The 71,482-nt window shown below is 46.8% G+C and overlaps 1 protein-coding gene across 14 annotated transcripts; it reads left to right on the top strand.

Annotated features, from left to right (window-relative positions):
- The first annotated feature begins 14,597 nt into the window (after window positions 1-14,597).
- On the top strand, window positions 14,598-62,755 carry SNX19 (sorting nexin 19). 14 transcript variants are annotated; one of them, XM_060160794.1, is made up of 14 exons: window positions 14,598-16,724; window positions 18,527-18,665; window positions 19,789-19,889; window positions 19,995-20,114; window positions 22,331-22,461; window positions 23,663-23,759; window positions 24,236-24,416; window positions 27,091-27,220; window positions 47,239-47,423; window positions 48,201-48,288; window positions 48,829-48,884; window positions 59,614-59,733; window positions 59,869-60,066; window positions 60,335-62,755. In XM_060160794.1, exons 1-12 carry the CDS (start codon window positions 15,012-15,014, stop codon window positions 59,694-59,696), a joined length of 3,024 nt encoding a protein of 1,007 aa, XP_060016777.1. In that variant the 5' UTR covers window positions 14,598-15,011; the 3' UTR covers window positions 59,697-59,733; window positions 59,869-60,066; window positions 60,335-62,755. The 14 variants fall into 14 exon arrangements, with proteins under 14 accessions (XP_060016777.1, XP_060016783.1, XP_060016780.1 ...); XM_060160800.1 differs by lacking the exon at window positions 48,829-48,884; XM_060160797.1 differs by lacking the exon at window positions 48,829-48,884 and adding an exon at window positions 49,229-49,367 and having other exon boundaries at window positions 59,614-60,066.
- The last annotated feature ends 8,727 nt before the right edge of the window (window positions 62,756-71,482 follow it).

Genomic DNA, 71,482 nt, shown 5'->3' with positions numbered 1-71,482 from the left:
ATATATGTATTTTTGGAATCTGAAAAAAAGAGGATAAGGGGCAGAAATACAGGTGAAAATAATAGCCAATATTCCCAAAACTGATGAAAACTATACATCCACAGACCCAAGAACCTCAATAAACCTCAAGTACAAGAAACATGAAGAAATATACAAGAAAGAACATCATAATCAAATTACTAAAAACCAGAGCTTAAGAGAAAAATTCAAAGCAGCCAGAGATAAAAGGTATGTTTCATCAGAGGAACAAAGATAAAAGCGGTAACAGATTTCTCATCAGGAACAGTGGAAGCCAGAAGAAAGTGAAGCAATATCCTTAAAGAACTGAGGAAAAAAAAGAAACTGTCAACAACCTTGAATTCCATCCCCAGAGAATACACCTTTAAAAGGTGAAATAAAGACATTTTCAGGCATTTAAAAATGTGGAAATTTTTATTACCAGCAGAGTGGCACCACGAAGAATATTAAGGAATCCTTCGGGCAGAAAGAAAATGATTCCAGAAGGAAATATCTTCTCTACCAAAGAAATGAAGAGCACCAGAGATGGTAACTACATCGGTAAATATAAAATATATTTTTATTACTTGAGTTCCTTTAAAAGGCAGTTCACTCTTTAAAGCAAAAATAATAAAATATATTTTAAAAAATAATAATAAAATGTATATTTTTCAGCATTACAAAATATGCTGAAGTTAAATGTATGACAGCAATACCACCATGGTCAGAAACAGAAAAATGGAAGTAGACTGTTGTAATATTCTTAAGTTATATGTAAAGTGGTATAATATTACCTGAAAGTAGACTGTATTAAATTAACAATGTATCTTATAAACCTTAAATGAAACACTTAAAAAATTATAGCAAATGAGGCAATAAAGAAGAAAATATAGAATCGTTGAAATGTTCATTTAATCCAAAAGAGGGAAGAAAAACAGAAGAAAAGAAACAAAGAATAGATGGGACAAATGAAAAACAAATAGCAAGATGGTAGACTGAAGCTCAACCATATAAATTGGCACATTAAATATAGATGGTCTGAACATCCGCATAGATAAAAAAGCAAGAACTCTATGCCTGCAAGAAACCGACTTTAAACATAACACAAATGGGTTAGAAATAAATGCACAAAAACCACATAATCATTCCAACACTAATAAAGCTAGAACATAGCTTGAAAGGGATCTTGTTAGCCACATTTTTAGCAGAGCATAAAAAAGAATAATGGCAGAGAAATAGAAAATAAAGAACTTCTCAATTCATTCGTTAAGGCGACTATTCCTCTGACACCCAAACCTAAGACATTACAAGAGAAGAGAACTACAGCTATACATATCCCTCATAAATACAGATGCAAAAAGTCTTAACAAAATTTTAGCCAATCAAATCGAATAATATTTTTAAAAAGAATAATATATTGTGACCAAACGGGGCTTGTCCCAGGAATCCAAGGTTGGGTTAGCATTAGAACATTAGTCAGAGAAACTTATATATTAACAAACCATATGATTATTTCAATGGATATAGAAAAATTATTAGATGATGTGAATGTTAATTTTGATGCCTCGACTTGGCTAGGCATAGCACCCAGTTATTTAATCTACACTAATCTAGGTGCAGCTGTGAAAGTATTTTGTAGGTGTGGTTAACATCTACAATCAATTGACTTAAAGTAAAGGAGACTGTCCTTGATAATGTGGGTGGGCCTCATCGCAACAGTTGAAAGTCCTTCAGACCAAAATCTGAGATTTTCCAAATGAGAAATTCTGCCTCAACACTGCAGCATCAATTTCTGCCTGTGATCTGCCCTACAGATTTTGGATATGCAAGCCCCTACAACTGCATGAGGCAATTCCTTGAAACAAATCTCTAGACAGATAGATAATTTATACATATATACATTTATTACTTAGTTAATATATTCATAAACATGTATTATTTAAAATACTATAATAAACGTATATTTGTTATTTAAATTCTCTATATATGCAGGACGTATATAAAGAGAGAGAGAAACAGAATATTAAGTATAAGTTTTCTGAATTGGTTTGGGATCTCTGGAATTGGTTCTCTAATCAGACTATATTTAAAGGCATTAATGACATCACTTCCAGTGGTAAAAAGCACTGATAGTCTGTGGTGTGATGTGGCAAAAAATATACAAAATATCATCACTGGATACTCTAATCAAATACTTATAAAAAGCAAGGTGCTGGGTGACTGTATTTGATACCTAGTTTAGTTAAAATAGCAAGGATAATGAGATTGGCTGGTTGCTCCTAAGTGCACTGGAGAAAGTAGGAAAAGAAAAGGAAGAGTTCAAGCCCTCAAGTTCCCAGCTCAAACGCAGCGTCAATTAACTGAAAGTGTCTATGCCATCCGTGAAAGAAAACTGCATCTCCTACAGCGGCAGAACTGAGATTTCTGAAAGCCTAACTCAGAGTCTCATCCTACGAGCAGCTGAATTACAAAGCAAACTGAGTTCTCAACTTCACAGGGTATACACTCTGTTAAACAGAGTGCACTGTCTGGGAAGGAACAGGATCCTGAAGATTGGAATGGGGACATAGGGGCAGATCCTGATGCAGCTGGGGATACTAAACCCTTAAATCCCGCTGAGTCTTCTTTGCAGCCCTTCTCTCCCCGTCTGAAGAGGTTAGCCCAACTTTGCCTGAGGAAACTGTAATGACCCGTCCTGAGTAGCTGCCTTGCAAGATGCTGCTGGCTCTCCTCAGGGCCCACCCCCCAGGATGACCCATCTTTGTTTCTAGACCTATAGCAGGATTCAAATCCCAGCAGGCCCCCACCGGTGAGACACAAAGTGTGACCTGTTAGGAGGTGTACTACACTCGAAAAGAACTGCATGAGTTTTCCAATTTATACAGACAAAACTCTGGAGAATATGTGTAGTAATAGACATTAAGGGTGTGGGAAAAATGGTAGAACTGGATCAGGTCAAATTTATTGATATGGGCCCACTAAGCAGAGATTCAGGATTCAATGTTATAGCTTCAGGGGTTTGAAAGTTCCCTAACTGTTTGTTTGGTTGATTAGCTGAAACACGGACAAAAAGTTGGCCAACACCACGTGAAAATGAAATGCCAGAACTGCCTTGGTGTACTGTAGAGGAAAGTATCCAAAGGCTTATTAGGGAGATTAGAATGTTACAATGAATTTATCACATAAGACCTGCTCGCTCTGTGTGAGAGGGTCCAAGTGACATGCCTTTCGCCACAACCAGGGGGAAATAAATGGTGAGGGGAGCCCTGGCAACCTTAACTGTGGTCACTCTTCTCTGTAGCCCAGAAATGACAGCAGGATCTACCGTCTCTGAATAAGATACTTAAATGCGATAGAGATAATTGGATCCCATGGTAGCAGGGGTCACGTGGGGGCACTTAACCGTCAAAGACAAGGTGGGTGTGATTACCATAGGACAGCCGGGTCAAAGCAGTAGTCAGAATAATCTGACTCACAGGGTCCTATGGCATTGGCTAGTTGATCATCATCCCTAGAGGAGAAATAGATGGGCAATCTGCTAAATGAAGCAGAAGAGCTCTAGGTCAAGTGTATAGAAGTCTAACTTGAATCAACAAAACAGAAGGTGATGCCCCTTCAATCAATTCTCAGACTTGAACGTGTTTCACCAGGGTGACTGTTCATTAGGGAAAAGGAAAATAATCAGACTTTGGGGGATTACTGAACACAGGTTCTGAACTGTCATTAATTCCAGGAGACCCAAAATGTCACTGTGGCCCATCAGTCAGAGTATGGGCTTGTGGAGGTGAGATGATCAATGGGGTTTTAGTTCAGGTCCATCTCACAGTGGGTCCGATGGGCCCATGAACCCATCCTGTGGTTATTTCCACAGTTCCAGAATGTGAAATTGGGGCAGACATACCGAGCGATTGGCAGGATCCCCACACTGCCTCCCCAGCCTGTAGAGTGAGAGCTATTATCATAGAAAAGGCCAAGCGGAAGCCACTAAAACTGCCTCTTCCTAGGAAAACAGTAAACCAAAAGCAACGCCATGTTCCTGGATGGATCAGAGATTGGCGCCACCATAAAGGACTTGAAGGATGCAGGGCCCGTGACTCCCACCACATCCGCGTTCACCTCCCCTATCTGGTCAGTGCAGAAACCAGATGGATCTTGGAGACTGGCAGTGGATTATCATAAACTTCATCAGGTGGGGACTCCAATTACATCTGCTGTTCCAGATGTAATATCCAGATGTGATTTCACTGCTTGAACATATTAACACATCCCTCCTACCTGTTATGCAGCTGTTCATCTGGGAAAGGCTACTTTCTTCATGGCTATTAGTAAAGACCACCAGAAGCAGTTAAGCTGGCAACATGCCTTCACTGTTCTAACTTAGGGGTACATCCGTGCTCCAGCCTTACGTCGTTAAGTTCGTCCACAGAGACTTGGCTGCCTTTACCTTCCACAGAACATCACGCTGTTTCAGTCCACTGATAATATTAATGACATTGATGAGCCAGCAGGCTAGAACTGGCAACTATTCTAGACTTATTGGTAAGACATTTGCACATCAGAGGGTGGGAAATAAATACAAGAAAAATTCAGATGCCTTCCACCTCCGTGAAATTTCTAGAAATCCAGTGCTGTGGTACATGTTGAGATATTCCTGTATATCCCAGGCATAATGCCTAGCGGCCCACTTTGGATTTTAGAGGCAACCTGTTCCTCATTTGGGTCGTTACTCTGGCCCACTTCCAAGTGACATGAAAAGCTGCTAGTTTTGACTAGGGCCCAGAATAAGAGAAGGTTCTGCAACCGGTCCAGGCTGAAATGCATGCTGCTCTGCCACTTGGGCCACATGACCCAGCAGATCAATGGTGCTTGAATGTCAGTGATCAATAGGGATGCTGTTTGGAGCCTTCGGCAGCCCCCACAGGCATTTTTCTAAGAGAAATGAAAGGATATGAAAGGATATCTCCATACCCTCCAAAGACGTGCACACAAAAGTTCACACCAGCTTCATCTGTAATAGTCATAAACTTCAAACAATCCAATGTCCACCAATAGGTTAATGAATAAACACGTTATCATATATCCATACAGTGGAACACACTTCTCAGGTATAAAAAGGAATAAATAATTGATCCACCTCAAAATAACTACGCTGGGTAAGAGAAGCCAGACACACCAAAATCCATTGTGTATGATTTCATATATGTGAAGTTCTGCAAAATTCAAACTATTCTAAAGTGAAAGAAAGCCTGGGGGAGGGGGCAGGGCAATGCTGACAGGGCAGGAGGGAACTTGTGAAGATGACGGATACGTTATCATGACTGTGGTGGTGGTTTCATAGGTGTATACATATGTCAGAGCTTATTAACTTGTGTGCTTTTAGTATGTGCAATTTATTTTATGTCAATTAGACCTCAATAGATCTGTTAACATATTTAAATAGAATAACTGCATGGAAAAAATGCTTTTATGTTTCCCATTCAGAATGATATTGTAAGTCAAGGAAACACCTTCATATCATGGTTTGCTATGAGGTTTCTCTGTTTTGCTTTTAGTTTAAAGTCATGAATGAATATTGAATATTATTACATGCTTTTTCTGCATCTGCTGAGATAATATGAATTTTCTCTTTTAACTGTTAATGTAGCTAATGACTATGGAATTTAATGGAGTGGGCCAAGACAGTGTACCTTGAACTCATCACACACTTCTCATCCTCTTAGGAGCCCAATGCATCAGAAAGTGTTTTCTATAATAGGGACCTAGTTGTTCTGCCATGGGAGAGACTGTTAGAACACTTAGTATTTTGTACAGCCAGACGTAGAATTTAAGCCTAGGTCTCGTTAACTTGCAGGTCATTGTTATTTCCATTTTTATGTGCCATGAAAACAAATCTTGAAAACTATTAAAATTATCATTGTCGGGCTTCCCTGGTGGCGCAGTGGTTGAGAATCTGCCTGCCAATGCAGGGGACACAGGTTTGAGCCCTGGTCTGGGAAGATCCCACATGCCGCGGAGCAACTAGGCCTGTGAGCCACAACTACTGAGCCTGCGCGTCTGGAGCCTGTGCTCCGCAACAAGAGAGCCCGCGATAGTGAGGGGCCCGCACACCGCGATGAAGAGGGGCCCCCGCTTGCCGCAACTAGAGAAAGCCCTCGCACAGAAACGAAGACCCAACACAGCCAAAAATAAATTAATTATTTTTTTTAAAAAAATTATCATTGTCTTTTTCAGTATCTTGATCATCAAAATGTGACCATTCAGAGAACCCACAGATAGAAAGGAACTGTTAGGGACTGAATTGTGTCCCCCTAAAATTCCTATGTTGAAGTCCTAACTCCCGGTATACCTTAGAAGGGACTGTATCTAGAAACAGGGCCTGGTGACAGTTAATTTTATGTTAACATGACTGGCTACAGGGCGCTCAAAGTAAACATGATTTCTGGGTGTGTCTGTGAGGTGTTGCTGGAAGAGATTAACATTTGAATCGGTGGACTCAGTAAAGTAAAGCATCCTCCCAAACGTGGTGGGCCTCATCCAATCCCCTGAGGGTCTGAACAGAACAAGAGGCAGAGGAAGGAGGAAGAATTTACCCCTTTTCTCCTGCCTCACTGACCAAACTGGGACATCTCATCTCATCTTCTCTGGCTCCTGGACTGGGATTTATACCACAGCTCCCTGGTTCTCAGGTTTTCAGGCTCAGATTAAATTACACCACCAGCTTTCCTGGGCATCCAGCTCACCAATGGCACATCCTGGGACTTCTCAGCCTCACTGGCAACTCCTCGTAATAAATGTGCAGCTACATGTACATATAGGTATATGTGTATATGTTCTGTTTCCCTGGAGAACCCTGACTGATACAGGCCTTTAAAGGGTGACTAAGGTTAAATGAGGTTACATGGGTGGACCCTAATCCTACATGACTGGTGTCCTTAAAAGAGAGGGAGACACCGGGGAGGCACCACAAAGGAAAGGCACATGTGAAGACACAGCAAGACTGCCATCTGCAAGCCAAGGAGAGAGGCCTCCATAGAGGCCAGTCAACAGCTTAACCTTGGACTTCCATCCTCCAGAACTGTGAGTCAATAAATTTCTGTTGCTGAAGGTCTGTGGTATATATATATTGTTATAAGAGTCCCAGCAAACTAGTTCGGGAGCTTACTCAGTACTCCTTATTCCTGAAATGACCAGTTCCTCTCATCTTCATGGGAAATTTAGCCATCCTCCAAGGCCCACTCAAATGTCACCTCTTCCATGAAACATCCCCTAATTCTCTGCATTCCCATGTTCTGACACATTTTTTTATAGAAATTTACACATTGTGTCAGTGCCTATTACTAGACTGTGAATCCTTTAAGAAAAGCAACCATATAAAATCCATCTTTAAATTCTCAATATCTGGTTAATGTCTGTTGGATGAATGGATGGATGGATTTATGAATAGAGAGTGAATGAATAAATAATTTGCAATTTTTCCCTGCTGCTTTCTGGTGCCTATTGATTTTTCAACACTGCATCTAAGGCAGGGTGTGAGATGTCACAGCAATGTCCCAGCCCCTGCATAGCTTCTTTCAGATGACTCGTTTTCTAATTTATGCAAAATCTCCTCCTCCTTTTTTGGTATTTCCATACTTTACTCTTCTCATTATATCATCCATCAACCTCCTGGCCATCCTCATTTACTGAGAACATGTGTACCAAGACCATGGTCCCTCTCCCTAGCTTAGCATTAGTGACTGCCAATCCTGTGTGGATCAGCCTCTAAAAAACAGATTCAGAGTTTCTTCCTCAGCCCTAATACGTTATCCATACCCTACTTCAGGAACTCATTACTTTGCCGCACCCAGACTTCACCATCACAGAAACGTTTTCATCTCTAGATACGAAGGTTCTGTAGAAAGTCAAATAATGGATTCCCAAAGATGTCCTCACCTTAATCCTCAGAACCTGTGACTATGTTACCATACATGGCAAAAGAGATTTTGCAGGTGTGATTAAGGTAAGAATCTTGACATGGGAGGACTCTCCTTGGTTGTCTGGAAGGGCTTAATGCAATCACAACGGTCTTTGTAAGAGGAAGACAGGAAGGTCAGAGTGAAAGAGACGTGACAACAGACGCAGAGGATGATGTAACATGAGGCTGTGAGCCAGGGGATGCAGACAGCTGGAAAGGGCAAGAAAGCAGACCCTCCCTTAGAGCCTCCAAAAGGAATGCCACCCTGCCAACTCAGCCTAGACTTCTGACCTCTCGCACTGCAGGAGAATAAATGTACTGAGTTTGTAGTAATTTGGTAGAGCACCATCAGCACACAAACCCAGGCTCCAAGAGACAAATCTATAACCACAGACTCCCGTTCTTCTGGCTCGCTCCCTCTCTCCCAGGACCCCTAACCCTGTTCTCACAACTCATTTCCCTCTCCTATTGCATTTCCTTCCCTGGACACCCAGATACCGTGAATTTAAATCTGAACAGCTCTCTCCTCAGGATGTCAAGGTCTGAACACCTCATCCTTTCACTTCCTCTACCCAGACACCTCAAATATCACAGCAAACCAGCCTCCTTCCTTCTCCTCTCCTATACTGAGAGTGCTAAACACCTCGGGAGAAAACAGCTCAATAACACATACTGGCACCACTACAAAGTCATGATATTTAACCTCAGCTTGGCCCTTGGTCCCCTTTCCTTTTTCTCCATAACCTTCATTACTTCCTTCTAATTCTTGTAGCAATAATTCCAAACCATCAACTCTTCCCAAGTCACCTGTCCCGTCACTACCCCTCTTTTCCCTGCATTACCATGACTCCTCTTTTTGAGAGAAAATCGAGGTGGGACATGAGCTGCCTCCGTCCTGTCCTCTTGCTACAGCACCCCTGCCTCGTCCCTGCTTGTTTCTCACAGCTACCTCTGCCTAAAAGCCCCCCCACCATTCCCCTTGCTCTCTGTACCCTCCATTCACCTAAAATAGCTTACCTCTTTTTCTTTTTCCAACTGAAGAGTAAACTTTCTATGAAGACTTTAATGGCATCACCCAATTCCCCAGTTGACCACCCTCCTCTGAGTTCCCAGGTTATTGTACTTCTACTGCAACTAGCATACCCCACGGGATAACATTTAGTTATATTTATCTACTTACATGTCTGTTTTGTTTTGGGGGCAAAATTAAGCTCAGAGACTGAGCTTGTCTTTGCCAATAGTTTATTGAGCACAGGTTCACTGTGGGAATTGTACAAGCAAAGAGCACACAGGGTAATGTCTCTTAATAAGCCCATAAAGAAATAATAGACACCAAACAAATGATCAATTTCACTCTTGTTCCAGGCAAGGGGAGGTGAAAGAAATAAAGACCAAATGTAGTTCAAGCTGTACCTTTATATGAGCTGGTACCTGGGAAAGCCACTGAGAGATGACTTCCAGCTGCCAGCTCACAACTAGAGTCCGTTGTTGCTAGCGTACGTTGCTAGGGAACGAGGTGCGGGTGCTGGGGCCAGGCAGGGCTGCTCCAAGGGTTATCATTCCAGGGACCTTCTCAGTGCTGGCGCCACTGCCCAGAGGAGCACCCCTCTGGCAGGAACGCTGTCCCCTCTTTGCCTGAGACCACTGCACAGTTTCCCACCACTGCCGGCCCAGAGCAGCCTGGCTACGGCAGGAGCAGGTGTCTTAGGATCTTCAGAGACCTAGATCAGCAAACGGTGGCTTTTGCCCACGCAGAAACTCTCAGATATTCCTCACAAACTCTCAGTATTTAGAGTCTCAGTGTCCCCTCCCCAGGGTTACTTCCCCACATGTTCTTATTGATAAGCCCCCAGGGGTTCCCTCAGCAGATGAGCTGCTAAGTGTTTATCAAGGTCAAGTGATGAGATGACGTCACAACATACTTTATTCTTATATCAAAACAACTTTACTTCTAAAAACAACTTTTTTGGGTCTTTTGTCATAAAGAAGTGGATTAAGTCAACTTAAGTCACAAACAAGTGGATTCGAAACCATACCAAAACAATACACATGAAAATGACTATACTACCCAAAGCAATCTACAGATTCAATGCAATCCCTATCAAATTACCAATGGCATTTTTCACAGAACTAGAACCAAAAATTTTCAATTTGTATGGAAACACAAAAGACCTTGAATAGCCCAAGCAATTTGAGAAAGAAAAATGGAGCTGGAGGAATCAAACTCCTTGACTTCAGACTATACTACAAAGCTACAGTAATCAAGACGGCATAGTACTGGTACAAAAACAGAAATATAGATCAATGGAACAGGATAGAAAGCCCAGAGATAAATCCACACACATATGGTCACCTTATCTTTGACAAAGGAGGCAAGAATATACAATGGAGAAAAGTCAGCCTCTTCAAATAAGTGGTGCTGGGAAAACTGGACAGCTACACATAAAAGAATGAAATTAGAACACTCCCTAACACCATATGCAAAAATAAACTCAAAATGGATTAGAGACCTAAGTGTAAGGCCAGACACTATCAAACTCTTAGAGGAACACATAGGCAGAACACTCTATGACATTATTCACAGCAAGATCCTTTTTGACCCACCTCGTAGAGAAATGGAAATAAAAATAAACAGATGGGACCTAATGAAATTTAAAAGCTTTTGCACAGCAAAGGAAACCATAAACAAGGTGAAAAGACAACCCTCAGTATGGGAGAAAATATTTGCAAACAAAGCAACTGACAAAGGATTAATCTCCAAAATATAAAAGCAGCTCATGCAGCTCAATATCAAAAAAACAAACAACCCAATCCAAAAATGGACAGAAGACCTAATAGACATTTCTCCAAAGAAGACATACAGATTGCCAACAAACACATGAAAAGATGCTCAACATCTCTAATCATTAGATCAAATCAAAACCACAATGAGATATCACCTCACACCAGTCAGAATGGCCATCATCAAAAACTCTACAAACAATAAATGCTGGAGAGGGTGTGGAGAAAAGGCAACCCTCCTGCACTGTTGGTGGGAATGTAAATTGATACAGCCACTAGGGAGAACAGTAAGGAGGTTCCTTAAATAACGAAAAATAGAACTACCATATGACCCAGCAATCCCACTACTCGGCATATACCCTGAGAAAACCATAATTCAAAGAGACATCTACCACAATGTTCATTGCAGCACTATTTACGATAGCCAGGACATGGAAGCAACCTAAGTGTCCATCATTGGATGAATGGATAAAGCAGATGTGGCACATATATACAATGGAATATTACTCCGTCATAAAAAGGAATGAAATTGAGTTATTTGTAGTGAGGTGGATGGACCTAGAGTTTGTCATACAGAGTGAAGTAAATCAGAAAGAGAAAAACAAATATCATATGCTAACGCATATATAGGAATCTAGAAAAACAGTACTGATGAACCTAGTGGCAGGGCAGGAATAAAGACGCAGATGTAGAGAATGGACTTAAGGACACCGGTGGGGGGGGGTGCTTCCCTGGTGGCGCAGTGGTTGGGAGTCCGCCTGCCAATGCGGGGGACACGGGTTCGTGCCCCAGTCCGGGAGGATCCCATATGCCGCAGAGCAGCTGGGCCCGTGAGCCACAGCCGCTGAGCCTGCGCGTCCAGGGTCTGTGCTCCGCGATGGGAGAGGCCACAGCAGTGAGAGGCCTGTGTACCAAAAAAAAAAAAAAAAGGACACCAGCGGGGTGGAAGGGGAGGCTGGGATAAAGTGAGAGAGTGGCATTGACATATATACACTACCAAATGTAAAACAGCTAGTGGGAAGCTGCTGCATAGCACAGGGAGGTCAGCTTGGTGCTTTGTGACAACCTAGAGGGGTGGGATAGGGAGGGTGGGAGGGAGGCTCAAGAGGGAGGGGATATGGGGATATGTATATATGTATACATATCACTTTGTTGTACACCAGAAACTAACACAACATTGTAAAGCAATTATACTCCAATAAAGGTGTAAGAAAAACAATCCACAACAGTGTCTTTCTGGCGGTCCAGTGGTTAGAACTCCGTGCTTCCACCATAGTGGGCATGGTTCGATCCCTGGTCAGGGAACTAAGATACCACATGCCACATGGCCAAAATGTAAAAAAACAAAAACAAACTCACAACAACAGTGTCTCTGTCCTGTAACTAGACTGAGTCCCCTTAGGTGAATTACAGTGTCTTATGTGTCCTGTTATCCCCAGCACTCTGGCAAGACACCTAGAATATTTTGAGAAATGATAAGAAGGAAAGAAAGAAGGATCTCAGAGATAGTGAATGATATGGCCAAACAGCCAGCCTCCCCCGCCATGTCTACACACCATCACCACCACCAGACACCAGTCCTGCTCCCACCTCCCCCCAGTGATTAATCTGTTTGGAGACTGAGGCCCTTCGCCCCAGACCCCCAGGCAGCAGCTCACACCAGTCAAAATGACAAGTGGGCTGGCACGTTCATCTGCAGATGCTGCTTCATCGTATCCACTTCAGAAGCAGGAAGGCACTCTCGACTACCTCAGTGCTCCAGACCATCTGGTCAGGTGGCACAGCGCCCACTTACAAGGTCAGTTTTTCCTGCCCAGAGCATTCCAGATTCTGCTGCAGAGTAAACTTCCTCTCTGAACCATCTTGGGGAATTCTTCAGACTCATCCTCAGTCCCTCCAACATCCACTTCTTTTTTATATATATATAAGTTTATTTATTTACTTATTGGCTGTGTTGGGTCTTTGTTGCTGCGCGCAGGCTTTCTCTAGTTGCAGCGAGCGGGGTCTACTCGTTGCGGTGCACAGGCTTCTCATTGCGGTGGCTTCTCTTGTTGTGGAGCACGAGCTCTAGGCACACGGGCTTCAGTAGTTGTGGCACACAGGCTCAGTAGTTGTGGCTCACAGACTCTAGAGCACAGGCTCAGCAGTTGTGGCACATGGGCTTAGTTGCTCCATGGCATGTGGGATCTTCCCGGCGCAGGGCCCGAACCCATGTCCCCTGCACAGGCAGGCGGATTCTTAACCACTGCACCAACAGGAAAGTCCTCATCATCCAGTTCTTATTTTAGTTCTTGGCTCGGTGGCAGGGACATTTCTCTGTGATCTTCTAACTGCCCCTGAGGACAATGGAATGGTCTGGGAGGACAAAGACAGCAGCACTCACTTCTGAGGCTCCTTTTCTGTGAGAAGCAGAGCACCAGTGAAGTGGCCAGCGTTCTGGGAGCTCAGGAATGTGCCCAGTTCGCTTTGTGGGCACTTTGATGCTAAATCCAACTTTTGCTTTAGAAGTGATAGTCATGAACTATGCCCCACATCTAAACAATGGTTCCCTTTGCATTCAAAAGAGATCTTTACCCCAATAGCTGAAACGGAGATGAGAGGAGAAGCCATGATATGCTTCCTGTTGGCACAATTTTGGGTTGGAGTTTGCCTGAAGATTCCTCTAAATATGTGGGGACTAAGGCCATCATGATGAAAAGCTGCTAACAGCACAGAGAGTGCTGAAGACAACCATGAACAGCCCTGTACAAATGATACACGTCCCGTGCCAAAATAAAAAGGAAAGCCACATGCACACAGAGCTCCTGGGGGCCAAAATGCAGAAGGAAGCCGGCTTCACATGAAACTGGCACCAACACTCTTACACCTGGTCAGTGCTACTGTCGAATACTTAATTTTCCTACAGGTAATTCCGTCTGTGTGGACAACTGAAGGCAAAAAACCCAAAACCAATCAAACAGAGCACATTCCCAAGCAAATCTATCAGAAGACTGTCTGAACATACATCTCTATCTCTGCTTTCTTTTCCTATATATTTGGGGAGGAAAAGGGAAGAAGAGATGGAGGGGAATAGAAAGGCAGCCGAAAGGCTCCCTTCTCTTTGAGGTCTCCCTTAACCACTACAACCCACGGTGACCTTTCCTTCCCCTCATACGTATAATAATTTGCATTTGACCATATCCCATACTGACGTGCATTATTAAATATGCACTCATGACCCAAGAACGCGTCTCCGCAATTATCTGCAAGGTCCTTGAGGACAAGGACCGCTTCTACTCCTCCACACTACCTATCACAGGGATTGAACCTAGCAGATGCTCAAAAGATTTAATTGCTCGGGCAATGCCACCAGCAAATAACCCCAAATCACAAAAAAAGATTTTATTATACGGTATTATGAAATTTTAGGAATAAATCTATCTCTGTGTTAATGTTTTATGCCTTGTATTCAGCAATTCCTGAGCACAAGTTCGCTGAGCTGAGCTGGGTGTTGGGAGACGGGCGCTGGGGAGTGGGGGGTGAATGTTAAAATGTATCACCAGGCCAACTAAAATATGCCCAAATGAGATTAAAGTAATTGGACTACTGAGTTTGCTTAAACGGTACCCGGTGTTTGCAAACTTTATTTAATCCCTGGAGCGGGAAGTGAGTCTCGGAGGGTCCTTACCTGCAAGCCTGCTCGCAGGTCCCCATCTCTAGGAAGTGGGCGCACGCTTGGCTGGCTCGCGCTGTGCGGTCACGGAGGCTCCTCACCACCAGGGGGAGCCGGGCCGCGCCGGGCCGCGCCGGGCCGCACCGGGCCGCGGGGCGCGCGGCGCTCTCCCGACATGCCTCGCTCCCGCCGACCCGGAAGCGGTCGCCGGTGCCGGGCCGGACGGCCGCTTAGACAAGAGCCGGGCTGCGGAGCGCAGGTGCCCGGCGGTTCCAGCCCGGCGAGGGACCCTGTGAGGCCGTGGAGGAGACGCCGCTAAGTTCACTGCAGGTGGGACTCAGCGGGGCGGGGCGCAGCGCGAGCCGTTCCCGGGCGCCCCGGTCCTCGGCGTCCGTGAGTGTTCTGTGGGCCCACGGCCCTGCCCACCCTCTGAGGCCGCGGGCCGCCGCCCTGGCACCATGAAGGCCGGAGGGTTTTCCTCGAGGGCCGCGCCCCGGCCGGAGGGGGCTGCGGAGAGGCCGAGCCGCCGAGCCACCCCTGTCGCCGGGCCCTGCCTGTAGGACGTCGGGGCCCGCCGCCCGGCTCTCGTGTCCGCGCCGCAGTAGGCGCCCCATCGCCGGCTCTGACATGGAGGAGGGGGCAGCTGGTCCGGGGAGCCTCCTCCCGCCCGCCATGAAGGCAGAGACCGCGACCGCGGCGCAGGAGCCCCCGGCCGGGCCCAGCCTCAGTCACCTGCTGAGTAGCCGCAAGCTGGTAGCCCTGGGGGCCGTGCTCGGCTGGCTTCTGGTCATCCACCTCCTGGTCAACGTGTGGCTCCTGTGCCTTCTGTCTGCGCTGCTGCTGGTGCTGGGAGGATGGCTGGGCGCCGACGCCATCGTGGGGCCTTCGGGTCGGCTGCACCTGGAGCGCTTCATCCCCATGGCTGTCTGCCCCCCAAACCCCGAGGCCGAGAGGCAGCTGGAGCAGGAGATCGACCGCACCATCCGGATGGTCATGCGGGACTTCGTGTCGTCCTGGTATCGCACGGTGAGCCAGGAGCCTGCCTTCGAGGAGGAAATGGAGGCAGCCATGCGAGGGTTGGTCCAGGAGCTCCGGAAGAGGATGGCCAGGGTGGACAGCCATGCTCTTGCCCAGAGGGTTCTCACTCTCTGTGGTTGTCACTTGCAGAGCTATCTTCAGGCAAAGGAGGCCACGACGGGGAAGCAGAGTGGCACAGCTGAGCCCTCCCAGCTCTGGGAGGCTTACTGCCAGGCCACCGCCCCACATCCTGCAGTACAGAGTCCCAGGGCTGAGGTCGCCTACACACGTGGCATTGTGAACGTGTTGCTTCAAGGCCTAGTGCCAAAGCCCCACTTGGAGACCCGGACCGGCCGCCATGTAGTGGTGGAACTCATTACTTGCAATGTCATGTTACCACTGATCAGCAAGCTCTCAGATCCGGACTGGATCCACCTTGTGCTAGTGGGCATCTTTTCCAAGGCCAGAACTGGCCCAGCAGGAGTGGATAAACCACTCTGCCCAGCCAGTGCCCTGGAACAGCCCTCAGTGCCCACATCTCTGCCACTGATTGTGGAGGTCCAGAGTCTAGCAGATGCGGGAGCCCCTTCTCCAGCCCCAGTGCTCCTAAACTATAGTGAGCCTTCACACCCCTCCCCAGAAGTCGAAGAAGGCCATGAAGCACTGGAGGGAGATTTGGGGGGAGTGCTAGAAGAGAGAGAAGTAGGAAACAACTCTTCTCACTTCCTGCAGCCTCTGTTCTTGTCCGAAGACGCAGAGCTGGAGTCTCCGTTGTCTGAACTGGGCAAAGAAACCATCATGCTCGTGAACCCAGGCACCTTCCTCTCTGCCAGGGTTCAGGACTCCCTGTGTGCCCTAGGGGGTTCCCAGGCTCTGGAGTCTAAGGATGAAGAGGGATCTGAAGGAATTGAAGGGGCAGAAGCTGAGGAGGGTCCAGGAACAGAAACAGAGACTGGCCTGCTTGTCTCCATGCTGAATTCCTGCCCAGAGATCCAGATTGACACAGCAGACAAGGACGTAGAGCAGGGAGATGTCACCTCTCTTACAACTTTGCTGGCCAGTCCAGAAAGGATGTGTCCCCCACGACCCTCGTGCTTAGAGAAAGATCTCACCAATGGTGTGAGCTCCCTAGATCCTAGTCTCCCACAGGTACTGCTCTCCTCCTCTCCACCTGGTCCCCTCAGCTCAGCCACCTTCAGCTTTGAGCCCCTGAGCAGTCCAGATGGCCCCGTTATCATCCAGAACCTTCGTATTACCGGCACCATTACTGCTCGAGAGCACAGCGGCACCGGATTCCACCCATACACGCTCTACACGGTGAAGGTAACAGGGTTAGAACTGTGGTTGTCCACTCTAGTCTGGGAATGAGTCGGAAAGCAGAGTCAGTGAAGCTAGTGTTTTGAGAGGGAGAGGCTACTCTTACTTAGTTTGCTATGGTTAATTCAGCCAGCATCTGTATGTGAATGGTCTGAAGCTCATTTGTGAAGCAGAGTAGGCCTCTGTCTGATACCCTCACAAACAATCCTAGAATCTTGTATACTGAGAGTCATATTTTTCAGTGGTTCCCAATGGATACAGTCTTGTCCAGAGATTCTTTCCAAACTTCTTCCCTGCTAATTTCTTTCTTTTTTTAAGTACGGGTATCTTTCATACTTTTTGTTTTAGGAAGGAAGGTTATTTACCTACATATACATCGAAAGGTAGCAAGTTCTTCATTCCTAGAGATGTTTAAGAGCAGTAGTAGGAACTGCTTGGCAGAAATGATATGAAGGGGGTTCATGGATCAGGTGGCTGGTTCGATTAAAGCAGCAGTTCCCTAAAGCTGGTCTGGGGATAAGCTGCCTCCAAGTCAACTGGAGAGTTGTATTTTTAAAAAATACGAATCTTGGGGCCCATTCTTGGGAAATTCTCATTCAGAATCCGTCAGCGCCTATCAGAATCCGTATTCTGACAGCAGAGTTTGTAGCCCAAGTGATTTTGAGGTGCAGCCAAGCTTGGGACCGTGTCAGTATCAAATAGTGTCCCTCAAGGAGCAGACTGTTCCACAGAGAGCATCATAACTCCCAGGTGCTCCAAGTCTGAGCGCTCTAACCTGAATTCCACCTGCATGTCTTACCTAGACCCTTCCTTCTCAGTACTGGTCTCAGGGACTACTTTGCTCATTTCAGCTCATAAGGAATACCTCTCTCTGCCTCTAGAAAAATTTTAAACACCAGCCTCAAGTCCCACCAACACGGAGATTGCTTCTTCCATCACTTGCCACAGTATAATACCTTAACCAAACAATAACAGTAACCTACTCTTAATGAGAACAAGCACATATATTGTTCTTGCACAGAATTTATTATATCTTAACTACTCTGTCAAAAAGTCTCCCCCTGTAGGTATGAAGTTGCAGCTTTCATGCTGTTCAGGGTGCTCGCTCTGGGGGAACTTTCAGCACCGTTGTCATTTCCCACATACCAGCTCTCCAAGCCTATGAAGGCAGCAGACTCTGACCCCTTAAAACATCTCTAGTCTCCACATGACTTCTCATCATACAGATGACCTGTGCTCGGGAAGAAAAATTCAGCGTCACTCCCAAGAATGATAATTAGTTTGCCCAAAGCAAAACAAAAACACATGTTCCTTTAATGCATTCCAGGCAAACAAATGATTTTTGTTCATCAGCTGTTTTGGATTATTTTTTCTTCCCCCAACTAATACAGATAATCACTGCTTGTGTGTAATGACAAGATGGTTATCCCCTTATAACATCCAACCCCATAATTAGGGATGAAAGAGGCAGTGTCATTTTTATCAGTGTTGTACCTTCTTTTTTATCCTGTGTCTTTGGGATTTGAAAAGAGTTATAAGTAAAGAGAGTGTTTGCAGGGAGAGCTTTGAGATGGAAGAAGGAGTGGAGGGCAGTAAAACTCATTTTTCACTTCCTAGGCCACGTCTGTTGGGAAATGCATGTCGTTCCGTAATTCACTCAGTTTGAGTTACTCATTACAACTTAGAGCAACAGTCAGATCTAATACGTTCAGGAACAGAATAGGAGCATCTTGCTCCCTTTACCCCTACTCTACTCTTATTGTGTGGCCAGTAAGCTGATGCAGTAAACAAATTTGTTCACCCGGCAGTATGAGACCGCCCTTGACTGCGAGAGCAGCAGTGGCCTGCAGCAGCTGGCCTACCACACCGTGAACCGCCGTTACCGAGAGTTCCTGAATCTGCAGACCCGTCTGGAGGAGAAATCCGATCTACGAAAGTTCATCAAAAGTCAGGAGTTACCCCAGCCCCAGAATGCCCGCTTGCTGTTCACATCCAGCCACCCTGATCTGAGAGGCTGGAGGCCTGTTGGTTTGTGGGGAGGGTGGAGGGGGAGAGTGCAGCCTCAGGGATCCTGTGCTCCCCCAGGTTGCTTTTGGGTATTTTGGGTTTTAGTGCTGGACGGTGCTAATGACATTCTTTCCGAGGTGCTTCTTTGCCACCAAATGCTTTGTTCTGGGGCCCCATCTAGTTTAAGCTTAGGAAGGAAACTTCCACAGTCCACCTGTGCCTGTGAGGTAGTGTGAGGTGTTAAATTAACTTTTCCAAATTCATAGGTCGATTGCGCTTAGATATTAAAATATCATCTAGAAATCCTTGCCAGCTTTCCTTTAACAACAGGCTTTTTGGTGTGCTGTTTGGTACTTGTGAGGCACAGGAACAATAAGAAAACATAAAATTTTACTCGAAAAATAAGCTAGTAAGCAGCTACTTTGTTTTTTAAAAAAATGCCAGCGATCACTCAAACATTTTAATAAGTTTTGGCATAAATTGTGTATTTCAGTTGCACATTTTCTTTCTTAATAACAATAATTGATACCGAGAATATATGCCCAGTTCTCTACTAAGCACTTTATACTTATTAGCTCTTTTAGTTCTCATAACAGTCTTATAAAATAGATACTATCATTATCCCCATTTTACAGAAAAGAAACAAAGAAAGATTAAGCAAGTTGCCTAAGGTCATTATTATAGTAGGGCTTGGAGCCAAAATTTAAACTTCCGGGCCCTTATTCATAACCACTATAGTGTTTGGCCTCTTATACCTTAATATTATCATTAATAAGGAAAGTAGGTTGTCTGTATTATATCCCTGGGGTATATTTGGAACTCCTGAAGTAAAAAAAATCCGAAGGAGGGGAGCACCCGGGGAGGGACTCTGAAGGGATGAGCCCCAGGCCTTGGGACCCAGCCCCCTCGCCAGCCTCGGGCCGCCTCTCAGCTCCAGCTGGCAGGTGAGGGAACACAAATCCCCGGGAAATGCATTCAACAATTCTATTTCCTTTACACACAGGACGCTTTTTATATGGCTCATAATGAATGTTAATGAATTAACTTCGGGTTTTTTTTAAAGATGTGAAGGGTCCTAAGAAGCTCTTTCCAGATCTTCCATTTGGAAACATGGATAGTGACAGAGTGGAAGCCCGCAAGAGCCTCTTGGAATCATTCCTGAAGGTCAGCACCCTCTGCTCTCGTTCCAGCCACCAGGCAGACACCCAAGCCAAGGTGGAGAGAGCTGGGGACCAGAATTTCTCTTTGAAGTCCTTGTGTCTCTTGCAGCAACTCTGTGCCATTCCTGAGATCGCTAACAGTGAGGAGATGCAGGAGTTCCTTGCTCTGAACACAGATGCTCGTATTGCCTTTGTCAAGAAACCGTTCATGGTCTCCAGAATAGACAAGGTACGAGCGGGGCCGCTGTGCTCAACCTTAGTTTCTCGTCAGTGTGGAGGCGGGGGCGGGAGACGCAGCGCCCAGCAGTAAGTGGAACACGCACTGGGATTTTCAAGACCTGTTGCCAGTATTGGTTAGGTCGTCTACTTGCCGGACGACAGTGAACAGCTAATGAGGATACGATACCCCGCCACAGTCGGTGTACACACGTCTCCCAGGGATGTCATGGCGTTGCGATTCCAGGGGAGGGATGTAAGGGTGCTTCTGCATCTCCACAGATAGGTGGGGCAGCAGGGTCTCTCCCGGAGACGAAGGTCATTCCCAGGGTCGGTCACTCAGGAAAGAGCCCTAAGACAGGACACCGAGCTGGACTTAGGTTTGTGTAGTGATTCTCTGCTGGAGAACAGAGTGTGAGAGAACTGTACCTTCTTCGAGATGGTAACTCAGAACCTTTGGAGACGGTAGGAGAAGGACATTTGAGCACCACACTGGAGACTGTGAGCAGAGGTTGCCAACTGATTTTAGCACCTCCAGGGCAGAAGGCTGAGGTTTCTGCTTATCAAAAAGTGCGTATGTTTTAAGAGGTTAGAAAACACTGACTTTTGTGGCAGAAGAGGCCTCTCCCTCTTCTCATCTAGACTTCAGGGGATAAAGTGATACAGTGGAACTTCATGTGGTGGGAGTTAGGAGACATTCACTGCTGTGAGGAAAAAACTGCAAATCAGAAAGGAATAGACGAGGTAAAATCCCCAGAGTTCCCTGCAGGTGTGTTCCTCCATGCTGACGTGTTCCTTCATTGATTTTTTCAACATCTGCCCCCTGCATGCCTACTTAAAGCCACGTACTGTATGCGTTGCTGATGATACAGGAGTGAACGAGACAGATATGCACCCTCACCACAGACTACCGTCCTGTGAGCCGAGAGAGCGAGTTGTATTTTCTCAGCTACGTTATCCGCATTCATGCAGTTCTCTGTGTTCTTGCCCTGTGTTGCTGTCCCCCGGTCTTTACTGTGGTCCTGCTTGACCATTTCAGCCTTGCCTCGGCTGTGCTGGCTGTGCTCGTGGAGGACTAGCACAGAAGAAAGTTAAGCAGGTGCTGTGCTGCTCTGAGCCAGCAGTGTTCATTAATGAGCCAGAGGCACCAAAGGAAAAGTAAACGTCTCTTTCCATTTGGATATTTTAGGGTTTCATTTGTTTGTTCTTTTTTCTTTTTAGCAAATGTCTGTATGTCATTTTCCCATTCTGAGAAATAGAAATAATTTTTACTCTTCAGTGAGGATTGTTTCATTTCGTCCTTATGAGTAGAGAAGTTTGTATCAATTCCAGATTCCTTAACTTTAACCTGAGTGGTTTTTGTTATTCTTTCTCTAGTTAAAGAAGAGAAATTGTTCGAATTAACTGAAAAAACAGATTTTTTACTCTGTGTGAATTGCTCTCAGCATTTTTATATCACATATGTTTCTAGAGGGTATTTCTTAATCTTTATCACTCTTTCTTTTCTCCATATATTCCTGTCTGTATTCCTTCCACTTAGTCACATCTTGGTGAAAGTATTATCAGTTTGGAAATGAAAAATCATTCTTCTGTATGAGGACTTCCCTGGTGGGTCAGTGGTTGAGAATCCACCTGCCATTGCAGGGACACAGGTTCCAGCCCTGGTCTGGGAAGATCCCACATGCCGGGGAGCAACTAATCCCGTGTGCCACACTACTGAGCCTCTGCTCTAGAGCCCGCGAGCCACAACTACTGAACCCTCGTGCTGCAACTGCTGAAGCCTGCATGCCTAGAGCCCGTGCTCTGCGACAAGAGAAGCCACCACAATGAGAAGCCCGCGCACCACAACGAAGAGTAGCCCCTGCTTGCCGCAACTAGAGAAAGCCCACACGCAGCAACAAAGACCCAACGTGGCAAAAAAAAAAAAATTCTTCTGTATGAAAAGAAAAAAATTGAAAATGAAAAGTATTTCACCAGCCTGTAGAACTTCCAGATTATTATTTATCCCATTGTTTTGGCTTCTTTTCCCATGACATTGTTTGTCTTAACTCTGTGAGGAAGAAGATTTTTATGGCCAGAGAGAAAAGGGGAGAGAGTTTCCACTAAGTCATTAGCTAGTGTCTGTGTGGATAGCTAAGGCTCTGCTAGATAGGCCAGCCGTCTACTTGTCCTGGGTGCTGAAAGCACCTTTGTGGTTTCTGTCTGACCCTGCATCTCTGACCCCTGCAGGTGGTGGTGAGCGCTATCGTGGACACCTTGAAGACAGCATTTCCTCGCTCTGAGCCCCAGAGCCCCACAGAGGAGCTGAGTGAGGCCGAGACAGAAAGCAAGTCCCAGCCAGAAGGCAAGAAGGCTACCAAGTGAGAAACCATTCCCAGTTCTCAGGTTGATCCCCAGTTTTCAGCCAAAGCCCATTCCCACACTTAGGCCCTAGAAGAGAGGAGATGGGTCATACCTACCAATTTTTATACAAAGCCAGACCACAGACTGAGCCTGAGATCCTGCACAGGCACACTTGCTGAACGTTTGTCTTGTCATGAGAACCCAGGGCCCCAACTGACCAGAGAATTTTGATTAGAAGGAAAATTCTGGAATATGGATATTCTCCTTTTTTATTCCCCTGGAAAATTGAGATGTTTCTTTCCCTTTAAGAATTAAGGCTTATGACTGATCTCTGTCATCGTTTCTGGAAATCTTGGCTCAGAAGTTGAGTGTACTAGCAGTAAACAGAAATGGGCTAGAATGGACACCTACAGGGCCGATTTTAGTCACTGGCTATTGCTGCTACTCTCTCCTGCACTAGGGCCCCAGGTGCTCTCTGGCAGCACTCAGAGCCAGCACGTGGAAAGGAAGGGCACCACACTTTCCTTCCTGGACACTTCGTATCTGTATCTGGGCCATTACGAAGGGAGAGAGAGAATGGGGGATGGGGGGTTATAGAATGTGTGTGTGTCTGTCTGTCTGTCATGTGTCATGTTTCATGGGCCAGCAATAACACTCACAATTCTTAGCCTTTTTTTTTTTACTGGGCCCATTTTTGAAGGGTAACCTGTGCTTAAGGGTGCCTGTGCTTATAAGAACGCTGTTCCTTGAAACATTGAGGTTAGCACTTGTGGTTCTTTCCCTGGTTTTATTTGGAACACAAGGGGAATAGTGGATGTGCAAAAAGATGTGAACAACAAGGACAACCTTGGTCCGTGCCACTTGTCTGTTTAATCTTCAACAAATGTTTAATGAGTGCATAGTATGTGCTAGCCACTCTTCTAGCCTATGGGAATACAACCGTGACAGACTGGTCCTTATTTTACATTAGCAAAAGTCCTTTCACAAATGCAGGGTAGGCATAGCTTAGTGCAAGTGTTGCACTGTATATTAAGAATTGCAAGAATATATATTGTTTGGGGGTTTTCAGGGCTAGGTCTCTCTGACCCTGAACCATAGTAAGCTCCTAAGAATAAGTATGGGTGTTCTTGTCTTGAGGTATTAATACCTGTCAGCCCTTTTGTATGGGGATCAAGACCATGAATTACATACTGTTTCTGCTCTTCGTTTCTGTACCAGGTCCAGACTGAGGTTTTCATCCAGTAAAATTGCTCCAGCACTGAATATAACTGAGACACACGAGAAGATTCTCTATTGTCTCCGGGAAGGCAGTGTGGTAAGAAGTCCCTGGAGAATTCTTGGACTTAATAGCTGGGATGTTGCATCTGCAGTTATAGGCAGCTGAGACAGTCTCCAAAATCAGAAAGGACTTAGGTGCCTTCCTAAAGGACTTAACCAACATCTGGGTCTCTGATTTTTATTCTAGGAGTATTTTCTCAGTGGTTTGGAATTCCTACCAGTTCTGGGTTGGCAGGTTGGCTTCTCAAGAGTTGTGGGCTTGGAATAATGGATGAGAGAATGAGAAAGCCAGTTCCTGGAAGAAAACCCAAAGTTTTTGTGGCAAGTGAGACTACAGAGGCATGGTTTTCCTTGCAATTTAGGTTAAAAAAAAAAAAAACTTAGGTGGTCACAGAGTCAGTGGGTCCTCTACTTATGACACTTGCAGGGAAGGAACAGAGGAACCACAAGTGCTGCAGTTGGCCTGATGCTTTCTGCATTCTTCATGTGACATGCCACTGGCTCTTTCTTCAGGAGTCAGAGATCCTCTCCATGTCTGGGATGGAATCCTTTATTGAAAAGCAGACAAAGTTGCTAGAAACGCAGCCAGCAGAAGCCCCAGGAAAAGATTCTGAACAAATCTCCAAGGGATGTGTGGATGACTGCGTGTCAGGTGCAGCCGTGCCAGCCCAAGACCTCAGCAACAGTGATCCAGGTAAGTGGCAGAGAAGGGAGCCAGGGTACAGTCCACCTGGGACCTGGGACTGTTGGGATTCATTGCTTCAGTTTCTCATCTGTTCAGCTAAGCAAGCCAGGTGTTAAACACTAATGTTTGAGGTACTCTGCTGGGATACGGAGAGGAATACGACACAGTCCCAGAGCTGAGTCGAGCAGAGGAGCGTGGCTCGTAAACGGGGAGTTCCAGCAAGATAAGATCTACGGTTATAATACCATCATTATTTATTTTTGGCATGCTTTGGCATATCTTTGGGCGACTCCCTTAATTTAGAAATTTTCTTCCCTTGATGTCTGTGGTGCCACTTCCCTGGTTCTCCTTCTGCCCCTCTTGTGGCCCTGCCTCAGTCCCCTTTGCTGGCTCCTCAGCCTTCCAGAGCTTTCTTTTTGGCTCTCTGTTCTTACTCTGCACATTCCTGGGTGATCTCATCTGTTGGTTGGTTTCAGCCCTAACACATATGCTGGTGATGCCTCAATACTGGAGGTGTATTTCCAACTGCATACTGGAAGTCCACACGTAGATGTACTATAGGGCAGCTGAAATACAGCATTCACAGAATGGAATTTATCTTTTCCCCTGGATCTGTTCCTTCTGGTTTACTTACTGCTGTGGCAAATGACACCACCAAGTTACCCAAGGTAGAGCAGAGAGGAAGAGGTGAGGACACCACTCTCGCCTCGTAAGCATATGAGGCAGGGCAGGTTTACTTCCCAGCAGTGCAGATGTTTTCTACAGAGGAAAAATTGGGAGCCCTGGATATTAGTAGGTTTGCAGAACTAGAACTTTTTATAAGAAGAAAGTTTTTCAAATCCCCCAAAACAAAGGCTCCCGCTGAAAATAAAAGATCACAAAATCTTGGGTTCAGAAAAGGAAAAAGGACTGATTTCACCATTGTTTCTCAGGTGCCCACAGTCACCTGACCTCTGCTCTACAGACCTCAGCTTAACTCTGTGAAAAATGGAGTTTACAACCCCATCTCTGTTCACAGAGCTTACATCTCGCTGGTTAAGTAAATGAAGTGTTATGACAGCAGAATCATCAGAGAGCTCTAAGAAATTATAAATAAGATGGGATGGGTAAAATAATATAATTCTAGCCAAAATCAAGTCTTTAGGGCTCCGCTGGTGGCGCAGTGGTTGAGAGTCCGCCTGCCGATGCAGGGGACACGGGTTCGTGCCCCGGTCTGGGATGATCCCATATGCCGCGGAGCGGCTGGGCCCGTGAGCCATGGCCACTGAGCCTGCGCGTCTGGAGCCTGTGCTCCGCGAAGGGAGAGGCTGCAACAGTGAGAGGCCCGCGTACCGCCAAAAAAAAAAAAAAAAAAATCAAGTCTTTAAATTTTGAACGTTATATCTCTAAAGGGATAATTTATGCCTGAGCCCTTCTGCCAGCCCTGAGAGACTCAACATGCTCACGTGGTAGATAATTTACCACTTTTATCAAGAGGACCCGGTGCCTTGTTTTCTTTCGCTTATTTTTTACTGCTATGACTAATTGTCACCACGTGATGGCAGCTCTGGGTAAATGCTAAACCTGAGAAAATGATAGAATTGAAGAGGGTGAATAAGGAATGCTATTTTCCAAGGAACTGAATATCCCATTTTGAGCAAATGACTAGAAAGCAGACACATCAGCTCCCATGCCCCCTTGAAATACAATACAGAAAAAAGAAAATATATACTGGATGGAATTAAGAAGAAAGTAAGGTTCAGTTCTAGCAGATTTATCCAAATTTGAAATCATTCATGTTCTAAAGAACCCTTAAGCAAGGAATGCTGGGGCAAGCTGGTGCAGAGAATACCCTTTGGTCCTAGGCTAATAAAATGATTGTTGGTGATTAATTATAACATTAATCACAGCTGTAGCTGTGGTTATAGCTGAGGTTTATTCAGGAACAGTATGTATTTCTGGGGCAGTTTCCTGTGAAGCAAATCAGAAGTGACATGGGACCCCATGAACAGGGTTAGGGAACAGCGCTTGCATCCATAAAATACATCTATTTAAGAGAGTTCAGCTCAGCATGGGTATGAGCGTATTTGTGGTCCTTCCAGTCCTTGAAACAGGAAAGAAATGAGTAATTGTCATAGCATTTTACCAAAGGTATAGTGTTTTTCCTACAACCACATATTATCTCAAAACGGAACTGAAGTCTCCTGGATCCTAACCCGTCAGCTCTGTGTAATGGAGATGCTTTCAAAGCAACTTTTTTTTTACAGAAAAGTGAATCCCAGATCTGCTCACAACATTTCCTTGCTACTTTGTGGAGGCTGGTGGAATACAAGGATGGAAGGGAGTGGACCTTGCCGGTTCCCGTTAGTCACCAGTTGTGAGCACTTCCTTGGAACAAAATGTATTCAGCTTCCTGGGGGAAGTACAAAAGAAACAGAAGCTAGGGAGGCAAAATAATTATATGCAAAATCTTTTTAAAGATAAACAATACTTACTAAGTGACTAAGGAACATAAAAGAATTGTAAAGAAATACAGAGCCTGTTACTGAATTTGGTAGAAATGAAGTAAACATCTCTAGAAAACAGATAGATTACAAAAATTTAAGACGACTGATATAAAGATGGAGAAGACCCAGTGCCCTGAAATGTGTTCCTCAAGTATGGGTCTCTTCTGAGTTACTCTTGATGCCTTTTCATTCCCCAGGAACAGAGACAGAGTTGGCTGACACAGCCCTGGATCTGCTTCTCTTGCTGCTGATGGAACAGTGGAGATGGCTATGTACGGAGAACGTGCAGAAAGTTATTCATCTCATCTTTGGGACCCTGATTCAGAGGTAGGACTGCTTCACATTAGAGTCTCAGGTTGGACAGGGGTTGGATGTGATGCCCAATTCTCCACTAGAAAGGGAAAGTATAGAGTCCAGGAAACCTGTGGCCATAAGAGAAGATAAAATCTCTGTTCTAGGGGTACAGGGATGAAGAGTGCCTGGAGAGTATCACCTTGTTGTCTAAAGTGTGAATGGGTCTGCTTCTGTAAGACTTCTGGCATCATCCACTGAATGACAGGCACTACCTGTGATCTCAGATACTTCAGCTGAACTCTTCCTCCTCTAGGATCAGTTCTCCACCCAGTTTTATCCCCGGGCCCTATACCTTCCACCTTGTTACAGTGGATGTGTCTCTTAACTAACAGTGTATAGTCACTGTGACGATAAGCAACAGGAAAGACAAGGAGAAAACTGGTCAGTGCTCAAAATAAAGATTATTTTCTCCGGGAGGGGTGTACATATTCACTACTGAAGAAGCACTTACTGACACAGGATGGTAAGGAATAGAAAGATACTTGGATTTAAAACTTACATTTTATAATTCAGGCTTTGTTATCCCAACACCACTTGAATCTCCTGAAAGATTTGTACATAGATGGAGTTTTTAGCTACTGACTACCTAACCATGAAACTGATGCAAGCTTTGCTGAACTGAAGGCCAGAGACACTGTCTCTGAACCAGACAGACGCAATAGCGCTTGAGCTTTGGCCACTGTTGCGTGAGACATCCTGGCAGATCCCAGAGTAAGAAGAAGCCAAATCCTGAACTCTTCTGTTAGCATGTGGCTCATGCTAATAGGCCACTCAAAAAATAAAAATAAAAACTTAAGAATTATGTATCTATCCTGCAACAAGTAGGAAATCCATTAACAACAAGCAGTTAAATTGCCCCTTCCACACTTAAAGTTACATAGGATCAGGGAGTCTTAATAAGGTTTCATCGTTAGGAAACTAAGTGAAAGAAGAGGATGCACGTTTATATTTGCTGAGTGTTTATCATTTCCAGCACCTGACCTCTGTTGGCATATATTTTCTTACAGCAACCAAGTGAGGTAGGTAGCCCATTTCACAGAATAAGAAAGTAGAGCTTGGCAAGGTCAGGCAACATACCCAAGGTCATAGTTAATGACACAGTGGAATTTGAAACTGGATGTGCACAACTCCAAAGCCAACGTGCTTCTTCCTACGTATCGCAGCCTGAAGACTGGTCTCCGTGTGAAGCCCACGTATAAAATGCTGACTGGTCTCTGTGCCTCGCTTTCACCCTTGTCCCTCCTCCATACTCAGCTCTGCCTCAAGGCTACTTTTTCTGAAAAGCAAATATGAACATATATCCTGCACTTAATATCCATCAGGGTGCTCTGTTGCCTACAAGAGTGATTTTCCCAACATGCTTTCCAGAGTTCTAGGGTTCCACAGAGGTGCTTCAGAAGCCAACTTGGAAGCCACGGGGAAAACCGAGTGGACCATTTTGATCAGTTAAATAGACTGGGGGTCTAGATAAGGTTTTGTTTGAAAAAGGGCTTCACTGTGTTTAAAATATATATTCATTTATTATAGTAAAATTCCAACTCCTTTCTTACGTGATCTGGTCCCAGCCTCACTTCCAGTCCTCCCCATGCACACCACCCACCGCGGCCTCAGTGCTCTGTGGATGCTCTTCCTTCAGGCCTCTCTTCATCCTCTGGTCTCTGCCTGATTGTCTTCTCTACTCGTTCTTTTCCTGCTCTCTCCCTGTGTCCTGAACTTCCCGTCTTCTTGTCTTCTTGGCCTACTGCTAAATATTTTTAAAAAATTAACATTCAGTGTCATTTATTCTGTGAAACTTTTTATGGCATCCTCTCCCATTTTTCGCTGGATCTAAGGAGTCTTCTTCTCTAGTCAAAGTTTTGATAATAATACTTAACACAGTATATTAGAGAAATGGTCTACTTTCCCAAAACTAGTGATCCACCCAGCGTATCAGTTTTCCCCCACGGTATTTGGCAATATCTGGAAATATTTTTGGTTGTCACAACTGGGAAGGGAGGCAGGATGTGACTAGAGGCCAGGGATGCTGCTAAACGTCCTGCACCCAGGAGAGCACCCTCTCCGCCCCAAGCAACAACAAATTACCCTACCCTGAATAGGATGTATCTACACCCTCAGTAGTGCAGAGGTTGAGAAACCTTGCCCTAGACCAGTGGTTCTTTAAGGGCCAGAACTAGCTTATGTCCCCAGCAGCTTCCACAGGGCCTGGGACATAGAAGATGCTCATTAAATATTGGACAAAAGAATAAACATTTCCCTTCTCAATACCTTTATACTGGAAAGTAGAGTCTTCGTATGTTTTGTTCAGTCACGTGTGAATGTTGCTGATTGAGGCTTCATTTCTCTTCCTTTGTTAGGCTTATCTTTGCTCACCTTCCCCCAAAATGGGAACATCCTAAACGAGCTAGTGTGTCGTCGTTGACTCCCCACCTCCTGAAGTCATTTACATGATAAATTGGTTTCAGAACACAAGAAATTACTCAGTAGTAACAGAAAAGTACAGATGAATCTGGAGAAATTCAAAAAGGATTGAGATTCATATATAAAAAAGGTAGGAAGGTTACCTGAAGTTTGAATGACTCAGAATATTAAAGAGCTTGGGCCAGAAAGGAGAGAGAAGTGTATTTGGGGAATTATAGGAAGGTCATTGAAGAAATGGTATTTTATGTAGCTAGGGAGCTTTAATACAAGAATTAAATCCGGGGGAATTGCAGGCTGTGAGAATTCCAGGCCGGGCTGCATTACCTCAGTGGGCGATGATCATAAATTGCCTCGTGATAGGGAGGAGACAGTAAGGTGGAGGGTGGGGTGTGAAGTAAATAGACGGTGCTCTCTGGTGTAAGCACTGACTTGACCCGACCGTAGACATGGGTAAGCCTGCATTGTGGCAAACATCCCACTTTACCTTAAAATACTCCTCTCTCTCTCCAGCTGGGTGATTGTTTTGGTCTTATTCCTTTATTCACTGAAAAAATATTAAGAGCTGCTCAGTATAAGACATGATGCCTACTTTTACATATTTTACGGTTTAGCAGGGGTGAGAACTGAGGACCTTATCCCTGATCACAAAATGAATGCTTGGTGAGGGTAGAAATCAAACCCAGGTATTCCAAAGCCCAAGTTCTTATCCACTCCAGTATACTACGACTCTGCTGTCTTTAATCTCTCTGGGCTTCGGAATAGTAATAATGTCTATCAGTAGATATCTAGGTGCATAGAACATGTCCAGTAAATGTTAGCTCTTCATATTTGCGCTTCAGGAAAAGGAAGGAAGGGTAAAAAGTGCATTCTGTTTCTGATTCCTCCAGCTAGTGGCCCCAAAGTCTCTCCCCTGTTCAGGATGCCCCACCCAGATCAGTCTCCTGCTGCAGCATCCACTGCTCCTACTGTGCCTGTCTCTGCGATTGCACACAACCCCTGTTCTTCTAAACAGGACCGCGTGTGAGGCCTTTCAAGGTGACTTTATACCAATGGACTCACTTGCAAAGGCGACAACCAGAGCATCCCCGCATCTGACAGCAGGCGGCAGACCACCTGGTCTCCCTGCAGCACAGACAAGCACAGGTTCTGTACAGGGTGCAGGTTTACTGGTGCTGCTGGAATCAAGTCGCACCTTTCCTCACGAGAAGAACTTGGAGTCAGGCTAAGTTCCTCCCCTTTCCGTCCCCATACGCTGACAGTTCCACTGGAACCACACCTGGTTAGCTGGGTAGATGGCTGTCTGGTGAATGTAGCTTATGCCATAAACAAAATCAGGGAGAGGGCTTGTGGCTAAATTTCCCTTGACTTTCTTCTCTTTTCACTTTTTTTTTTAATTGGGCGGCATCTTTTTTTGTTGTTAAAGGGAGAAAATTCTGAATGTTTATAGTGAATTTGAATGAAGCCAAAATGAATACTGTGCAAGAACAGAATTTTGGGGCTAGTTACTTTTGGAAAACTCTGTAACTGTGGTCTGTTCACCTCTGTTCATCCTAGGTATTTCCAAGTGATGATGTTTTGTACTTGTTGACTTGCCCCATATTTCTTCCTGTCAGAAAGTTCTTATAGCTAATAAAACTTTATTCTTAAGTCCATTTTGTTTTGTATGAGCTGCAACAGAAATAGGAACACAGCTGTTGACACCCTCCTTGCCCTGAGCCTCTACAAACTAGAATTAAATGAAGAGTCTCACTCCTCCCTGTTCAAGGCCTTTCACCTTTCTCTATAGATCATTACTCCCAGCTTTTTTAATGATATACTTGGCCCCCTTCTCAACTATCTTGTGTTGGGTTCGCATTGTTCTTGAAGCTTCCTTAAGATAGCAGTCAAGAAGTCATGGACATCGGAGAAGGAATCCCAGTGCCCCCTCCAGAGGCTCAGAGGATCTGATGCCTGTGGCCCATGTCCTACACCAGCAAGTTCCATGTGCATGGTACACATGGAAAAGACAGGTCTTAGTCCAGGGTTCAGAGTGTAGACATTAGTAGTCTTATCAGCTGCAGGATTTACCATGCAGCAAGCTTTTGTTGAGAGTTTACTTTGTGCAGACACTGTGCTGAGCACGACAAGCATATCACTGAATGCCCTCAAAAGCCGCGTGAAAGAGCCATTGTGATCCCATCTCAGAGATGCGAAGGCTCACAAAGAACTGTGCTTGCTCACTCAAGATCACAGAGCTAATAAGTATACGACAGGCAGTCTGAACCCAGGTTTGTCTGATGTTCAGCTATAGTGGCTGTCTCTCAGGATCAGATGTTTGCCCTATGATTTGAAAGGATAAAAGCCAGCCCCAAAATCTTTGACTCAAAGCAGTATACATTCCCCAAGAGGAGACTGCCAGTCAGTTTGTAAAACAAAAACTGCATTTCCACATACGCCCACTCATATAACACAGAGTACTCTGCAGCACCCTAAAGTCAGCCCATGGTACTTGTCCCCTGGACAGCTTGCATTTTTATTTTTAAAAAGAGGTTCATGCAGGGAACATTCTTGGGCGTTATTTGCTTTGGTAAGCAAATATGCTGGAACGTGATACCTCCCCAAAGCCGAAGCACCTCCTGCCCCACCTGTCCTCACTACGCCAGAGAGGTGTGGGTGGTCGCAGCCGGTTCAGTGCTGGCCTCCAAGACTGTCCCCTGACTGCTCCTCTGGAGGCAGCATGTTTGTTCCCTCCCTGAAACCACTTGTGTCTGAGCCATATCCTTTCGCAGAATACTTGGATTCTCTTTCTTTAAGTTCTAAAGAGAAGGAGAGTTGGTGTTGATGCCACAGGTAGCTACCGCCACTTCTCTGGTTATCCTGAACACACTGCCATCCCTGATGGCATCTAGACTTAGACGCATCTCCTTTTAAAAATGTCACCATTTTCTGACCTCCAGCATTATCATCTCCAAGAAGATAATTTCTTCGGCTTCCAGCTTTCCTTATTCTCTTTGCTCCCTTAACAGACCTGTGTGCGTAACTAACTGCCTGGGATGCAGGGACTGCTGCCAGATCAGAAGCATGCGCTCTCTCGCTTTTTCTCTCTCCTGCACAGGCTCAATCTCTCTCTCTCTCCCTCTCTCCCCTCCCCTCCCCCCTCCTTCTCTATCTCTGGCCTGCAAGGGAAAAAGAAGAGAGAGTAAATTCAACCTTCTGACCCCTCGTTCCAAGCCAAGGTTGGAAGAGTTCTGATTTGAGCCAGGCTCCGTAAATCTCCCTTGATTGGTGGTGGTGTGGAGAGAGAGGGGGCAGGGAGCTGAAGAGAAGTTAGATGCCCAAAAAAGGCATCGTTAAGTCAAAGGGAAGTCTTGCACACACGCGCGCCTGACCTCGTGTGTCAGCTTCTGTGCTGGGAACGTCCAATTATGTAAGAAGGAGCACTCCTTATTTGGACTTAGAGTCTAAGGGAGGGGAGAGGAGTGGGGGTAGAGTCTAAGCCAGGGAGTGAGTGCAGCTTGTGTACGCTGCTCATGTCCGCAAACAGGAGAAACCGACAGTATCCCTGCATGCGTGAGAATCAGGTTTAGGGAACTGGACAAGCACTCAGACACTGACTGGGTTGGAGGGAAGGAGGAGAGATGTACTGTGCTCCATTGACGGTAGAAGGTTTGGGGCAGGAAGACCCAGCCAAGGTGAGGGGTGAGATTATTATGGAGTCCTGATGTAGAGTGAAGGAATGAGAAGAAGCTGGCCCGGTTCCCTGCCTGGATGCCCAGAGCAAAGCCACGATAAAAATACGAGCCAGGCTAGCAGCAGAGTACACGAATGCCACGTCCTGTGGCTCTGCCCTCCCCATGGCCCCGAAGATGGCATCAGACTCTGTGTCAAAAGGGCAGCAGACACATTCCTGGCATCTGTGTGAGGATTTCTTAAAGAGTGAGTGTGGCTGAGTGAGCATGTGTGTGTGTTGAGGGCACGTGGGATTGGAGTAGCATGGCAGAAGAGTTGGGAAAAAAGAGAAAGTTCTGCGATCTATGGGTATAGGAGAGTAGAAAAGTACATGAGGTCAGGAAGCAGACAGAGGTAGAAGAAAAAAAAAGAATATGTCAGGTTAAGTTGTTCAGCAAGCAGTGGGTCCAGGAGAAAATTAAATGGCAAGCTCTGGACCTTGTGCCAGGCCATGGAATCGTTTTCTTAGAAAAGAGGTCTCTACAAACCATCTCTCAGGAACGGTCAGGAGAAGGTTTATGGACAGTGTATGGGACCATTGGAGAGGGCTGTGTTCGCAGGTGGGAACATTCATTTCCCTTAAGGGCAATTATGAACGGATGACCGTGAGCTCTTCTGCCTCTGCCATTCTCTTCAGTCACTCCAGAATCTTAGATGTTCTCTGAGTGGAGTCCGTTCAAGGGCCTCTTTCTCGGTGGGCATGTCTAAGTAGCAGATAGTTAAATGGTCTTTCTGACGATGGTTATATCTTACGGGAAGCTCCGGGCCCACCACTAAAAGGTCATGAGCAATTACAACAGAAAAGGAACTGACATTTATTAAATACTAACTATATCAGGTAAGCAGCTGTGTACTTTATATACTAAGGTGCAGTTCAATTCTCTGAGGTAGACATGTATTTTATAAGTGAGGAAGATAATACTCAGATTAAATAAGCTTCCCAGAATCATAGAGCTAGTAAGGGCTACATCTGAGATTCCACTTAAGTCATCCTGGCCTGCAAGCCTATGCCCCTCCTCCCACTGCATACGGGCCTCCCCACTGAGCAAGCTTTCTCACGAAGCAGTGGCCACTAGAATTGGCCTCACCTGAAAGTCCCTGTGCACTACTTCCATCTAATCTCTCTTACTTTCCATCTGACCGGCCTCAGAGACACATGTATTTGATGGTAGCATATAAATTCATTTCCATCTGTATTCTTAAAGCACTTCTGGATCAGAAATTATATAGTCTCCCTATGGTATCTCTTTTCTAAATCCTTCATCCAGTCAGAAAAAGATTATCAGAGTTACGATTCAGAGTTTCTCAGGAAACATGGATTATGGTTTCTTCCTTTGCTCCATAAATTTCTCTTTCAATTCAGCTCTGCATTTCCTTGGGACTCTTATTTGCTAGGGCAGTCACACGTCTGATGTAGGACATAATGTGTTTACATTGCAGTGGTTTTTTGGCGAGGTCTTTATAGTGAGCTTGCTTTGTGATCTGTTAGTAGCAAAGATCCCATGAGACAGATGGCCTTTTCTGCATCCTTCAGATCAGGGTCTCTTCCCTCATGTTAGCTATCTCTGAACGCCATCCTGTCCTCCTCACATACTTAACATCTCCCCAAGCCATACCCAGAGCAGAAACTCAGAGCTTCAGAACCAGGGAGCTGCCCCTTAACCCAGGTACTCCCAGCCCTCTTCCTTTACTTTCTAGGAAACTCACTTCATTTGGTTCTTGTATGGTGATCTCTTTACAGATAATTTTTGAAAAGTCTGTGTAAGATTTGATGCCTGTGTCTACTTAAGTACTTGTTGGGAGCTAGCTCTTCAGACCTACTATGACATCATTTCTATGTTAAGGTCCTTTCAGCCTAAGAGAAGAGATAATCCATAAGAATCAGAAATACTGAACAGTGTGAGGCCAAATGACACAGTGTAGACCATAAACACAGTAAAAAAAAAAAAAATCGTAAGGATTCTTGGGGGTAAATGTTAGAGAGGAAGGTGTTTAAAGCTAGACCTTGCATTATAGGAATCATTTAGACCGGTTTAGGGTAAAGAATGTCCCAGGCACTGAAACGTTTTTAAAGAGGGAAAGGGACATTATTTTTACTTTTACAATTAAAAGTAACCTTTAAACATATTTTGAATATTTTCAGCCAGCCCCTTTCTGAGTGTCTGTTTGCGGAGAGAGAGATCCTTTTGTTTTGTTAAATACATTATGGAAAGCCCGCCTGCCATTGCTGCTTGGGGGAGTTAGGATGGGATTTCTCCCTGGGCACCAGGTGGCGCTACAGGTTAAACGATACCTATTTACCTTCTTTGAGGGAGCTGTTTATTCTGCAATTTTAGGTCCTTGCCCTGGTGGTGATAGTAATGAAACCATTCGCTGTCCCACTCCATGATTCAGAGGCAGCTTATCTGCCCTCTCCTTCGTGCCCTTGACTCTGAGACCAGCCCAGTTCCTTTTATCCTTCCCCCTCCTCCCGTTTTGATTGTCCTTCAGCATGCACTTCTCTGAGCAGTGTGTGCTGCCAGAAGATGCCCCTTGGAGCAGCCGCTTGGGGATTCAGTGCCAGAGCTGCTTTGTTGAGAACAGTTTTGACTCAGGAGCCCAGAGTGAACCAGGGTTTTTATAGCTGATAAAATCAGCTGGACATCTGAGGTTGAAAAATTTTGTCAGTACTCTCTGTAAGCTAGTTGGTCCTATGCTCAAGAAGGCCTTTCTAGGATACCAAAGTCCTAGATACACATGTCTCTGAGGTAGAGATTGTCAGGTTGCACTGCTACTGGGAACCTTATCAGCCTGTTGCTTTCAGCCATGGGTGGAGATCGTTTGGCTTTTTCCTATCAGCTTTGGTTTGGAGACGGAGCCAATGTTAATGCCTCAGTTTTGACCTTTACCTCTGTCTTGAGACAGAGACTTCACCAAGTGTCCTGCAGCCTGTCTGGTACTGGAGCAGGGGGGGAGTTGAGGTGAACTGGTGGGAAACATACTTTTATCTAACACTGATATAATTATAGGACCAAAGGTTTTCTTGGGGTGATATAACCCCCATAAATATAGAACCTATGTAAACACAGTGTGCTTGCTGTGTAAATGCAGCTTCAAGTTATTCCCTCTGCCACCTCTTCTCTCCCTCTTATTTTCCAACCACAAGTCGGGCCCCCCAAATCTCTGCTGTGTGGAGACTCTGGAGTTGTCACTGCTGTGTCCTGTATTCTTAGTGTCAGGATGGATAGCCTCCTGTTTGGAAAGGTTTTTAAATTCTGCCTGTAGACATTTAACTTAGAACAGATACCTTCGGGTAGTTCTTCTCCAAGGTGATTCTGTTCATTATACTCACTTTCCTTCTTCCCCATCTTCTGCCAATGTTTGTCCTGCTTTCTTAACTTCCACATCTGCTTCATCAGAGAACAAACGTTCATCCTTTGTTCTCTTCAAGGCTAGTCTTTTCCAGCTTACTCTCGCCGTTTTCACAGCGTAATTTGAAACTCTGCCATGTCTGCTTGTTTACGTACATCCCTCATTCTTCTCTTCCAAATCGTGGCTGAGCGTACTCTAAATCTGCGATCTCTAGTATTTGTGGACGTTGGGAGCCGGCGCATCAAGTGGAAAACACACTTCCTCATCACCTCTCCCTCCTCCAGAAATCCCCCTCCTTTCTCCCCTCCTGTAGTGACCGTCTTTGCCCAGAGCAGAGCCTGGAGATCTCCCTGTGAGGTGGAGTCACTGAGAACAACAGGGGTCTGGTTGTCAAGACAACCACTAAATTCCCGCTGCCGCCCTCCTTTGTGTCTTGCCCTTCTTCCCAGTGCTCCAGCTCTAGTGTTTCTCTCCCTCTCCCTGACCTTTACCCTCCACCAGACACAGGATTCTCCTGAATGCCTGACCATTTTAATCAGCCTTTCCTTTCCCCACCCACCTCCCTACCGTAGGTGCTGAGAAAGGAAAGGGTCAGGATAACTACCTGGTGACTGAGAACCAGCCAGGCTTGCTGTTCACACGGGACCAAGGAAAGAAGGAAGGGGAGTCACTTTGGATCCTGCAATCCCTGTGGTGATTGTTTCATAGTTTAGTGTAGATAGGTCTCGTTTTAGGAAGGATTCTGAAATAGTGTCCTCAAGTTACCCATCACCCCAGGGAGCCCCTCCTCAACCTTTGTAGACAGTACCAAGATGGTTTGCCCTTCTAATATTTACATCCCTGAACCTGCCAGGAGGAGAGTAAGTCTTACAAAAGGAAAACTAAAGCATGAAGTGCCAAGTTCCCTCAGCATCCTGCCATCATTTAGTCCCTTGGATCTGCTAGAATTTTTCAAGAGGATCCAAAGGAGTCTTTCTCTGACACATACACAAACGCACAAGCACTTTCAAAAATGCTTTCATTTTTCTCCTTTCATCTCGATAACTTTGTGAAGGAAGCAAGGCAAGAATCAGTCTTAAGAAGGAATCCAGAACCCAGAGTTGTGTGGCTTTTCAGTGCTGTTTTCACTCATTACAGCACGCTATGTGCAGCCTTTGTGGCTCTTCTGGCTACTGAGGGTTTTTTGCCCTGAAGGGTATGGACCAGTTTTATGTGCCGTGTTGGGGTGAAAACTGTGATGGCCTCTTCTGGACAGGAATCTCTCAGACTTGGAGGAGAGACATGGTGGTTCCAGAGACTCGGAGGGAGTCACTGATTGTGAGACAGATGTCCTGCTGCTGCTTTTACTTGGGTCAGATGAAGAACGGGCGGATATCCAAAACGTGTGACTGATTTTGCCCAGCTTTGAGGTCTGTCGGTCCCGATTTTTCAGAGCTGGTTTATGGTACATTTATGGCCACATAGTGTGGGGCTGAGAAAAGTTGTCCTGAAGGCCTTCAGAGGGGCATAGATTTGTGTAACCATCTTTAAAACTGGAATCCTACAAGTGTCACACTGCTCAAGTCTAGAGCACATTTCTAAACATTTCCACTTGCCATCAATCTCATTTATCCCATGAACACAGAACCCCCAAGCGGCTCCGTCTCATTCTGTATTTGTTACGAAGGTAGGCAGACCTTTGCTTTTGGCCGTTTGTACCCAGACATTCTGCTACCTTATATTCTTCTTACTAGATTCAAGTAATGGGTTGGAATCAGCCCGATGCGGCCCCATCCATCAGGAGCACTTCCCAAAATACAAGTGTGACTCACAGCCCGCATAACCCCTTTGCTTTTGTTTGACTTTCAGTCTCTTCTGTCCTCTGGGCCTATTTGCCAGGAAAACTAACAAAAACACAGACTGCTGGCAACTGTCTCTCCTCTCTAGGATTTACGGAGTGTGCCAGACACGAAGCCCAGCTGACCCACTCCCTTGCCTTCCGCCGCCCTTCCCTCCCGGGGGAGCACATAACCAGGTGTAAACTGCATGGATTATTCATGACGAATTCATCATTGTAGCTCAGCGGACTTATTGCCCAGTATACTTCTTACAGTATCCACCCTACAGCTAGTGTATTGGCACACAGTTCAATTTTAATATTAGCCTAAACAAAAAGTTCTTAGGAAAATAAATCTGCCAAATGTTTATGTAAATACATCTCAAATGCCAAATACAAAGGATTTCTAGATTGTCTATATTTTTTTAAAATTATTGTCCTCCTCCATAAGCACAAATAATTAAGAGCTCACTATTCTTTTCCCGCTTTAAGTATTGGGAGGTTTGCCTTCTACACAGCTTAGGTTGAGCTGTGCGCCATGCTTTAAGACCAGTGTTTGTCCCATTTACATCATTAATTCACGTAGTAACTAATATTTATTGATTACCTACTATGTGCCAGACACTATGTTAAGTGATTAAAATACAAAAAAAGACCCCAAATTCCTACCCTGCAATCTTATAAATAAAGAGGTATAGTATAAAGTTAGGACTTTAAAAAGAACTCTACACATGATTAAGAGAAGGGACTAAGTAAATTATGAGAAGCCCAGGGAAGGCTTATAGAGGAGATGACATCTGAGATAGGATTTAAAGGATGAAGGGAAATCGAGAGCTGACATTGTAGAAAAGAGCATTGAAGGCAGAGTTGTGAAGCAGTGTGGCCTGTTTGTGGTACTCGGAGAAGTCGGGTACGATTGGGAATATACGACATGCAACCAGAGTGGCCAGAGATTACACCGAAGAGTTCAATAGGCACCGACCCATACAGAGCCCTGTGCGCTGTTCAAAGAATGTAGGATTTGACCCCATTTATTAGGAAACCATGTACAGAATTTAAATAGATGATGACATGATCAACTTTGTAACTTAGAAAAAGCACTTAAATAGTGCTGTCGAGGGTTAATGGAAGGAAGAAACGTTAGAGCCGGGGAGACAAATTATGAAAGAGTTACACTGACAGAAATGAAAGGTGATGGGGACTGAAACTAAGATGATTGCTACAGCGAGAGTAAAGGGGTGATGAATTCATGAGAAACTGAGTACTGAGGAGGTCGCTCAACTAGATTCAGTAATTGTTGCAATAATTATGTGGTCTTGCGTGGGGCACGTGGACTAGGGATGGAGGAGAGGAGAAGTCTAGGGTGACTCTGTCTCCTACCTGTGGATTGAGAAGCATAACTAACAGAACGGCATAGTATCCTCTCAACAGGATGTCTGACTTGTGATACTGAAAGTTTCTTGTTGCTTATTAAATCAATAGATTATTACCTACCTTTGTGTAAAAAGAAATAATGACACATGAGGAAGCATGGACTATATCTCTAACAATTTTGAGATTTTTAGTAGAAAACTTCAGGACTTGGAGGCCTAGATTTTCATCCTTTCTTTTAGCCGTAAGCTCTGTCTTTGGAAGAAAAAGGAAAATGTGGAATGAATAGTTAATTGTGTAGCTGGTACAGAGGAAAGGTTTTTAAATTTTCTTCCTCTGGCAAATGATGCTCACCTGGTGGACTCCTGACTGCAGTTAAAACATAACTCAAGGGGAGTAGGAAGAGTATACTTGACAGGAGACCCGTCAACTCAGCAAGGACGACGAAGCTGCAAGAAAAACTCAGATACAGCTACAAGTGGATGTAATGGAAAACAGCTGACAGAGAGAGGAAAGTAGAGGTAGGTGAGAGGTACTAGAATTCACAGAAGAACATAACAAAGAATCCTGTCTTATATGCCATAATAACAAGTGAACTTAAAGTTTTAACACTGGAAGTTATTGCTGAGAGTTTTGGAATAAGGTTGATTCATTCAGTATATATTTGATGCCTTATTATGTGAAGGGCACTCTTACAGTAAATGCTGAGGAATATACCAAAATGAATTGAGATCCCTCCCCTCAAAATTTTGCAGTCTTATTCTTTTGGCACTTTTAAGAAGCTCAGCCAGTATGTACTGAGTAAATGGAATAAACAAACACATGACTCCAGTAAGAAAGGAAAAGAATCAGCATCAGATGAAACCAGAGTAGTTAACTGAGCATATATAAAAAACAGAAAGGAGAAACATACTGAGTAATGCAGACAACAGAAACGAAAACTGATAAGAATGGCGTCCAAAAAGCTTGACTCAGAAGGAGCTGACATTGTGGATAAATGTTAGTGGAAAAGATTTTTTTTTAAAAAAGGCACATGTTAAAAACAAGAAGAATAAAGAAAATACAGGTAAATTGTTTGGAACAGATGCTGTAGTATTAACTGGTTACATTGAGAAATCATTTATTCATTTATTCAACAATGAATTGGTATACTTTTTGCCTAGGGTATTTAATTTCTGTTTTTTTCTGTAAAGGAAAAGGGTCTAACAAGAAGAATTGAGCAAATGTGATTAAACTAGAATTGAAGACTAAAATAGGAATGAAAATAATGAGAGCATTCAGTCTGCTTTAAAACTCACGTACCTGACCCAGATGAATTCTGTTCCATGGAACTGAAAGAATTTGTATTTATCATTGAAGACCTAAGATCATTAAGAAAATTTCCATATAGAGATGTGTTGTGTTGGAGATGGACAAATATCTGGCCTTTTAAAAAATGGACACAGGCTCCTGACCCTGACATTTATCTCTGGAAATTTCTGAAGTAGATTATTAAGTAGATGTTTTGTGAGCACTCGGGAAGAGAAGCAGCAAGCCCTGGAACCCGGTGTGCATTCAGTGGGAATGCGCCTGCCTGATTAGCAAGGTTTCCTTCTTGGCTTAGCTGGACTATCAGACCATTAAGTGAAAGGGATGCATTGGTTGTTATATTGCCTGTGAATTTCCACAAGCTTATGCCATATTTTCCTAATATCCATATGGACACACATGGTCTGGACTGTGGTACTTTTAAGTGGTCCATGGCTAACTGAGTGTCTTTAGCCCAAGTAGCTAATAGATTGATAGCCTGGAGGGCATTTTCTAGTGACACAGCATTGAACTTATCCTGTTGATCAGAAACTTGTAAGTAACTCTAATCTTAGAGGTATAATTAATACTCTGGGTGACAGAAGTCAAGATTCAAAAGGATTAAAAGAATTAGAATGATAGTGTAAAGCAAACAAGATGGAATTTAATAGAAATAAATATTATAAATCATAATTTAGATTTTTTTAAAAATTACACAAGTACAAAAGGCCAAGTCTAGGCTTAACAGGCGCATGTGATTTTTTGTTAAAGTACATACGTGGACTTAGGGTTCTAATTGACTGCAAACTCAGTATGAGTCAGTGCTTTGATGTGTGTGCCCAAAAAGCCAACACAGTCTTTGACTATATTAATAGAAGTATGGTGTCTGGATCAAGCAAGGCACTAATCTGCATTTTTTACTGGTCAGGGCACATCTGGAAGTTGTGTTTGGTTCTGGGCACTCCGTTTTAAGAGAATAACAAAGCAGCCCACACCCAGAGGAGGGAACCAGGATGAGGAATGGTTCATTTCTCTCCTTCATTCGTCTGATGTTGAGTGTGTTCTGTGTGCTCAGCCTTGACGTTGGCAGAATCAAAGATGTATACCTTGTGGAGGAGACTTGGCATAATAGCTGAATTTAAAAATGCATAGTGTTGTCTTTTGAAAGAGATTTGACCAAGTAACTTTAATACCTCCTGTTAAACCTCTGAGGGTATAAATAGGAGCAATGACTGGAAGTTACAAGGAGGCAGATTTTGGTGCCAGTATTTAAGAAGCATCCCTAATAAATTGAAATTACCCTCTTCAGGAGTTAAGCAACTTCCCCAAAGTCACATTCCTCACTGGTGGCAGAGCTAAGATAAAAGCCCAACTTTCTGGAGTCAGAGGCCAGAACCCTTGGCTCTGCCACGATATCACACAGGGGATTTCTACTTTGGGAGGAGGTTAGATAGGGTAACCTCTTTCCTTCCAGCTCTAAAGTTGTATGTTTCTATAAGCCTCTTGCTATGAAATGCTTGTTTTTTCGCAGTGTTTTCATTCGTGAATTGGTGAGATTGGAAAAGATAACCTCTAAGGTTCAACAGAGGATTTCTTTAACCTCCCTGGTTAAAAATATTTCAATTATTAAAGCATATTAATTTTGTATCTGCAACTTATATGTTACTAATCAAAACCAAAAACTTTGTGGCTAGTTATAAAACTATAGAACTCAGATTCTTAAATCATGATGTTCAGTCAGTAGTCTTCCTTTGAAGCACATGTTTTAAAGATGTGGATCCATGATTTAAACCATGAAAAAGCAAAAATCAAAGGAGAAATTGTGTGAGACTCTGCAAGCCACTTCAGATTTCACAACAGTCACTGGGAGGAAGAAACAGGAGTTTCTTGCCCTTGAAGTTCATTTCCTCCTCATTCTTCTCCCCACACAGGGCAGGAAAGGATGGTGACTTAGATACACACTCAGAGGGCCTGAACTCTCTCAGGCACAGCCGAGCAACCTGGGTCTGGCTGCTGTAGGACTGGGAAGCCTAGAGCTGAGCACAGACCGGGAGGGACTGTCTGTAAACACACGAAGGGGCCATAGCAGGAAGGCAGAGGCCTGGGAAAGGAATCAGAGGGAAGGGAACTGTTACTTTTATCAGGTGTGAAGTTGGCAAAAACAACTTGTGTAAAATGGGAAATACCTTGGATCCGCACCGTCATCCTCAAGATCTCCTTTCTCTCCACCCAGTAGATCGGGCCTACTGATTTCATGAGCAAATGCTCAGAGCAGTGTGCTAGGACTGTGCTACAGAACACAGTGTTCGGGTTTATGCCGCTTGGGGGCGGGTGGAGGTGGGGACTGTCTCCAGGAGGCTAAAGATGTGGCTTGAGCTTTTTCCTCCTTCTCTTGGAACTCTTAATTCCTTGTACCATATCGATGTTTTTCAAACTTTTTTTAAACTTCATCTCACAGTAAAAAATACGTTTTACATCATGACCCACTCTGAACACACACACGCACACACACACACAAATACAGATCTGCTATATCCATATATACATGCATAAGTAAAAGGGTCCCAAAACTTGAGGTGCACTTTTATGTTTTCTGTTCTTATCTATTTACATTAGGTGTTCTTTTAAACGTTGTCACAAGCCACAGAGTAGACGCCATGACCTCTAATGCTGTTCAGCCACAGTTTGAAAAACATCCTGTGCCCAACAACCCATTTAGATGACTGTTAACCCTGCTCTAGGGTGACAGGATGAGTGGACACCTGCAGTCTGTAGGTCTGTTTAAAGTGACAGAAGCTTTAACGTCATCTTCTTTTTCTCTCTCTTTCTTTGACCTGTATTTGGTACTTCCTGTTGGTTGTAAGTGGCTGAGGCATCATCGCCCTTGTGTTGGATACAGAGGTACAGCCCAGTGGGTGAAGAGGATTCAGGAAGCAGTCTGTTACTGTCTTTCATTTAGACTGCACCAGGCATTTTTGTTAGAATATAGTTATTGCTCTTGTGAATATTTTCGGTTATTATTTCACTGTCCTTCTCCCCCTCCCTCCCCATTAAGCCATACTCATTCAGGGCCTTCCTACTCAGCCATAGCAGCAATCTTAGAAAGGAAGTGAGGGGAATTTGGCTAATTAGATGTGGTCCCTTAAAGCTTTCTCCCCTTCCTCTTGAGATTTGATTCTGCTGTTTTGATGGAAAATGACCTTCTGCTAACCTTGAAGTGCCATCTTAAGCCCTCGTATTAAACTGTCTCCTTTATAGCCACTGCTTCATCCCTCTGCGTATAGCTGTTTCAGACCAGGTTCCTTTGAGCGTGGACTGGACATGCGCGCCCAGTGGAATGGATGCCCTGATCTCTGCATCCCACGTCTGGCATCATAGAGGCTCTTGCATGTCTCAGTTACATCTGTTGTTGTTTTTTTCTCATTTTATTGCCTATTCTGGGCCCCCTAGTAAGGCTTCTTTGTGCTCTGAATCATTCAGAGATGGCCAGACGGAACAGATGTGGTTTGGCTTTTTTTCTTCTTTTCTTTGGGAAAAAGGTAGGATGGTAGAAGAAGATACCTAAATCGAGTATCAGAACTAGAATAGTAGTAGAAAATAAAACCAGTGCTATTTGAGGCTATTCTCTACCATATTTATTTTAGTGTATTTACCTCATGCATCTTGTATTACGTAAACAATAACATTTGTATTTAGTAGATGATTTCCTAAAAATAATTTGTAAATAGTAAATAGTCCAAGGGATATGTGTGTGTATCCCCCTTGAAACTTGAGCTGTCTGTTAGCTTAACAGTGATAGCAGCAGATTCCAGAAACTGATGCTGGGAAACTGTTGTGACACACTGGACTGCAGACACATAAGTTCCATTCCTTTTGCTTCAAGACACAGATTTCTTTTTAACCTTCCCACTCCTAGGTTAAGAACAGCTTACTCTTAACTTTTTCACGCTTTGGTTCTTCTTCCCAATGCCCCCATTTAGAGTTTGATGAGGTACAGTCTAGTATATTTGTATAAGTTTATATTTTGCCACGTGCACACATTTGTTTTGCATCAAGGATGTGTGCATGAGACAGTCACTGTGGGAGGGAACAAAGAGGACCTCCTTGCCCAAATGCAGCTCGAGGTCCTGTTCCCATCGAGTGAATGACCATTAATTCAAAACCGTGAGACTCATATGTTGTAAAACGTGCCCTGAAGGTGACCGAGGTGCCCAGGTTTGCTGTCGTATGCTATGCTTAGCTGAGGAAGGGTTGAGTGGATGTTAAGATCTCTCTGAAGAGTTGAGTCACAGGTACTACTGGCTCCTGAGGACAAAGAGAAGGGCAAGCCAGCCTGTTGTATGCGTCTGTGCATGAGAAGCTGAGCTAGAACCAATGCTGGCTGAAGCCTTCTTGTTGAGGATTCTCCTGGCTCCTTTGGAGGACTTAAATTTTTTGACTCTCAGGTCCTTGCCCCTCTCCCTCAAATCACTTAGGTGAGACGCTGGTGCAGGTCCTTCACCTTAGCTAAAGTCACACAAGTGTATGTGACTTGAGGTGAAGACGAGTTGGGTCACTTGATTCCCTGCAGAGAACCTGATCAGGTCATCGCATCCACCTCCCTTTGGTGACCCTCTTCTATAAACAGGAACAGGAATTCTTGCTACTGGATCCCTTTCATCAGGCGTCTTAGACTCACTGAATGAAAAGCCCTGTAAGAAGGAGATGCGGCCCTAATAATAACAATACAATTGTGGTGGCTATTTTAGGCAGGGGCAGCTTTGTGCCGCTCTTGATGTCCATCGACGTCTGCCATTCTTGCCCTGCCATTACCTTTCAGACTTCCTATTCTTAGAATCATTTGTGAGCCCTGGGCTTGGGGGATTGCAGCCCCCAAAGCTGGAATGCCTAGCTTGAGTGGAATGCAGACTGTCTGGCAGAGTGGAGGTTAAATAAAGTTTGCGTTGGCAGCCCCCTCTGCTCTTGGATGGGCGACAAGTAGCTCGGGTTGAGAGTGATGGCATGAGCTGCATGTGGTGCGGTACCAAATGGAGTCTTCTGTGCGTGAGTATCGTGGCTGATGGTTCATTCATCACAGCCACAGCCATGCCAGTCTCAAAACGGGACCTGCGAAGGAGGCCTCTGCAGTCTTAAACCCCAGCTAGTGACCGTATCACTCTGAAAAAATGCAGAGACAAACGAAGAATTAACGTTGAAACCCCTTGCAGGAACTGCAGGTTTGGTATACCTGCCCCCTCAGAGTTACTGACTCGTTTTTGAAAGCAAGACAGAGGGTAAATTGTCATTGTAATAAGAACAATTGCCAGTCAGTCAACCACTATTTCACCTGGGAAGTTTCTGTTATGGGGACTCTTGTGGAGCTTACAGTTCAGCTGGAAAAGTCAAGCTGTACATACATGAGAAGATAATTCATGTTCCAAAGTGAAATTCTGGTGCCAAATCTGTGTTCTAGAACTGAGTGCCAGAGGAGGCCTGAGGAGAGAGAGCATTTCTGGCTGGAATGCTCAGGAAGGATTTCGTGGAGGAGGTGGAGTTTGAACAGGTTTTGCCAGAGGGACAGATTTCTGTTACTGGAACGGTGTGTAAGGAGCAAGGGGCAGACGAAGGGAGTCCTCAGGACAGGTCCTGGGGGCTTGAAGAGCAACTGGATACGGACAGGGTGGCTGGGGAGAGGGATTTGTACAAAATCACCAAACCCTGCACTCTGAAGGCTGTGTGTACACGTTACTGAGAAGTTCTGGTGCTTTCCACTGGAGGACAGTTGGAAAGGTGCAGCCTTCCCCAGAGCCACAGGCCCCTTTAATGTTCTGTTCTAAAGCCCCTAATACTACACGTGCCTCATAGCAGACACTCAGTGAATAATTATGATAGTATTATTACTCATCTTCAAATTCTGTGACCCCAAGTTGTGGATTGGCTTGGTTTCACCTGTGAGAGTCGGTGCTCACTTGGCTTTGCTCTGTTCTGATTGCTCACATGACTCACACCTCGCTGCATCCTTTCCTCCAGGTTTACCTGACCCTTCTGTCTTCGACCACAGGTGGCTAGAGGTGCAGGTAGCTACTCTGACGTGTCCTCAGCGCTGGGTGCAGTACCTCCGGCTTCTTCAGGAATCCATCTGGCCTGGTGGGCTTTTGCCTGAGTATCCTCGACCCGTAAGGACCCAGGAGCAGAAGGCGGCTGCTGAGAAACAGGCTTTGCAGAGCCTGATGGGAGTCCTGCCAGGTGATTGGACAGTGAGACTGATTATACCAATAACTGTTCCTTCCCCTCCGCTTCACCACCATTAGCCACACCCTTCCCCGTTTTTTAAAAGGGCCTTGACTGTGGCTAAACGCAAAAATCTGTTGACCCACCATTTCTGAGGCTAACAGGAAAATGATCAGGACTTCCAGTGATGCTAAGGGAATGGGAAGGCTCACTTTAGGGCAGGTCTCTTCATTTTCCCACCAGATGAAGACCTCTGGGTCTCTGCTTTGGACCAGGGAAGAAAATGATACAGGTCCTGCGGAAGCTGAGCTTGGTAACTTGGGGCCAGTGAGTGAAGGGCATGGTCCTTAGCGGTAGATAAAAACAAACTCTGAAGAAGGTTTTTTCCCTTTGCTTTATATGGTCTTTTGGAGGGCGGGGAAGGCAGTTTGTTGCCTCTGGTTGTGCTGGGGGAAGCAGGGTACAGTAGTGAACTCTTAGCCTTGGACAGTGTTATTCACTCTTACTTACCTCTGTTCTCCAGCCTAACATGTTGTATCGGAAGTACCTGCACTTTAGTGACGGGTTACCAGGTTGTTTCTTGAGGCCCATTCTAATTTAGATACCTAAAGTTAAGACACACTTTTCTCGGCTCTTCCCCGTTTTCTGGCGATTTTAGTTTGGCTGTGTGGTTCCGAGGTGTGCCAGAAGCGCCCGCTAGGATTAAAGACAGCAGATACCTTGAGGAGACAGACCCCTTGGAAGCTACAGCTTCAGCGGTGACACCAAACCGCATCTGTGTTTCCTCTTCAGATATCGTCGTGGAAATCCTTGGGGTGAACAAATGCCGGCTGAGCTGGAGTCTTGTCTTGGAGTCACTGCGGCAGCCCCTCATCAACCGGTAGGCACGGCTGATGCCGTCTCTGGTCTGAGGCATCTCGGGTTTCTGGGTGAACAGCTTCACTGAGAGGAACGGTGCCGCAGTCTCTCCTTGCCCTGGGCCCTGGGCCCTGGCCCCAGAGTGTGATGACCAGGTCCACACACACTGGGTAAAACCCACTGTGCTGGCTTCTGAGCAGGTGTCAGGTGGTCGAAGCTGGTGGGACCAGCCACCGTTTGCATTTGGAAGAACTCGATGCAGGCCCCGACGTGAGCTACTGAAAAGGCCCTGTCACCCCCAGGCCTGTCCTTCCTGACACCTGCCTGCCCCTGTGAGCATCTCGAGAGCAGCCCTTGGCCTGGGCAGTACTTTCATCATGGGTCTTTGCCTGATGTGAGGTAGACAAGATGATGAGTTGGCCTCTGATACGGGGACCAGAAATGCTGGTGCACCTCCTTGAATAGTGCAGAGAGGTCAGTGCTTCCCTGGCTGGTACCTTGGGGTGGAATCTTCTGCACGTGTTGAGTGCTCGCCCACTCCCCTCTCACCCCCGTCCTGCAGCTCACCGTGTCTGCTCACTCTTGCACCTCAAGGCTCCTGGCTTTACCTCATCACAGGTAACCTGAAAATTCTTAGTAAGTTGTTATCACAGGGATTTTTCCCTCCTTCAGAGTTCTTCAGAGCAGTGCCAATGTGCTAATGTAGCTAGCTATAAAGCAATGTGGAATTTCCTAACATCTAGTCTCGAGTACCATCTCCACCTTTACTGGGGTCATAGCCTTTATGAGTTCAACAGACTTTCATTTCATGACAGAGGCTTTGTCCAGCTGTTGATGTTTGGAGTCCACTAAGGATATCAGTAGAGGGGAAAGGGAGAGGGAAGATAAATGTCATAAACAGGATCTGGTGTCTCTAGACCGAGCCAGACCCTCCTCTGAGTTGTTTTGTTCATTTGTTTCAGGCATTTGATTTACTGCCTTTGGGACATCATCCTGGAATTCTTGGATCTCAGTGCCTCTGCTGAGGAGTCCGCCATAACCAGCTCTGCCGCAGACACCCCAGGCAGCCCCAAGAAGATGGGCATCTCCCCTTAGCCAGAGGTTATTTCACCCATTTCTTCGAAGGTTAGGAAGGGAGCATTACTCTGCCACCCAGAGACCAGTCAGGAGGGCTGTGCCTCTGGAACTGGGCTGTGGCTCAGAAGGCCTGGGGTCTCAGTGGCACAGTTCTCCCCCAACTTATACTCCATTTGTACCAGGCGATGAGGGGGTATATGGACCAGTTGCATGCATACCCATTTCCATGCCTCTTTGGTGGTGTTTGGACTGTTGCTGGTGGGCGGATCCTGCTTCCTTTGGAAAAGGAAGCTGTGAGGTAGAGGAATGAGCCCCTTTTGCCTCTCCTTTGCCCTCCTCCCTAAGGTTGTTTGCCGACAGCCTGGCCCTGTGCACACGTGTGCCTCACCCACCAGTGCAGGCACTAGGTAGACCAGGAGAAAAACCATAGCCAGATTTTCTTAGAGAAGACAATCTTCTGAGTTCTCTGTTCCCACCAGGAAACTGAAAATTCATTTGGGACCACTCTGGAAAGCCAGACCCCTGGTCCTACCTAGCTTCCCAACAGCCCCGCAAGAGGGAGGGAAACCTTTCTCAAGGCGTGCTTCCAGCACATCGGCCCCGTGGAGGGTGTCACTGCAGGCTTTCTCCCTGGGTGGCTGTACTCTTCCTGTCCCAGAGACCCCAGCACAGACTGACAACACTTCTGGTAGATCCACCCAACTCTCCGTACCCTCTCCTGAGACAGCCGCACCGCAGGTTTTCTTTACTAGCTTTCTAACCCCCTCCCCAAGAGCAGGTGAGTTTTGACCTTTGTGGCCTCCTCAGTCTTCCTTCAACCCAATCGAATGGCAAGTTGCATATTCAGCCCAGAGCTGCCCGAGGGAAGGGAAGCACTTGCCTCTTGGCTGAGAATGCCCGGAGGAGTGAGGGTGCTCTTCTCTGCAAGTCTCTGGCAGGCCACTTTAGCTCTAAGCCACGAACATTAGCAGCTTACCCAGAGACCGCTTTTTACTTCCTGTTCCTTCAGGATCTAATTAGTCTTGAAGAGCACCAGTGGTGAAAGCAAAGGCATGGCGTCCATTAGAAAGACGGACAATGCGTAGAGATTGGTGGAAGGAAAGGAGGGACGGAGAGCCAGGAGGTAGGCGCTGCACATAGGTCTCACCGCGGGGGGTTCGCTCACCCTCGTCCCTTCAGCTTGCGCTTGCTGGGGCGTGCCTGATGCCACTGAACTGGGACCCTTCCACTTGGAGGAGGGTCTTGGGGTTGGACTGGCGAGAACAGGGTGGGTCTAGGACAAGTGTCAAAGTTCTCTTAGATTAAAACGGCTCACGGGAGAAACCTGTGAAATCTTTCTGCTTCCCCACACCCCACCCCGGAAGGCTTTTAACCATCAAACATGTAGTGAGGTAATTGGGGGCTTTAGTGGTACTGTTAGTGCCTAAAGGCAAGGGGATGAATAAGGTCATGTCACTTGGTTCCTTCTGCCTTAAAAGTTGATTGTTGGGCTTCCCTGGTGGCGCAGTGGTTGAGAGTCCGCCTGCCGATGCAGGGGACAGGGGTTCCTTCCCCGGTCTGGGAGGATCCCACATGCCGCAGAGCGGGTGGGCCCGTGAGCCATGGCCGCTGAGCCTGCGCGTCCAGAGCCTGTGCTCCGCAATGGGAGAGGCCACAACAGTGAGAGGCCCGCGTACGGCAAAAAAAACAAAAAGTTAATTGTTACAGTCACTTTATGGCTCCAGAGTTCTCAGAGCGTCTCCCAACCCGGGACACTCACAGGAGAAGCCGCTCAGCATTTCTCCCTGTGGTAAGTGTCTGCAGGGTGAGGGACTGCAGGGGGCCCAGCGACACTGTGCTGCCCCTCCCTCCCACCGCCAGGGCCAGGGTGCTCTCCAGGAGAGGTGGGGGGCAGCCCCGTGCTCTGCTGCCCTTCTCTCCCCAAGCTTTGCTCTCATGTGTACTTGCCACCTATGTTGCTTTGAATCTCTGCTACTAGTTCTGGCTCAGATATGACACAAAACCAGTACACAAGCTGACAACACCGTTAAACCCCTATAACGGTAAATTCTAAGCAATCTTTTGATACTTCCAGCCCAAAGAACACTTCCTTGTATTTCGTGTTCTATAAGAGACCCCACCTCCATACTCTCTGCCTCAAAAAGATCAGCTGTCTGCAGACCCTCCTCCTACCCAGAAGGGAAATAATGGATATTGTCAAGGAAATAATCAAACCCCATCTGGCTCTGAAACGACCTCCCATGTTTAGGTAGTAGGTTCAGACAACAAGGGAGATAAGCATTTGGGAGCGAGCCACAGGTCTCAGGAAAAGATACTGCAGCTGAGAGAGAGAGTGATGAATGAAGAATTGCACCTACACTAACCTGGAACATTCGTGATTCTCCTTTTGCCCTACCCAGCCCATTCATTTCCAACTTCCACTCTTCCTTTGCTCATGGCACCCAACAACAGTTGTTAGGTCCTGGGCGGAGTAAAAATATGTGTCAGCATGGTCCCTGGCTATATGAGTTAGGTTGCTTTAGCCTGAAATTAAATTACTAGAAACATTTATTGTCTTCCCTCAGATCAGTACCTGAGTGGGTGAGGCCCAGGGGTTGATGGATTCAACAACTCTGACCTCATAGAGGGCCCAGATTCTTCCCATCTTTTTGCTTTGCCCTTGTAAACATGTTAGCTCGTCCTCAGACTGCCTACCTTCATAGTTGCTGCGCTTCAGGGCATCACATTCACATATAACAAATATCCATGAAAGAACGGGGGCATCTCTCCCACGTTTTCTTCTAAAGAATGAGGAAACCGTTTTCCAGAAGCCCTCCAAGATTCCTCTTCTCCTGACTCGTTGGCCAGAACTGCCCACCCCTAAGCCAGTCCACTGACATTGAGGATGCATGACCACGACTGGCTCGTAGTCGTGTTTGTCGCCCAGGGAGGAGGTCACTCTCCCGGAAGGTTAGATACCTGAAAAAATAATTAGATGTTAGCAAGGAAGAAGCAGAGGATGGGCGTTGATAAACAGTGTCAGGTGCAGGGGCCATCCCGCCAACATCACCAAAGTCCCCGGTGCTCTAAAAATAGCAAACCAGCTAAGGGTAATGTTTGCGGAAGGTGCCACGTGAAGCCCTTCACGTCCGTTACCTTACGTAACCCACACATCAGCCCTGTGAGGTAGTTCTACTCTCTGTCCCCACTTTATAAGGGAACACGAGGCACAGAGACGGTGACCTGCCAGTCACTTGAGGGAAATGGCAGAGCTGAGATACAAATCTTGTCAGTCTGCCCTCAGGCCCACACACATAACCATTGTGCTAATTTGCCTTTCTTCTTACAAAGCAAAATAAGACGGGTTCTCACGTTGAAGGAGCCTATGGTCTAGTAGACGTCTGTGGTAAAGGGCCAGGGAACACGTATTTTAGGCTGTGTGGCCACATGGTGGTCTCTGTTGCAGCTGCTCAGCCCTTCCACTGTGGTGTGAAAGCAGCCACAGGCAATGTGTATTCAGATGACCGGCTGTTGGCATAAAGCTTTGTTCACACAGAGGGCGGCGGCCGGGTTTGGCCCAGGCCCCTCGTCCAGTGAGAACAGTGCTTACTGAACTGGAGTGTGTGCGTGAGTGACCTGGCGCCCTGGTAAAGGCCTAGCGAACTGCATTCTCACAAGCTCCCAGAGGTAGCCAGTGAGAATGCAGGCCCTCAACCGCACCTCAAGTATCAGGGGCTTAGGACTCGGTCGCCACCTCCAACTGGGTGCAGCTAATGCACCACTAAATATACAGGAGGGGCACTTAATTGAGGCTGGGGAGCCAGGGAGAGCCTGAGGTGATAACATCTGAATTGACTCCTAAAGGATTAACGGGAATTAGCCGGTGAAGCAATGGGGAGGTGTCCAGGTGGAGAGCACAGTGAACCAGGTGGGTAGAGTTACGGGGAGTCCCCCGCATACACATCCTGTCTGGCCTCTTATCTGAGGTGCCCCGAGCGGCCAGGCCCACAGGACAGATGTAATGGCGGTCGAGGGCCACGGGTGGCCGTGTAGCGGGTGCGGAGGTTCCGCCTCACGAGAGAGGAAGCAGTCCTGGAGACCCGTCTACACCAGTGTGAGTGTTTGTAACCCTGCTAAACTGCACGCTTCGAAGTGGCTGAGACGGCACATTTTGGTGTATGTTACAGCAATCCAGACATTTTAAAGACAGCTGCGTGCAGCCCAGCACAGGGCGAGCCCGGTGTGTGGGGAGGGAGGGGTGAGAGCCGAGGCGGGAGCCCCGGGGTGGGGGTGGGGGGGTCAGGCGGAGGGGGCCTGTGAGCACGAGGGCCCGGCGGGTGAGGGACCTCGGTGGGTTCCCTCTGCACGGCGGGGGTCAAGGAAGAGTCCCCCTGAGAGCGTCTGTCATCTGCAGGCCTGCTACCGGGAACGGGGGGCTCGACCACACGCGCGCGAACCGCCCGGCCTGGTCCTGCCATTGGGACTCGGCTCCTGCCTCAGCTCCTCCTGACCCCCTTGCTCCCTCCCGGCCTGTTCCCGCCGCTGCCTGCATATGAGGTGGCGGAGTCCTCGCCCTGCCACCTAGTCGGCTCTGAGGACGCCATGTGGTTGGGTAACTCACCTGCACCGGGACTCAGGTCTCTGGTAGAAAAAGGGGCGAAAACGTTACAACCCTTTTGAGAGTCAATCGAGATCACGTGTAAGAGCAGGTTTGTCAAGCGCCGGCGCCCTGCTGGGACGCAGCGGTGCCATTACTGGCCCCTCCTCAGCTCCTGGACGGAGCCGTGGAGCAGCCTGGCTCCGGACCCACGGCGGCCGCGCTCTGGCCAGACCCCGCCGCCGCGGCCCGGGAGCCTGCAGTTGCTCCTCGCCGTCCTGCGCGCTGCAGACGGGAGCAGGAGCCGTAACGGGGGGGGAAGGGAAAGCATGATGCTGCGCTCCTTGAAGCCCCGCTGGGCGGGCTCCGCCATAACGCGGCTCCTCTGTCCCGTTTCCACCGGGAGAGCCGGAAGTCACAGGGCAGCGCTTGCTTGCACTGCCTTGGTGGGCCAGAGAACAAAGCGCTGGAGGCGGGAGGGTTTCCAGCCAGCAAGCCTCCGTCGCTCCTCTGTGGCGTAAAGGGTGAGGAGGCCGCTACACACGGAACACTGGCAGCTACCCCAAAGCCCCTCCCGCACCCTGAGACTGGTCTGCTACTTCGTAGTGCACAGAGACGCCAGGGTCTGGTTTTCTTAAAAACAGGCAGGAAAACACGAACTCAGAAGAATGTGTCAAGCAAGAAACAAGTGAAAATCATCATAACGTTTCCCGGCCGTGAGCCAGGAGCAGCGGGGTTGAAGCAGAGGCAGCACGAAGCGGTGGAGGAAGTTCGGGCGCCAGCAGCCCCCGTGGCACGTGCACTGCGCTCTTCTCAGATTCGCTGAGCCCTCCTGCCGCGTCCCGCGCACTGCCACCTGTCTCTGGTCTGAAAGTACCTGTGAACTCGGCTTTTCTGGAAGTGCACACAAGCAAGTGATAGGATACAGAGAACTGCTCCTGGCTTTGACGTCTTCCCCAGCAGGACAGAGTCCGGTTTCCCCACACATCTTGATCCTGCAGACCTCAGCCACAGGCGCTTCTCAGGGGCCACTGGCACACTGCTGCTGGGTGTGGAGGGCTGGGGGGATGAGAGAAAAGCAATAGAATCAAGATCCAAACTTAGAAAACGTTTCCTAAGTGACATTATCTACTCATTTTAATCCCAGATAGGCCTCTTTCTCACCAATGTTCGTTTAGGAAACGCAAACTAATTTTGCTATTAAAGTGCCACAAAGGTTAAGGAGGTAAATCTGCGGCTTATATATAAATAATCCGCACTTTGACTTTTTCTCAACTGAAGTGTAGTTGATTTACAATGTTGTGTTAGTTTCAGGTGTACAGCAAAGTGATTTGGTTATACGTATATATGTGTATATCCATTTTTAATGTTTCGATTATTTTCATGATAGTTTATTACAAGATATTTAATATAGTTCCCTGTGCTATACAGGAAATCCTTGTTGTTTATTTTACATGTGGTCACGTGCACACTTCGACGTTTTTTTCTTCTCCATATGTTCCCTGTTACTGTTGCACTATATTATTATGACCAATGGAGAGTGGGTCATACTTACTTCCAGACACTTGGATTAATCAATGGGGGATAAAGACCAAGACAGATAAACACAAAAGTCTGAGATTGCAGATAAAGGCACTATCGTGACCACAGAAGCTGTGACTTCTCTGTGCTGGGTATAGCATTGTGTGGTGATCTGTAAGCTTGGGGCATCAGCCCTTTTGTCTGTGCCCCTTGATAAAGAATCATTCTGCCCCTGTAGCTGTCAGAAAGATTTACCATGATTTAGCAAAATGTCTGCATTTCATTTCATATCTTGCCATTAGGGAGGACAGACCTTATTGAGGAAAAAAACCAGCCCTTTCTTTAGAGTTTATATCCTTTACAAATACACAGAGTCCAAATTCAACATAGTGATGGCAAACCAGATTCTTTCCAGAACAGTGAGGGCACCGTTCATTAAGGCTTCATGTGTCTCTAGGAGAATCATGTGGGCCTGGTTGGCAGTAGGACTTTTACTTGGGGACAGAATGTATTATGGAGTTGGTTTAGCCAGGAAGTTGGATAAGATAGTTTCACAGAAGTCTAGGGGCCAGTGTTCTGCTCTCTCCTGCTTCTGTCCTTTGGCCCATGCCCTTTCTCCAGGTAGATGCCCTTCCTTCCTCCAGCTGTGCGTGGGTGGGCACCCTCTATCTGTCAGAGCCATTCAAGGTCAACCTTCTCCTTAAAGCTTTATCTGATTGTGCCACTCAGAGTTACCTATCAACACGCTGCCTCTCAGGTCCTTGTGCATACATGTGGGGTCTTCAGCAAGAGGTTATAATTCTTCAAGGGCAACGAACATTGTATCTGTTCTACTCCCGTTATATCCCGGTGCCTTCTCAACCCTTTTATCTACCTAGTGCAAAATAAATACTGAAGCTCGTTTAATTAAAGACTATTATGCTTATCAACTCTTAGGAGGTAAAGTATGTGAATAAGTTGAATGAAAGAAGAATTTGCTGGGGACAAAAGATGGAGAAAGGGATGAGGCGAAGCCAAGTTTTCCTTTTTAGGAGCTTATATCTTTATTCTAAAGTAAATATCAAGTGAAAGAAGTTCATTTTTCTATCGCCAAAACCCACACAGTTTTATAAGAGTGCTGTTTGCCATTCTAAGTTTGTAGGCCGTAAGGTTCTAAAACTATATGCTTTTTAAAGAAAATTGGTCCTGATTTGAAAATGGTTTCTGAAATGATCCAGCCACAAAAACACCCAGCGTGCCCTGTTTACTTTCCAAGTCCCCACCTTCACCTACTCTTTACCGCACTGGGATCAGAAGACAAAACAAAAATCTGCCTGCAAGAAATATTCTCAACTTCTTCCTGCCCCAGACACAAATTTGTAAGGAATGCAGTTTCCATGAAGAGAAAGACAACTTTCTCTCCCATTCGCTTTCTGGAAATCCTTTGGTCCCAGATCCAAAATTCTCTATTTCACACCTTCTCTAATAGTTTAAGTCATGTCTGAGATACGGCAAGGAAAACTCTTCAAAGACACAGTAATAACCATGAAGAAAAGGAAGCCTAGCATAAATGCTGCTTCACTCTCACAGGTGTTTGCTATCTTCCCCACCAAGTTTGCTGCTGCAACTCTTTGCCCAAACACAGATCAAAACTGGGCAGCTGCCATCAGAATGAAAACTTAGGAACCTAAGACATCCAAATTAGCTGCAGGTCAACATGAAAGTCGCCTGCTGTTTCTGGGCCCCAGAAGGAGCCTCCAGGCCATGACTTGAAAGAGGGCAAGTGCAGGTAAAGGAGGAAGAAGTTCAGTCTGAGAATTAAGACAGTGATGCATTTCGTGAAAAGTAGGAAGCTCTAGACAATGTAGTGCTTGGGTCATATATTATCTTAAGAGTCGGCCCGCGGAAGAAGGATCCCATCTGCTGAGGAATGAAGTCCATTCCTGTGCCAATGCACATTTGCACAACACATGATGTGGAATAGTCTCTGGAGCCAAGATTGGTTGTGTATCCACCCCAGGGCAGGTTGGTCAGTCTCCAGTGTAAACGTCCTTGGGATTAAGCACTTATTCCAGTGTAGAGCACTAGGTAATTAATACCAGATCTGTTCCAGACAGCTTTGTATATCCTGCATATGGGTGAGGACCCAGAAAGTTTCCTTTTCAACGATCTGTTTGGATGAGATAGAAGCTGTTGTTTTAATGTTTGAAACAGAATTTTCCCCCATGTACAGGTGTGTGCCTTGCACAGATATGGGCTTGTGAGTGGCATACGGCATTTGCTTACAAGGCGAGAGCTTGTCTGGACGGATAAGAGGGGAGGTAAGTATGCATGTGTGGAGACGGCAGTAATACTCATGGCCTCAGTGCTTGGAGAGCAGGGCTCTGCACCTCCTTCTAGCAGTCTGGAGAGGATTGAGGTGAGTGAGAGCTTGTGTTTCAGCAGGCTCCGCGTCCTGAGGTTTGGGATGTGGAGAATGCCCACTGCTGGAGTGGAGTGACCTGAGATCTAAATAAGATTAGGGTTTCTGTAGATGTTTCCCAAGTGATAGAAATTTTCCTCATCTAGTCTTGTTCATAGCAGGCAGCCTTGGACCAATAGTTTGCTTCACCCAATCCTTTCCTGTGTTTATTTCTGAAACCCTTTTCTTAAAAACCAAACTAAGTAAATAATAACAGGAAAAAATTTTTTATAAAGACTTCATAGCTGTGTCATTTTTCCTTTCTTATGCAACTCAAAAATTGCTGTCTCTTTATTCCTTAAATTTTTCTCCTGTATCAGCTTACCAGTCTTTGTGGGTTGACTTGGCTGTCCCACTAGTCTAATTGTCTCTATGATAAATTAATATGGACATCAACTTAAAATTACAGGTAAACCTTAAATGTATGATATTTCTTATACTTGACTCCATATTTGATATTCTATGAGGAAGCTTGCCCTAGTATTCGCTTCTGTGAAATCAGAATAACCATCGACCCTAAGATTAAACATTTTCATAAATGCTTTCTTTACATGTTCCAAACTATTCGCACAATGTTGTAGACAAAATACTTGTGTCCCTCCCACCGCAGAATTTTTATGTTGAAGCCCTAGCCCCCAGTGTGATGGTATCAGGAGGTGAGCCAGGGGGAGGTAGTTAGGTTTAGACGAGGTCATGAGGGTGGAAGCCCCCATGATGAAATTAGTGCCCTTGCATGAAGAGACACCAGAGCTTCCTCTCCTCATGCACATGAAGAGGTCACGTGGGCCCCCAGTGAGAACGTGGCCACCTACAAACCAAGAGAAACGGCCTCAGGATGAAACCTACCTTGCCAGCATCTTGATCTTGGACTTCTCAGCCTCCAGAACCACGAGAAATAAATTTCTGTTGAAGCCACCCAGCCTGTGGGATTTTGTTATGGCAGTCCAAACTGACAGGACACATGACTAGAAAGGTTAGCCATGGGAATCTCTTCCCCTGACTTTAAGTCTGGGTTCTGAGACTCAGAGAGTTTAGTGACTTGTTGAGTTTTCCATGGAAAACCTGTTGTAAAAACTTCAGACATTAGAAAATGCAAAGCAGCCTCTGGAGATACTGCTGAAGCTTTCCTCTCCCTTAAATCATCTCTGTAAGTTCAACCTCCTAGAGAAAACTTTCTGAAAAGCAGGGAGAAAATGCCAAATAATTAATGCTCAAGTGGGAAAGATGCCATGTAAAAGCAGAAGTGGTTGCTGATTGTATCTGTTCATAGTTCTGCGTGCCTTTTACCTGCTGCCCTGAGAAGCAATGTGTAATGAAGAGGTTCCTTTTTAAGAACTGAAACGTAGTGAAACAGAAGTTTCCCTTGAATTGGCTGGGCTCAGCACACCTTGCTTGGACTGTATCCAGCTGTGCTCATGGAGCTGCACCTGGAGTAGGTCTGTCCTGACCTGCCCCTGAGGACGTGCCCGTCTGTCCTCTCCAGCAGCTGTAGAGCCCTTGGGGGCAGATTGTCTTGCGTACTGTGATTTCTCCAACTACTACACCGTGGCATCTCCCTAGTTTCCCCTTAAATATTCTGTCGTCTCACAAATTCTCAGAGGCCATGGCTGGTTCCTTCATCCTCTCACACGGTCTCGGGACAGACTTTGCCTGCACACAAAGGCCTGCATCTGTAAGTGGAGTTGGCAGCCTTCTTGTGTCAGTGAGTAATGTCTTTCTTTCTCTTCTGGTAGACTTGGAATCCTCAACACCATCTGGCAATTTTCTCTCCATCTTCCTGCCCACAATGGAGCCACACCCCTGCAACCCCCCTTAAATGCCAGATGACAGCAGGAACCTTCCACTGAGCAGAGGTGAAGCCTTAGACGTCTGTCAGCACCCCCGCTGTAAAGATCTGCCAGCTTCTCAGATCAGTGTGGGAGGAGGCTGTCTGAGTAGGTTTCATAGCTGCAGCAGTAACACCGGGCCCCACCTCCCATGCCTCTCAGGCTGACCGTCTCATCGGAGGTGCCGACGTCCCCAGAAGCAGGCCCCAGACTGGCGGCCCTTAGCCAGGACCCATCTCAGAAGCACATGCCTAGCTGGAGCCTCCTGGTTGCTGGGGTGAAAGGACCTCTCTATCACCATAGGAGGAATCTGATGAATTCTGGACTAAAAAGGGGTGTTGTTTTCCCCCAATGACAGAGGTACTCTCTAGTCCCCAGCCCAGCCCCTGGTGAAAGGTATTTTTGTTTGTCTTTTTTACCTTTTTATTACATTTTGTCTTGTTTATAATGCTGAGCTGAAGTGGAGGGAGCGGTCACACCAGAGGATGTGAATTATCTTGCAGTCAGTGGGGGAGATTCAGCCACCAGCACGTGATAAGGGAAGGTGAGACGGGAGAGGAGCGGAGAGTCAGCTCCACGGGGACCGGTTAGGTGTTCAGTGGCCGTAACTGACTGTTTCATCTCACAGGAACACACAACTCCGTGTACGGGGAAGCAGGAGTCTTACAGGGAAGCACTCCTTGACACGGGAAAGCAGGCGATCGATAGTCCATGAGACCCCTATGTAGATTGTTCCTATTCAAGTCTTCAGGCGTATACAGGCAGAGAAAGAACCATTTCAAAGGTGAGCTTTAAAAAAATCACCTGGCATTCTTTGGAATTGTTGTCACAGGGCAGTATATGGATTGTGAACAAATTCCCCCTCCCTCACCCCAAATCCACCCAGAAGGGAATGTCTGAAATGGGGAGGAAACACACATTTGCCTGGGCACGGTGACCTTGAACAAACCTCTTCACTTCCCTGGACTTTTCTTTCTTTCTTTCCATACAGAGGATGGGCTGGATATTGGATGAAACCCTGTCCAGCTCTGTCACATCAGTTAGAGAGCAAAGACTGTGCCTTCCAGTTCCTGGCCAGTTTCTGAAACAGTGATGATGCTTTCTGAATGTTTGTCATCAAAACGAATGAATGATTATATTTCATCTTGACTCTTATCTCAGTAGAGATTTTCTTCCACTTCATTTGGGTCTCAGTTTGAGGAAAGAAGGAAGGAAGGAACGAAGCATGATGAAAGTGAGGGAGGAAAGAATGTAGCTTTGCCTCTGAAGGACTGTCTTGACTTTCTCTGGGCTCCTAGAGTAAAAGTCCCTATCCTCCATTCTCCCTCTTTAAGCCTTCCAAAATCGCATGGATTAAGGCTACCATACAGCTTTGAGGAATAAGCCACACCCCCAGACTTCCATGGAGTCCAAGGACCTATATTCATCCCCAATTAGCCTGTCTCGGGTTGATCATCAAAGTACACACTTCTGCTTTTCATTTTTCTAGAGTCTTTTCCATCAGCTCTTCTTCCATTTTATCTTTTCATCATTCCTCTGAGGAATGTAATACTTTACACATGTATAGGACTTTCTCAATTATGAAGTATTTCATATCCAATGTTTTATTTAGATCTTGACAATCACTTTTTAAGGTAATTTGGGGGAGTTATTCGTGTCTTCATTTTACTGAAAAAGAAACTTTTGCCCAAGGTCAGTCACCCATTTTTTCAAGAGGCAGCAGCACAGGGATTAAGAAATAGTTCTGCCGACCGACAAGCAGGTGTGAATCCCAGCTCCACCACTGATCAGCTCTGTGTCCTTCGGTAGGTGATTTAAAATCTCCGCGCCTTAGTTTTTTCATTCATTAAATGGGAATAGCATGGAGCTCTCCTCACAGAGAACAGGCGGGAGAAGGGGTTAGATCCTTAGTACAAGCTCTAGCACCAGTGCATAATAAATGTTTGTCGTTTTCATTGCCGAAGCCAAGACTAGAACCCGAGTCCCCCAGCTTCCAGCTCAGGGATATTTCCACTGCCCCCACTGGTGTCATCCTCAGCGTGCAGACCAGAACCTAAGGCCATCCACATTTCGGTGAAAAGCTCATCCAAGTCTCCGTTTATTGGGTCCAGAGCTAACATCTCCTGGAACTCCATTAAACAAAGCTGCTTCCCGTTGCTCTGGGCAGGGTGTCAACCCTCTAAAGTTTCAAAAGTGTATAAACCAAGCTCTCTCATCCAGTATTACTGACAGCCTGAAGGCAGACACTCCCACTGTCCTGGGGAAAGGCCTTCTTCCTTCAGTCTTAAGAGACAAGGCTCAGGGTGACTTGTTGCTATGGTGATTCTCCCTCCTACCTCCCAGCATTCGCTCAGGCCAAGTGTCCACTGGAAAAGTCTCTCTTCTCTTCCTTCCTCTTGCCATTTTCATTGGTGCCAGACTAGTTGATTCTGGACCATTGGTTTCTGACTCTCTGCGTACAAGTTTTGTCTTTTGCACTTTTATTATGTACCTCTTGCGAGTACGGCCTATGTTGTCTGTGGCTTTGTACTCTCCGTTGCACGTAGCAAATGCTCAGGACTCAGCAGGGACATAAACAGTGCTTAATTCATGAATGGACTGACTGTCTGAGGGATTGGTGGTGGACTCTCCGAGTAGGTGACAATCATCCCCACGCCTTGGTTGCAAGTTCAGGTGGTCAGAGAACTTGCCCAGATGGCGTTCAACACCACAGTGCTTGAAAAGGGGAGAAGTTTCAGGAGCTGTCTTGGGGGAGGGAAGAGAGTTCTCTCTATACTCACACCAGGCCGGCTGCCGCTGAGCCTCAGAACCTGGGCTGTGCCACCGTCTGAGAGCAAGGTGTGCGCACGGAAAACGCAGACAGAACCACAACTCGGGGAGCGCACCCAGCCAGACGTGACCTTATTCTTCAGTTAACAACAAGGGAAAGTCATCTGGCCCAGGGTCACTCAGCACCAAAGTCCCGCAACAGAAGGGGCTCCACTTAAAGGGCAGCGCAAATCCAGGGCATTAAAATAACCTGAATGGTGTTGTTTTCTGATCAAGTGCCTTTCCCTCTCGGGTTTGTGATTTTTGAGCCTAAGAATGTCTCCTCACAGCTCAGGTTTCTCTGCTGCCACCCTGGTCTCAGGCCTGGAATGTGCGCACTGGCCGTTGAGGTCTGATGTAACTATGTCACAGTCCCAAAATGGAGAGACATTATCTCATGGCCGGTGGCAGCAGGCAGGCACCGGCGTGCTGCTGGCAGCCCCGGCTCAAGGCGGCTGGTCCCGGGAGTGTTGCATGTCCCAACTCTCAGCGGACAGACGGCCGGAGGCCCTAGGCTCCGATCTGTGCCCAGTAAGTTGGGGTCCTGCAACTCTTCCCGCCCAGAAGCAGACACGGGGAAACACAGGCCTAGGTGCAGACAGGCTCACTTTTGGACCATCACGTTGGTTCACAGAAAGGCGGTCCCTGGTCGGGAGGCCCTTGAGCATCTGGAGGGCTCAGTCAGATGCAGGGAGCGGCCGGTCACACGATGAAACGCGTGGGCTCACGGCCACGCTGAGATGCTATCCTTCCTTAGCTGGGCCCCTGGGGGCGACGGCTTCACCCGCAGGGCAGGTGGGGCCTGGTGGTCTATGAGGAACCATCCCTTTCAGCACTTGGAGGGGCCGAGGCCTCAAGGGGGACCATGCACCGCTTGTGCACAAGAGAGGGCAGCAGGGCCTGGCCGCTCAGTCGTGATGACCTTCTGGGTGGGGATCTGCCCCTTCCCGTGCAGCTCGGGGAGGAGTGCGGGCGGGCCCTGGCCTCCTTGGCCAGCCTGCTCACTCACTCACTCCGCCACCTCTGCCGTGAGAACCGCTGTGGCAGCCCAGCCATTGCCCACACGGGTCCCTCCCACTCCTGCCTCTGCCCTACTGACTCCTTCCAGACGGCTGCTCGAGCCGCTTCTTGGTGGTCCGGGCCATGCCTCCTGATGGGCACAGCACGGAGCGCCCAGCCTCCAGGCCCTAGGCGGAGCTCCTCGAGGGCGAGGGCGGGAGCCTGCACCACTGCTTCCATCCCGCTGCTTCCATCCTGCACACAGTTCCTGCCACCGCCCGTTACCGCCACATGTGGGCACCCGGGCGCCTTTGAGGCCCTTGCACGCGGAGACTGTAGTTTACCTCTCGGCGCCCCCAGTGCCGGGAGGCGTGCTCACAACACTGACTCAAGAACACACCAGCTCCAATGGCATCCATCACACTTGGTATCAAAACCCAAGATGGGATCCAGGGATGCAGCCTCCTTTCCCACGTGCAGCCTCCTTATCTCCCCCCGCCAGGCCCAGCACACTCGCGTCCGGCCTCTGTGCGGCCCTCCTGCCCGCGTGCCTGCCCAGACGTGCAGTTCTCACGCCCTCATCCGTCGTCTCTTGCCAAGTGCCACCTTCTCTTCTCAGAGAGGACTTTCCTGATCACGCTGTCTAGAAAACAGCTTTCCTCATCCCACGACCCCTGTCCGCTTTGTCTTCCTAGCACTTATTACCAGCTGACTGTCATTACGTTATCTCACGCTGTAGGACAGTACACGACGCTACACATTTTTAGATTTTTTTTTTATTGTGTGTGACTGACCCGCACAAGACTGCAAGCTCCGGGTGAGCCAGGACCTCGCTTTATTCCCAGCTTGTCCTTGGTGCCACAGCAGTGCCAGAATGTTGCAGGCACTCACCGTTTGCTGAATGAATGGGTGGGGAAATGCATGAGCAGACGAACATTCCTTGGTAAAGTAAGGACCATTGTGCATGATAATGTGATGGGTAGTCAACCACGGCATGATATGAGGCTTCATTTTAAAGAACCAAAGAGCGTCAGAACTATAAAGGTCCTTGAAAGTCAGTCAACCCCCAACTGTACAGAGTAGGAAACTGAGGCCCAGGGAGGGAGAATGAATGCAGTGAACACTCACAAAGTCAGTGTCTTTGACTTCTAACCAACTGTCAGCTCTTCCTAAAACAGGGTCTGACGGGACGATTCATCTGAACAGATTCTGAGCTATGAATTTTCTACCAGTTTTGCATTCAATTAAGTTGTATGAGGATGAAAAACAAAACAAACACGAGAAAAGGCCAGCAGCGTCAAATTTCACCTCCTCACACCTTCAGGCGTCTTAAGAGGCATGAATGGAAAGCAAGCTTCTCTACCAATGTTGTCCAGACTCCCTTCAGTCACCTAAGACCTGCACAAACACTGGGACATTGCTTCTGCATTCTTCCCGACCTTTGTGTGCTAGGCGGGACCCTGCAGGACTGTCTGCATTTGGAATAGAGGAAATCCAAGCCTGTGCCCAAAGCTAGGCTGGGGCTCTGGGCCTCTGTTCACTCTTCTCCCTGGACACCTGTGGAATCTGACTGCAGCCACTTTAGATGGACAGGACCCACTGGAAAAGTGTCCTGCTCATCGGACATCAGCCATTCCAGATGTTCCTTTAAAAAAAAAATTCTCCAGGGGCTTCTAAGAAAGTCCCAGCCAGTCAGAAGCCTTCTTTCCCAGCTGGCCCTCCAGAGTGACTGCCCCCTTACTCTCCGTGTAAGATTGTGTTTGACAGCAATGGAAACCAACGGTTCAACACCAATCATTTCTTGGCAGAACAGACTGGCATGAGACTTGTCCCAAAACAAAATAAGCCCTTCAGGGAAGTATATTTCAAGCTGGGCTCGCGTTCCCAGGCCTCTGAGATTCTTACATGGCTGACACAGGAGCCGAGGGCGGCTGAGCTCCAGCAGAGCCAACAATGATCGGCAGTAATAGGACAGCGACAAGGGGACACTCAGGGCCGGGTGTGTTCCTGAAGGGCTCAGACAAGGGTAACTGGACATGCTGCAGACCTCCTCCTGGGGAGAGGCTGTCTACACTGCAGCCTGCTCTTCTCAAATGGCCTCCTTGGTGATTTCAGTCCTGGAGGAGGGGTGTGGAGGTCAGAATAGCACCCCTTCCTTTCCCTCCACTTCTTTTTACTTCCCAATTCCTCCACAATTCTTTCTCACCACCACCGCCTTTCCCACGGCTCTATGTGCCACTTGGCGGAGCTGTGTGGACCTTCTGTCACCAGAGAGCATGCCATGTCATCTGTGTCTGGAAACTTGTTCCATCATACGGCTCTGATCGTCTGCATCCTAAGTTGCTATAAAGCCTTGCTTTCTAGGCTTGGTTCCAGTGCGGGCCCATAGCATGGCTCAAACATCAAAGGTGGAAAAGGCCACAGGGACATCATGGTTCTCGGCGCCCTGGGGGTAACCAGGCCACTTTTGCGTTGCATCTTCTGAATGCCCACCAGAGGGCGCCCGAGACTTCCGGAGGCAGGCCGCGGCCGGGGCCTCAAGGCCAGCAGGTGGCGCTGTTGCCTCAGCCACAAGCAGGGAGAGCGGTTCCAGCTGGGCGCGAGAGCAGCGTCCCCGTGGCGAGCAGGTGGCGCCCCTGCGGGCGGAGGGCGATCCCAAAGGAGATGACGCCGCGGCCCCGCCAAACGCGGCTTCCCCGCCCCAGAAGCACAGCCAGGCCCCAGCTAGCCTGACTCGATGGAAAGCTCCAGGTAGGAACTGGATTCTCGGTTTGGGGTTCTAGCTGCGCAGCTGTTGCCGGGAGGCCTGGTAGGAAGTCCATTCATTCTCTCTCCCCGCAGCTTCTTCGACCTTCCATGTGTTCGCCCAACATAAATTAAAGCCATACTGTGGGACCAGGTGGCCTCAGGACTTAGGAATGAAAAGGACAAGCCCTGTGCTAGACGGCGTCTTGGTGGGCAGGATGGGGAGGGGCGTGGGGAGATTCTAGACGGCCTGCAAGCTGATGTGGGCAGAGGGGCAGCCAGGGCAGAGGCGGCCAAGGCAGCCTGCAGGCTGAGCGGGCGCGTGTGAGTGACAGGTGGCAGGAAAGGAGCCGGGTGAGGACGCGGAACCAGACGGGGGCTTCAGGCTGGGTCCAGATGTCCCTCCCCGGGTGTCAGGGTCCACATGCTCTGGGCAAGGGAGAATCGCTGAGAGCATGATTTATTTACAGGTGCATGAATCTGCACTCACTAGTTGATAAATAAGTAATCCCCAGGGTGAAGGAGAAGGGGGAGACACCCTCACAAGGTCCACCCTCTGCTGGGTTTACCTGGACCCAGAGCCCTCTCCAGGCACTGTTCTCTCTGCTTCCAACCCGACCAAGAAATACAATAGACTCAGTAGGTTGTGGACTTGTCAGGGTCTAAAACTGAAGAGCCGCCGTCTATTTATTTAGCAAGATAAATATGCACATTCATTATTTATGCAGGATAATAAGTAAAGAATTTATAAAGCCCCATATTGTCATTTATTCATCAAAACAAAGGTGCAGACCCACATTTTATAGATAAGAAACGTGAGACTCAGGTCACAGAGTTCATAAATGGTGGCACTGGCACTCCCGTCCGGGCTTTCCGATCCCTCCTCACCAGGGTCCTTATGGAATTGACCACCCAGCTGGGGAAGTGAAGTCTGGCGTCTCTGGTACCCAGAGATATCGGATCCCTGGTTTCAGTTTTCATTCTAAACCCCCTTTCCATCCAATATGAGCACCAGCTGGTCCCCAGCACTGAGGATCGCACTGCACCATGAGTTCTGGAGAGACTGGAGGGATTTTCAAGTGTCCCACTGTATGGGGCACCGTGGCCAGGGCAGTAGTCAGGTAGGCCGTACAAAGCTTTGTTGGCATCCAGGACAGTGTTGGAGGGAGGGCCGTCCATGAGTGCCTGTGATTTTGTGGACCCAGACACTTGGTCTCCAAACAGAAAACAGGCCTGAAATTTCATTTTCTTTTTTTTTTTTTACATCTTTATTGGAGTATAATTGCTTTACAATGGTGTGTTAGTTTCTGCTTTATAACAAAGTGAATCAGTTATACATATACACATGTTCCCGTATCTCTTCCCTCTTGTGTCTCCCTCCCTCCCACCCTCCCTATCCCACCCCTCCAGGCGGTCACAGAGCACCGAGCTGATCTCCCTGTGCTATGCAGCTGCTTCCCACTAGCTATCTACTTTACGTTTGGTAGTGTATATATATCCATGCCTCTCTCTCGCTTTGTCACAGCTTACCCTTCCCCCTTCCCATATCCTCAAGTCCATTATCCACAGTAGGTCTGTGTCTTTATTCCTGTCTTACCCCTAGGTTCTTTACGACATTTTTTTTTCTTAAATTCCATATATATGTGTTAGCATACGGTATTTGTCTTTCTCTTTCTGACTTACTTCACTCTGTATGACAGACTTTAGGTCCATCCACCTCATTACAAATAGTTCAATTTGGGACCTAATGAAATTTCATTTTTTGAAGTTTCTGCTACAGAGATCCCTTGCCAGTGTATTGAAATTAATAGAGAGAATGTTTTTAATCAACTAAGTGCACTGAGTGCTGTGTAAAGATCCCGGAAGGAATAAAGCCCACCAGTGAGGCAGAGAGAAGTGGAATTCTAGCAAAGACAAGTGAAGGACCCCATACTCGACATCACTGGAAGGAAGCTAAACCCTGCAAGAAGACAGTGATGGGGGCAGACCGTAAAAAAAAAAAAAAAAGCAGTTAACAAATGACATGAAATGGTCCATAAAATAACATGTAAATTAACATCAGATTTCCAAGAATCTTTGGGTTGAGCACTTAAGAGACCACCTCTCCGAAGCTCACAATCTGGGATGACAGTACTGCACCCCATAGAGGGCAAACAACTTGCTCTCATAGAAATAGCTGCTGTCAGCCTGGGCTCACAGCAGGTCCGGCCCTGGTTTCGGTGCTCTATATGAATTAACTCATTTAATCCTCCCAAAGAGGGCCTGGAGGACGGGGGTTTCCCCCATATTTTCAGATGGCGAAATGGAAGCTTGGGAAGGTTAAGTAACTTGCCAGCTCATCTAGTCATAAGTGGCAGAGCTGGGATTCACATCCACGTGGTCCAGCTCCTAGCCCATCCTCACAATCACGTTGCTTTGTCACTGGGTCCAAGAACCAGGGCAAATCAGTAGCAGAACCAACGAAGCTCTGATACTCCACTCCTAGATCCTGTTCTCTCCACCGTGGCACTCTTGCCTGGTCCTGCAGCCCCTCTGTCAGGGATGCTCTTCACCCAGCTCCCCAAGGGCCTGCTCCCTCAATTCCTTCTCTGACCACCCCAGATAAAGCAGCTACACCCTCCCACCCTGTGCACCCCGTCACACCCGACACCCTTGTCTCTGCAGGTACCACCACCTACTTGTGCTTCATGTGTCTTCTCCCCTAAAACACATCGTCTGAAGGCAGTGTCTGTTGTTCTCAGGGCCACAGCCCCGGTGCCCGGCACACAGGAGCGTTCAGTAACCAGTCAATGAATAAACAAACGAGCAAGTTGTAGATAAATTCCCAGGCCCGAAGCGGAGAACTCGGGTGCTCCGTGCCCCATGCTGAGGTCGCCCTTGACTCCTTGTGTCTGAGATGCTACCCACACGCCCAAACCGGGCCAGATGCTGCCTCCTCTGGAAACCTGAATCCTTCCACCATCTGAGCTACCGGTGAGACTCATTCCTCGAGGTTTACTCTCACATCTCCACGAATCTTCTCTGCAACTGTGGGTACTTCTGAAAGGGAGAACGTAATACGTCAATGAATTATCAGCCGTGGACACTCCTGAATATACTAAGATAGTACGTAAACAACATTTTATATAGAACAGATCCAAACTGAAATCTAGCTAGGCTGGATGCAGCCCTTAGAGCGCACCCATCACAGTGCCAGCCGCTTTACACGCTGCACGAGGCGCCAGCTCTTTCTGGCTCTCAGCTTTCCTGGCACCCGTGGGGACTGCACTTCCCAGAACCTCTGTGGGTGGGTAGGTGGCACCGTGTGACTGGTCCTAGCCCATCCGATGTAGGTGGGCCTGTTACCCATTTAAAATGCTAACGAGAGACGCTTGGGAGCTCTCTTTCCCTTTTGGTTCAGCCACCCGGCAACCTCAGCCTGAGGCCCTGAGTGACGATGTGGAGCAGGGGCCCCATGTCCCCAGTCTCTGCACAGCACTCTTTGGAGGTGGTCTGTGCTGTCATCGTTGTGCAGATAAAGAACAGGCTCTGAGTTATTAAACGACTTTCCTGAGATGACACATCTAATAAGTGACAGAGGCAAGAATGGAACTCAGGTGTGTCTGATGCTCAAACACATAACTTTCACCTGCTTTTACTCTCGCTTCCAAATCTTTATTAAATACACAAGGAATGGGACAATGGGAATACCAGCTATTCCCTGGAAAACAGAAGCTTTGTCAGGGCACCACGGCTCTGGGAAGTCAGGAGGGCACTGGGGGCCTGGGAATCCAGGGAAGCCCTCGTGTTTAGTTTTTAAAGAGTGAGGATACAATGCATTCTCACCAATACTGAGGCTCTTTAAGAGGAAGGGGGGTGGAGGGGCTTCCCTGGTGGCGCAGTGGTTGAGAGTCCGCCTGCCGATGCAGGGGACGCGGGTTCGTGCCCCGGTCCGGGAGGTTCCCACATGCCGCAGAGCGGCTGGGCCCGTGAGCCATGGCCACTGAGCCTGCACGTCCGGAGCCTGTGCTCTGCGACGGGAGAGGCCACAGCAGTGAGAGGCCCGCGTACCGCAAAAAAAAAAAAAAGAGGAAGGGGTGGGGAATCAGACACGGAAAAGAAGCCACTATAAATACTGTGACCAACGGAATTCCTGTGGCCTGATGGCTTTGACAATAAACCCCTGGCTAGGTGTAATCACACCTCCTCACCACACGAGATTAGCTAATAAGGGTGAAGCACTTGGAGTGCTTCTAAAGGAAGCAAAATACTGTCATGTTAGTATGACTCTGTCAGATGCCTCCCTCTTGAGATTCTCAGCGGATTCGCTCTGTGCAGTTCGGCTGCTTCTTGCATCGCTGCTTCCAGAACCAGGAACAAGTTTCTCCGGATCAGATGGGCTTCCCTGCTACTTCTTTGGAAGATGTGTTAAAATGAAGGTCCTGGGGCCCCAGGAGCAGGCGGAGACCAGGAGGGGGAGGAGTCAATAAAAGGGGAGAAAGAGAAAGAAGGGACAGTAACAGCATCTCAACTCTCTCCTCTTCCGATTAAGGCCTTTGCCGAAGCATCGCATTTGTTTAGAAGAGCAAATGAGGTGTAATTTGTTACTGAAAGCGGAGCTTGAAGCTCTCACTATAAATAGCATATAATAAGCAAAATCCTTGCTAGCTCAGAGGAAAAAAAGGGACCCTAAAAAGAAAAAGAACACTGATGCATAGAACAGACCGTTATAAAAATGGGAGGGGAGAGACCTTCAAATTGGTGGAAGAGTAAGAGGTGGAGATCACCTTCCTCCCCACAGATACATCAGAAATACATCTACACGTGGAACACCTCCTACAGAACACCTACTGAACGCTGGCAGAAGACCTCAGACCTCCCAAAAGGCAAGAAACCCCCCACAACTTGATGTATGCTGCATCGGTGGAATACCTGAATAGACAACGAGTCATTCCAAAATTGAGGCAGGGGACTTTGGGACCAACGATATATATATATATTTTTCCCCTTTTTCTCTTTTTGTGAGTGTGTATGTGTATGCTTCTGTGTGTGATTTTGTCTGTATACCTTTGCTATTACCATTTGTCCTAGGGTTCTGTCTGTCCATTTTTGTTTTTTTTTTATTACTTTTTACTTTTTTCTTTTTCTTTTCTTTTCTTTTCTTTCTTTCTTTCTTCTTCCTTCCTTTCCTTCCTTCCTTCCTTTTTTCTTTCTTTCTTTCTTTTCTTTCTGCCTTTTCTTCTGA

The sequence above is a fragment of the Lagenorhynchus albirostris genome, chromosome 9, assembly GCF_949774975.1.
Source record: "Lagenorhynchus albirostris chromosome 9, mLagAlb1.1, whole genome shotgun sequence".
In the NCBI taxonomy this organism is placed as follows: Eukaryota; Metazoa; Chordata; class Mammalia; order Artiodactyla; family Delphinidae; genus Lagenorhynchus; species Lagenorhynchus albirostris.
The sequence above is the reverse complement of the archived record's forward strand: the minus strand, read 5'-3'. Positions and strand labels throughout refer to the sequence as shown.

Excerpts from the sequence above, each read along its gene's own strand:
- SNX19 (XM_060160794.1), top strand. The coding sequence starts at position 15,012 with ATGGAGGAGGGGGCAGCTGGTCCGGGGAGCCTCCTCCCGCCCGCCATG. Across the intron at positions 16,725-18,526 it reads ACACGCTCTACACGGTGAAG|TATGAGACCGCCCTTGACTG; the intron begins GTAACAGGGTTA and ends TTCACCCGGCAG. Across the intron at positions 48,289-48,828 it reads CGGCAGCCCCTCATCAACCG|CTCACCGTGTCTGCTCACTC; the intron begins GTAGGCACGGCT and ends CCCGTCCTGCAG.